Source organism: Malus domestica, chromosome 06, assembly GCF_042453785.1.
Source record: "Malus domestica chromosome 06, GDT2T_hap1".
NCBI classification, from domain to species: Eukaryota; Viridiplantae; Streptophyta; class Magnoliopsida; order Rosales; family Rosaceae; genus Malus; species Malus domestica.
In genome coordinates, this window is record NC_091666.1 from 8,974,071 (window position 1) to 9,044,877 (window position 70,807).

A 70,807-nucleotide genomic window follows, 5' to 3' on the forward strand; every position below is an offset into this window, starting at 1 on the left:
GACAACAACCCAAAGTGATTGGAAAATTATGGGCTCCGATTAAAAACAAATTCACTAGTCCCTCGTGAATGGAAAATCAACACCTAACTAATTTTTGGTGCTAGGATCATCTCCTCTTGTGGTGCTAGGACCATCTCCTCTTGCTCTCGCTTCCCTTGCATGCTTCCTCACCACATCCGCTTTCTCCAAATCCCAAAAATATTTAGAATTCGATGACTTCCCCTCTACAGGCTCCTTCATAATGTCACGATCTTGTTGAGCCCTTCTTTCTTCTTTAAGCTCTTCCCTTTCTTGCCTAAGTAGCTCTATTTCTCTCTCATTAGCTTGAAATAATTTCTCAGCAGTTGTAGCTTTTGCCTCCTCTCTAGCCTTATCAGCCTCAAATTTAGCCATTTCCCGCGCCAAAGTCAATTCACCTTGGTGAGCAAGTTCTTCCATATATTTTGCATAATCATTCTTGGAAGCACTCCCTTTTCTCTTTGAAGCCTTCTTACCTTAAGGCCTAATTGGACAACGGGTCAACCCCGACGCTTGTTCAAGGGGAGTTTCCGGCACTTCTTCTGTGTCGGTTTCATGATCATGCGAGTCATGAACGGGCGTAGAGTGTAGAGGGGTGATGTTTATGACAACTTCTGGACCGACAGGCACAACTCTAAATTTAGGACAATCTTTGACAATATTCCAACATTCCCATCGGGTGAATGATTTGTTTTTGTTTTTGGTTTTGGCATTATACCAAACTTGTGCTTGAAGTATCTACAAAATGTGACAGAAGAAATAATTATAATCAAAGTAGCTAATGTAAATTTGGGTATAATACAAACAAATAAATAATATATTATTAATTGATCTGCTAAATTTTCCCCACTTCGAAGATTACCATTGGCTTGTGCCAAGGTGTCTCTCCAAAGACTAAATGATTGGCTGAGTATTCTCCAACAACTGGACATCGATTCTTTGGCTATTTTCCCACCAATTTTCTCAAGATAATTGGTATGAATAAGACTTCACATTTCTCGCAACTATATCTCATTGCCCGTAACCGGATCATGAGTAACTTCAACCCAGCTAGAACACAATGTAACATCTTCAATAAGCGTCCAATTCGTACCTGCATCATTTGTCATTTTATTGGAAACCAATTGGATTGAAACTTTGAGAGAAATATTGGAATGTGGTTGAAAGTATATGAGAAAATATGAAATTGTGGTGTAAGGTAGAAGATAATGAGAAGGTATTTATAGAAAAGTAAAATCATTTTTTTTTTCGGATGTTTTATTAATTTTTAACATTTTTTATTACCTTCATTAATTTCTGCCGTTGGATTAAAAAAATTTGAAATCCAACCCTCCATAATGTGCCACGTGGCACAACGTTAAAATTTCAGATTTTTTTAATGTTAATTTTTTTTTAATTTATAAAGACGAATAACGTGGACCGTTGATCTCAAATCTAACAGCTGATATTGCCGAAGGTTTCAAATTTTTTTTTACCGTTGAAATCCAACGGACGAGAATGTGACATGTGGCCACCAACGGTAACACTTCTGTTGTCTGAACCGCGAGCCCCAGGGCCTGAAATGTTGTCGAGGACACGCCCCCACGCGCGCATGTTGTGCACGCGCCTGACACAAAAATAATTAAATAGTGGCTGACATCACCCTGACGTCAGCGTTGCATCACTTGGCCATCGGGCTCTCGGGCCACCGATTCGAGCCAGGCTTGGGCCCCCCTTTCCAATCGCCCTCTAGGCTAGAGAAGGTAGCTGGGGCTATTGGGTCTTCAAAGTCGTCAGTCCATCGGGCTCCAGCTCCCAATGGAACTGCTCTTATAAGCTCTACAAATTGGTCTCTCTTCGTTCATTTGATAGCCACTTTTAAAAGGAAAGTTCTATTCACACACACCTATTTTTACTTTTTATATACCTTGTTAATTTTTTACCATTAATCTTCTTCAATTCCTTCGATCCGACAACCAAAAATTGAGAGAGGTGTGTGAGAAGTAAAAATTTGTGTGTAGATAGCACTACTCCTTTTGAAATTGCTAAAAGCTAATTCTACCAAGTGACTCGAGACATTTTAACGATACAATCAAACGTGTTGTTTTGCAAGTCCAGTAAGCTAATGTACACAATTGTTCAACTAAGGGGGTGTATCCAATTGGTATTTTGAGGGATTTTAATGGATTTTGATGAAGTTTAATTAATTTACAGAGATTCCACGTAAAATTTTGATTTAATTCTCTCGAAATCTCAGGAGGAGAAGTGAGATTTGTGAATACTTAAAATACACTATGAAATCTTTCTAATTCCCTCGAATCCCTTATCTTTTTTAAATTCTTTAAAATCAAATTCCTAATTGAATACATTTAGAATGTTATAAACTTTTTAAAATCCTAATTGAATACACTCGGATTTCTAAGAATTATAATAAATTATCTTAAAATCCTTATTGAATACACTTTGAATTAAGAGAATCACTTAAATTTCTAATTGAATATCCCATTAAAATTCTTTAAACTCTCAAATGATTGCACCCTCTAAAACTCATTATTTTTTTTTTTTTGTCTAATAAATTTCATCATTTTAAAGTTCATCGTTTCAAAAGTTCATACTACTACTAAATCCAACTCTCATGGCTATTTCGTCCGAAGAAGAAAAAGGTAATCTGTGTATATGTGTGGTTATAGTTTAGCTCTATGTCCAAACTGAGGAACTGGGTTGGATCCATGTCCCAACGTTCAAAAAAAATTTGAAAAAAATTAAGGTGGGGACCAACCCTGTCCAGAAATATGCATGGATCGATGGATGTGTTCTTACAAATACAATACAATACAATACAATACAATATGGTATTTAACCATGCCTGGACCATCAATATTTGTCACGACTTACGCCCCCCACCACCACCACCACCACCACAGGATATATATCTTGAGAACAAATGACCGTTTGAAGGAAGCAGCAGAAGAAACTAGAAAGAATGGTATACAGTAAGGAATAAAACAAGAAGTATTAAGTCAACAAGTTGTTTCTTTTTTGCCTCAACATTATTAAGTTAATAATTCGCACGCTTTTGATCTGCAAATGCAGCAACAGTTTAAAGTTGTTATTTAAAGGGAGTTACTGTCGGAACAGGATAATAATAATCATTCTATCATCACTAAAAGTTAGATCATGATCAGGATCAGTGAACTATTAGTCTACAAATGATAAATAAAAAATGTCCGTAACAGAAGTCTCGGAAGAACCAATGAAGGAAACAATTTAATAAAGAAGAAGATAATAAACATGGAATTGAAAACAATTGCAACCCATATCGCTGAGTTAAATCAGCTTCAGGTTAACTAATTGTAAGTTGATTATCCTCAACCCCCCCCCCCCACTCCCCGCCCACATTGAAAACAAATAATATGTTGTCTTGTCAAAGCTTTGTTTGAGGCATTAAAATTTGAACCATACATAAATTTAAAAGTTTTTAACTGAATATCGACGAAATGGCGATCAAGATTTTATTGGTAACATTAGCATTAGTGCCAAACAATGTGGTAAGAAAATATTCTCAAGATAAGATAACATTCATCTTGATCCACATTACCGTTTTTCTTTTTCCCAAGTTAGGGTCTACACTAGAAACATTCTTACGCTACATCAATCCTTTTCTTACATTAAGGTCGTCTTTCACCTAAATTATAAACACGTTACGTAAAGAAATGGCGATAACACTGGAGCCAAGTGCAATATACTAATATTCACTTCATAAACTAAAATCACGGAGTTCATGAATTACAGACATAGGGTATAGCTTTTGACAACAACAAAAAAAAGAAAGTGGGTTAGCTAGATTCCTCAAGCTGGATGGAGACTTTAGACACATCGTAGCCACTATTGATTAGGAGGTATCTTTGTCACCGCTGGGTTTGTCCATGAAAATTAAGCCAAAAATATGTTGACCCACATACCTATCCATTCCAAAGGATATTTCTTTAGCATAAGCAACCGATCGAAGCAACTCTAAAATTATGACCGTTGGAAAAAGTACTAAAATTGTATGTTTGCCATTCCGCGTAGATATATAGATATACATATATATATATAGCAGTTCCATTTCTTCCATACCTCCTAGCTCTCTTGCAATCGCATGATCTAATAACTCAGAGAGCACTCTTCCCACCATATTCTCTCTCTCTCTCTCTCTCTCTCTCTCTCTCTCTCTCTCTCTCTCTCTCTCTCTCTCTCAATATTTTTTACTACAATAATTTTTTATTCAATTCAATGGCTTCGCATTCTCTTGTGTTATCATTCATTTGTTTCTACTTGGTGTGCAACATACTTACTTTGTTAATGTTGTTTCATGCAGTGCCAATTGTGACGGCAGCGAGAAGCTCTCACGTACTAGTCCGCAGCAGTCTGATGACCTCGTCACCAACCCCTGCGACCGATGGCAGCAGTTCCAAGCCCCACCACAAGTGGGTTGAACCCAGCGGCCACCGCCTGATCATGGTCGACGTGAACGGCTCCGGGGACTTCCAGTCTGTCCAGTCCGCCGTCAATGCAGTCCCGGTGAACAACACGGTCAATATTGTCATCCTAATCAAGCCCGGATGTTACATGTAATTATAATTGTTAATAACATTGATATTAAAATTCTTCTTAAACTTAGTAAGTTAATTACATATATATAACTATACGCACAGTTAAGCACGCAGACTATCATAAGAATTAAGAATAACAATATTATAATTAATGCAGAGAGAAAGTGGTAGTGCCGGCGACGAAGCCGTACATCACGTTTCAAGGAGCCGGGAAAGATGCGACGGTGATCGAATGGCATGACCGTGCCAGTGACCCTGGACCCAACGGCCAGCAGCTCAGAACTTACCGAACGGCTTCTGTTACTGTTTTTGCTAACTATTTCTCTGCCAGAAATATTAGCTTCAAGGTACGTAACAACAAAGGTGTATATCTAGCTAGCTACTTCATAGCACAAACACGCCCATATATAATAATATATGACCTCAGATTTTACGGTGTAACAATAGAGAGGCCACATTTTAAAAACCAGATACATTTTAAGTGATTGCATGCATGCATAATTAGTAATATTGATCTTGGTTTATTGGTTGCAGAATACTGCACCAGCACCGATGCCGGGGATGCAAGGATGGCAAGCGGTGGCATTTCGGATATCCGGCGACAAGGCGTACTTCTCAGGCTGTGGCTTCTATGGTGCCCAAGACACACTCTGTGACGACGTAGGACGCCATTACTTCAAGGAGTGTTACATTGAGGGTTCCATAGACTTCATTTTTGGGAATGGTCGGTCCATGTACAAAGTAAGAAGCTATACATATATACCTAGCTAATTAATCCAGTTATTCAATTAGCATAAATTAATTAGTATTTTGAATTATGCATGCCACTTTGTCTAATTGTGCTCCAACCAATAATTTAGATCAATACGATATACGAAAGCCTGTGACTTTTACCGTTTGGGACGCGGATGCACCTTTTTATTGTCACTCTGTCAAAAGAAAAAGATTTTTGCGTGTCTTCTGCAGCATCTTTTGTGACAGTGATGTCACTTGGGTGCACATAAATCCATGAAAAGTGAGCTTGCTTTTTCTTCAGCATTTTTATCTTCTTTTACTGGCAACAGTTTTATCATTTACCATGCATGTAAAGCCACAGATTAAGGTATCTATTACTTAAAATGTAAGGTTTACACCAATCAACAATTATTAATCACTCAATGACTAATCAACGTTTGGTAGTGATACACGTAGATGTATGTAACTACTAACTAGACGTTCAAGAGTAACTATTGCCATTAGTCACTTAGCATTGGTGTGAATGATTAACATTAAAATGTGTCTGTATTTTACTGTTCAAAGAAATTTGAACGAAATTATAAAAGTGATGTGACGCCGAGAGCCTAAATTATTCTTGAGTTATAACATGTATAACCACACTTTATGTTTAATATTAAACAACACTAAAAGGTATTGAACAAAATGATTAATCTCAAGAACAAATCCAAGTGAATATATATATGCAGTAAATCTCAAATTACATCTGTTTTTTTTTCAACGTATACTATCATTGTTTTGACTTATACAGCTTAACTGTTGGCACACAGGACTGTGAGCTGCACTCGATAGCAACCAAGTTCGGGTCCATTGCAGCCCACTACAGGAACTCGCCGGATGATAAGTCAGGGTTCGCTTTCCTGAACTGCCGGGTTACCGGTACGGGTCCGTTGTACGTGGGTCGGGCCATGGGGAAGTACTCCCGGATCGTATACTCCTACACCTACTTTGATGACGTGGTTGCACACGGTGCCTGGGATGACTGGAACAACACAATCACAAATACTGCTACAAAGTAATTAACTACATATTTCCCTTTATTTTCTATTTAATTGCCATAATTTCTTACATATGTAGGTTTGATTAGTTGGTGCATAAATAAGTTAGATTAGTTGATTAGGTCGATATACTCGTCTCATTATATTGGGATGAGGATCCTCTCTGGATTTTCTTTGTGAGGATTCTCGTCCTATCCGTTCAATGTACATCGTACGGTCAACTTTTGTTAGATAATATTTATATTTAAGTTTAATTAAAATAATTTAAAATAATTTATGATCGCACGATGTACGATGAACGGATAAGAGATGAGGATCTCTAAAATCCTCATCTGGATGAGATCAAAATCCATTATATTGGAGTTTCGATCTCTCATTCTAGATCAGAATAATTTAAAATATTGATTAAGAAAACAATATTTTATTTGTCTTTTTGGTTATGTGCTCAATTATGAGTGTTTGGGCTCTTAATCATTGTTGGCATCAAATTTAGTCAACAAGACAAGGCCGTAGAAAGCTCAAAAGACGTTGAGGTGAAACCATGGTTCGGCCACACCCAATGCCAGATATGGAAAAAGATTGTCGGGTGATACTGAAAAAAAAACAAAAAGAAATGCAGAGAATATTACCCGAGAGCATAATTGCGTGAGTGACTGACAACTGTCATGAAACATGCAGTAACAGTCGGAGTCACTTATGTAAATGTGCGAGCTTCGGTGATTGTCTCAGATAACGCTCACAAAAAAACCCAAACTATTTTCTTCTTTAACAAGTAAGATAACCATATGGCATGCCGTTCGTAACTATCACATTGTGTTTGAGTTTCCGAGTTTGAATTTCCCGCCCAGCGGACCTAAAGTAATTGTTGGAATGCAGTGGGAGTGTGTATCTGGGAGTGTACAAGTGCTGGGGGCCAGGAGCAGAAGCCCTGCGAGGGGTGTCATGTGCCCCGGAGCTTGAGTACGACTTGGCTCATCCATTCCTCGCCAAGAGCTTCGTCAATGGCAGGCACTGGATCGCACCCGATGATGCCTAAGCTTTTACTTTTGCTTTCTATATCTTCTGCCATTCTTTAATTTATTCATTTATTCATTCAGTTCTTGTAATAATATTGTTTGCACTCCACGTCTCCAAAGGCTTTTGTATTAAGATTTCTTGGATGTATTCAATTCAATTGTATTTATTCATTTCATGTATCTAAGTCTCTCAGCCCTTTCTTATTTGGAAAATATAATGCTTAATTTATATACTTGTATTTTTTTTCTATTAGTTTCCAAACAAACTATATCGACGCAAATAAATGCTGCTTTACTATCTAGTTAAAATAAGTTGCATCACACACACTTTGTTTTAATAAAAGTGTGGAACACGAAACAAGTTTTAACTGAATAATGTTTGCCACTCAACCTGTCATGGCGGAATGTAGTGACATTAAATGTGTATAAGTAAATAAGTTACTACACAAGTTACGTGAGTATCATGGAGCAAAAGTGAACACTATAGTTCAACAGATTGTGACATCGAGGGGTGGTATAAGGCCATCTCCATCCAATGGGGCTAAATAGAGCCCCATTCAGAATTATAGCCTTACAAAAAAATTATCTTTAAGTAACATTGTCAAGTCATGTTCATATACCATCTCCAACCGAATGGGCTAAACATAACCCCCTAGATCATTTTTTTCACTTTATATTTTAAACGTATTGGTTAATTTAATTAAACTACTCATTGAATGCTTTTAAATCTAGTCGCTGAATTTGAATTAATTATTGCAACTGTATAACTGAAACCCATAAAAGGGGCTAAGAGGAGGATTACATATGGCTCGCCTGATGTCCATTTGGCAAAATAATAGCCTGGTGAATTTCATAAAATTATAGCCCAACCATCGGTTGAAGATGAGTTTTTTGACAAATCAGATCATTTTTTGACCTCTAGACTTGTAACCCTCTGCATTGAAGATGACCTAAAAGGAGTGATTTTTGCACCCCCCAACACCCCTCCCAAAAAAAAAAAATGATGCACACCCCTCGGCAACTCGAGTCCATGATTTTCCTTATATTTACCAATCAAATGGGTCGAGAAAAGAAAAAGGTGTGCAAGATATGAAAAATGGTTGGGCAAAAATCATTTCCAGACATAAAAAGGCTTTTTCCGTGGGCAAAAATCATTTCCCTTATCAACCATCATAATATACAACATGGGAAAAGCTACATCCAAAGACCAACAAACAAATAGAAGAGTTTCCCTCTCATATTAGCCCCAGATTTTATACAAGCTTTTATGTCCCAACACAGCCTGAACTTGGGCAGCTCAAAAAATTCATAGATTTTGACATAATTCAACTGTAATAGGCAATAACCAATTGCACAAATTCTGAAAAACAAATAACTGCGTGCCCTCAGGGATAACTGCTAGGGGTATACGAAAGGTAGTCGGGGTAAGACATTTGCTCACATTATACAACAATTTTTCTGAGACTCCAGCATCTCTGGAGACCTGCAAAGGAAAGCAACGTTCATCAATCGATAGAACTGCACCATATTTCAAAACAAATTGTGCAAATTGATGGTGCTACCGAAAAAGCATGCTAACTGAGTCAATTTTCGGACGTGCAATTACTGGTAGAAGAGTAGCCAAGAAGAAAGCTATCTGATTTTCCTTCATAACATAACACTGCATATTAAGTTTTGATATGACAAATAATCGTGCAGAACATCAATTTGCTCCAAACAGAATCTTCTATTCAAAATTTCAATCTCAGTGTCTTTCTCCTGCAGAACAGATTCAAGGTCTCACAGCTTTATAGAAGAGGGAATCTTCTCCCATTGATTTAGCAGTACATAAACATCCGATAATTAGTCTAGAATTCCGAATCTGAATAACTCTGAAGACCAAGTGATTTGCTAGTTCTAATACTTAACACTAAATGTACTTGTCCTTCCAAATAAATAAAATCTAACAACAGTATTCCATACGAAATACAAAAAATGAAAATGTGGTTATCAGATAATTTAAGATGTACAAGCAATTTAAAGTTTGCATAAGAACCGATGATTCAGATCTTCATGATTAACACGGTAGAGAAGACTTACAGTTGTCCAAGGCTAGCTATATCAAAATCAGGAGCTAGCTCTTGCACAATATCATTAGGTGGTTGGCCGCATTCTTGCATTTTCTGCATGAGCTCAAAAATCTTGTTGAAGTTTCCAGAATCTTTTTCATAGACTTCGTTAAGTTCTTTTATGAGTCCGTACTGGTGAGAATAACGTTCATAATCCTCTTTATTCAAACTTGCTTCATGCTCTTTCAACCAGTTTGGATATCTTTCTCCAATTTCCTTCATCGGTTCATGAAGAATATCCTTAGACAAAAGCTGCTGCATCATGGTCTCAACAATAGATTCCATGTCCTACACAAATAATAGGGGTTTATTCAACCTGTTGGACATATAGATGTTTGGCCAATTCGACAAAGCATCGAGGAGGAACGTAAAAGGTAAAACATATTAATCAAATACAAAGAACATTTAGTAATTAAAGCATTTCTTTATAAACCAGATCCTAACACTTAAAGGAGATATACAGAGATATAGGAGATTATTATGCTGATTACTATGACACCTTTAGAATCCACGTTAGCTCAAATTTTGCAAAACTCAAAAGCCCAACATTGCATATGTAAGTAAAATAGTCTCAAATACATGGAAAGTAAAAAAAAGATCGTACCCAGTGCACAAGGCTCCCACTTTACGCAGGGTCTGGGAGAGGTGAATGTCGGCTAGCCTTACCCCCATTTATGGAGAGGCTGCTCCCAAGTCTCGAACCCGAGACCTACCGCTCATGGGCGAAGGCACTAGCCATCGCACCAAGTGCGACCTCTCTCAAATACATGGAAAGTACAAAGAAAAAATCGGAGGATCATTGAATCTAGGTGTACTATAGTTTGACTACTTCCAGGGCTATTAAAACAAATAAAATGACTTTTTATAGACAGTTTCAAAAGCATAAGGCATATGCATTTGAGAAATATACTCGTCGGTCGCGTATGGTTTAGACTGTCTTTCGGTAGATAATGAAAACAATACTTGTTTTCACCCAAAAGCTTAAAGTTAGATAATGGTCGTTGAAACCATAACCAAAACTTCTAATTTCTAAAATACTTCTTTCAAGCAATGCAAGAGCCAGTTAGTACCGAAAAATATATTAAATGAAACACTGGATTGAAAGAATTTGTTTATACAGAATCTAATACATAAGAAAACAATATACATACATACATACATACATATATATATATATACTTTGCCACCAGAGTCTTTGATGCCTACAATGTCAGGTGTCACGAAATCTAGTACCGAAAGGCAACCAAGACCAGTTGACCTTGTTTTGTCTAGTCGTTTAGCCACTTGAATAAGTAAAGCATCATAGAATATTTGAAAGGTTAACACCTCAATAAATTTCTTTTAGCTATTTAAACCACTTCACAGTAGCAACAATGCAGACATGAATTATACTAATTTGTTTCATGGATGCAGCAAAGAATTAAATTTAATAACAGATAAAAATAATTAAGAAATTAGACATCATCTTACGCCCACCATAACTCAAGGCAATACCCATCTTGTGTTGTTTGCATCAATTATCAACCAATCTTCCAAAAGAATAAGCTACCAGATATCAGTAGTGGATTTTGAGATTTTTGTTATTTTGTCCACAGAGTTGGATTGGGCTTAGTAGGTACCTAATGTTGGTCACAATATCTTCAACAATTATATTGGCATGACTACCGTTGTCTATAACCAGGATGTGAAATGGACCATCATATTGTAACAATGCTTGAAAAGTGTTCTCCTTCATCAATTCCTCTTCATTTTCTCCTACATAGTGATTTGATGATGTTGACGTAAAACCAAATAAGAACAGTTTCTCTTTTAGTTCTTGAGTGGTAAAGGCAGTAGGAGTGTCTTTATAAGCAAAGATCACCAATGTATCCAGAAATTGTTCTCAAACAATGTCAGAAGCCTTTACATGTTCAACAATTCACCTCATATTTAGATTTCAAAGTTCGAACTAGAGCTTACAGTCCTTAGTGCGTTTTAGTTATAGACCTTAGAAGAAGTAAGCAAATGAGTCATAGAAGAAAAACAACCACCAAAGTTTTTCACAAGTATCAAGTCGATAACATGGTGGTTTGTTCCACGTAACAATCCAATTCTTGTACCAACTGATAATCTAGGTAAAATGGTGGAAGCTCATCCTGAAACAATAGAGGGTTATCAGTCTGTCCTTAGTTAACTTGCATCTGAACATAAATTCCTCAAACTTTTCAGTGTAATCAATGACAGACATATTCCCTTCACGTAGAGACGATCACTAGTCCAAGAAACGTAAAAAGAAGGACAAGGGTCAAAATTTATCTTTCAATATTCTCTCTCCCTGACTCCAATGTACAACTGGTCCTTCATATGATATTTAATTGGCCTTTTAAGGCCAGTCCCAAAGACTTTGGCGCCAATTTCACTTTTGGAAAATCTGGCTTCGTGAACCATAGACAATTGCCAATCCAAGTATCAGTCCAGGTCAGATGGCCAAAAACTTAGGCCAAGAACCGTAAAGACTCTATATTCTTTTACTGATAGCCTATCATAACCAGAAATCCTACAACTACAAAACCAGAAATCACACACAACCATCTGTAAAAAAAAATTTGTTAGACCGCACATTACAAAAATTTAAAAGAAACAATTTTCCGGGGAAAAGGAGGTTAACAGATCAAACTGCAAGTATTCACAAATATCATGCATAACCGTGTCAGAAATACAATTTGTAAACCAATAACAGCTCAAACTGCATTCAAGCCTAACCAAACAATAAGCAGAAAACCTTGAGAAAAACCCAAACAAGAAAGAAAAAGAACAAATGTAATTCATACAAGTGCAAAGCACATTACCTGAGACCCAGCAAGACTCTCGAATTGCTTGACCCAATCCTCCACCATTGCATCGTCCACAATATCATCTCCACCTGGTTTTGCACTTGTCACAGATTCAAGTCCCTTAACAGCTTCTCTTGTCTGCTCTCTGAGCTTATCAAGTGCCTCAGAAACATGCGATTCTCCTGAAACCTTCTGTTTCCCCTTTTTCTTGGCTCTTATTTCAGGTAATCCCATACCAAGTCCTTGAACCCCAGCAGGCAAGGAAGGCAGTTCTTTCTTGTCCTCCGTAGATTCTTTACTTCTATGACAAGTAAAAGAAAGCTAAATACTCAGTTTGTGGCATAAATTCACACATTTCCAGTACTACAAGTATCTAATCCATTATGCACGGCTTATTTTACAATTTTCTTCACAAATTTTGTCTACAATTTTCTTCACAGGTTTTGCTTATATCGGTAACTACATAAGTTGAAAATGCTGCTGCACAATTTGGGCAAAGGGAAATTACAAACACCCATCATTTGATTGCTTTCTAGGTTCGAAAACTAAATGTTGAAAGAGATAACAATTCTAAACAACATTTATGAAGAGTTATAAACTGCTTCGGAACCAAGAAATCAGAATTTCGATTCGCAATGTTCGTACTTACCACACAATACCAACTGATAATTCTGGAGAAACAAACACGGAAATTGTAATATTGAAGCATAGTAATTAGTAAAGATTGAAGCTTAGGAGAGAGAGAGAGAGAGGGGGGGGGGGGGGGGAGGGAGAGAATGACCTTTGAAGGGAGGAGGGTTTCTGGAGGTTGAGATTCTGGAAGTCATCCAAAGCACCTGAAAGGGCAATTGAAGGTGAAATCAAAACATGATGAGAGAGAGAGAGAGAGAGAGAGAGCAAAAGCAAAAGCTTGTTGTATTACTATCGAGGAGTTCGTCTAAGTCATCGGAGTGGTCAGCCATGGACGAAGCTTCAACTGCTCCCTTTGTGCGGGTTTGGGTGTGGGTGTGGGTGTGGGTGTGGATTGGAATGGGTTTTTATGGAAGCGTGGAATTCGAAGGGATTGATAGAAAAAGCAAAGCACCAGAAATGACGTGAAGAGGCGGTCAAATCTTTATGGACTTTTGATAATTTCAGCCTTCAACTCTTTTAAGATTTTGTTCAAAAAACCTCTTCTTGTAAAGATATTTTCTCTCTCTCCCCCCCCTCCCCTCTGTGCCCAATAATTTTACTAGCTACATGTGAGAGGAGAAGTCACTCACAAAATACAATGGTATGTATGTACAGTTCACTGATACGGGTTTTATACAAGATTTAACTGATAATTTTTGTGCATACTATGAAAAAAAATTGCAAATTGAGGTTTTCGTTTGAAGGAAGTTTTGAGATTGAATATCAAGTCTATAGTTACAACCTACATTTTATAGATGAAGATAACTTTAATTAAGTGAAATTAATATAATTTTCTTACTTTCAAGTGAATTAATAAAAGTTTGGTTAATTACAGCGTAATTCTTGGATTATACCTCAGTTTGAATTTTGGTATGGGACTTCAATTAGTAAATTGTGTAGTTCATCCGACTATGTCATGTGTGACATTTTAGTTATCTTATGTCGCTTTTATCAATTTCGTTGTTTTTATGTATTTAGAACTACTGAACCAATTAATAACTTAATATGATGTTAATCATACAAAATCATAAACGAGCATTAAGCAAATCACATACACATCAAATCGAACATCAATTTCTACACTTCATCAAAACAATCTGAATTAGCCGTTTGTAGACCAGAAAATTCTTTCAAAAAGGGTTGAATTTACAAAAAGGGTTGTAAGATCCATTAGAAGTGTTAAAGCCCCTAATAGCCCTAATGGCTTACATGCCACGTTTTTTTCCGGAATGTTGGGAGCATGTTAAAAGTTCTGTTATCAACTTAGTGAAGGATTTCTTTGCTAATGGCTAAACTCTTGCTTTGATAAATCATACTAACATTGCTTTGATCTCTAAAGTGGATAATTCTAAAACAGTGGATCATTTTAGACCTATTAGTTTGTCTAACGTCAGTTATAAGATAATTATTAAGATAATTATTAAAATAATTGTGAAAAAGACTGAAGCACCAATGCCGATCCAGCAAGTTCCTGGATCCATTAGTTATGGTCAGATAAGCCATGGTGTGCAGGGGCGAAGTAATCAGGCTAATAGAGGTCGTGGAGGACGACAACAAGCCTAAGGACATGTTAACCACATATCACTGCAAGTTGCTCAGAATCATTCGGGTTTCATCAGGGGCACGTTAAACATTTGGGTCACTTTGCCAGAGTTCATTGGTTGTGATGCAGAACTTTTATGTTTTGGAAGATGCTGTCAAAGAAAACGGTGATTAAACACGATTGAAGTGTGCATATGTATTTCCCCATGAAGAGCAAGATGATAATATTGCACCCTTGAGAATTGTTGCTTACTTATCGAGACAACAGTGAGTTATCGTTATTGCGGACTGCAGACCGTAATATCCATAACTTATTTGTTGGATTCGTTAAGCAAGTAAACAGGTAGGTCATTCTATGTCGATTATGATTATTCAGGGTGTCCAGTGATGGTGGAAGAAGTAGTTATGCCAACGAATCTTATCCCGTTAGCCATTGTGGATTTTGATGTGATTTTAGGCACATATTGGTTGCATTATGATCGTGCCAATATAGAGTGCTACGGGAAATCAGTTACTTTCCATCATCTTGGATCACCAGAGATTACTTTTATGGGTAAGCAAAGCGGAATGAGGTATGCCATTATGCTGTTGTAAGAGCAAAGAGATTGTTATCGAAAAGCTGCCAAGGATACTTAGCTCATATGATGCTAATTGATGCTACACTGAGTAGTGTGGAAAATGTAAAGGTGGTTAGACAATTTTCCTGTTGTAATTACGGATGAGTTACCTGGGTTGCCACCAGGCAGAGATGTGGAGTTCACCATTGGTTTATTTCCAAGTGTAGATCTTGTATTAAGGAATGGCTCCTGCAGAGTTAAGGGAATTGAAAAAGCAATTGCAGGAATTGATCGATAAAGATTCTATTTAATCAAGTACGTCACCTTATAGAGCCTCAATTTTTTTTTTGTGAAAAAGAATGACGGGACATTAAGGCTATGCATTGATTATAGGCTATTGAATCGGGTAATGATTGAGAACCGTTATCCATTGCAGCGCATTGATGATTGTTTGATCAGCTTAGAGGTGCCTATGTGCTTTCAAGAAAAGAGTTGAGGTCTGGTATACTCTTAAGTCAAAAGTAAAGCATGCTAGTTATTTTGAGTTGGTGTTGCAATGTTTGAGGGAACATTGGTAGTTTGCAAAGTTTGACAAATGTCAATTTTGGACGAATCAAGTGACATTTCTAGGACATGTTATATCCGCTTAAGGTATTCAAGTGGATCCTTAAAAGGTAGCAGTGGTTGAGAATCGGGAACAACCTCAAACCGTCACTGGGGTACGGAGTTTTCTTGACCTAGTAGGGTATTATAGACGGTTTGTGAAAGATTTTTCAGTCGTTGCTTTGCCATTGACGAGATTGACTAGAAAAGAGGTTAAGTTTGAATGGATTGAGAATAGAAGAACGAGAAGTAGCCTTACTTGCTAGTTCCAAGTTAGGCCTATTTGGGTTGATCGTATACTCGATGCCCAGATAAATGAGGAAGAAATTCAAGAATTAATTGAGGCAAGGAATAAAGGGAAAAAGAAAGACCTTATAGTTAGAGAATCAGATGGCATACTTATGCAAGAGAACATGATGTATGTGCCTAATGATGTGGAATTAAAGAAAGCAATTTGTGATGAAGCACATATTTCAGCTTATGGGATGCATCCAGGAGGTACTAAGATGTATCATACCCTTCAACTATTTTATTATTGACCGGGTATGAAAAAGGAAATTGCTGAGTATGTAAGTAGGTGGATCATCTGTCAGCAGGTTAAAGTGGAAAGAAAGAAGCCTTTTTTATTGATGCAGTCACTTCCCGTTCCACGGTGGAAATGAGAAAATATTACAATGGATTTCATGTACAAGCTTCTTCGTACACAAAATGATTACGATGAAAATTGGGTGATAGTTGATTGGCTTACTAAGTCAGCGTATTATTCTTCAATGAGGGAACAATAACATTTCCAGAAGTGCAACAGTTATTTACCTGTCTTATGGAAAAAGAGAGATTTGGGCTTACGAATCCATTGAACTTCTTGGGCATGTTAGTCTCGTCAGATTCCCGGAAGTAACACTATAAGGCCCAGGAAAGCTGTGTCATGTGTTTCATAATTTTTCAACTTATGGACGGATGGTAATTGGGGAGCAAAGGTTCAATCACGAACGGTTTGAAAATGTAAGGCCCTGAGTTAGTGGAGGAGACTACTCATAATATTCAAGTGATTAAGTCTAACTTGAAAGCGGCCCAGGATCGACAAAAGAGCTTAGTAGACAGACATGTCACTGACTGGATGTATAATAAAAGTGATTGGATGTTTTTGAAATTATCACCTTGGAAAGTATGGTTCGATTTGGAAAGAAAAACAAGTAAGTCCTAGATACATCAGACCATATGTGATCACCGAAAGAGTCGGTGAAGTTACTTATAGGCTTGAGTTGCCTCTAGAGTTGTCGAAAGGGCACGATGTGTTTCATGTTTCGATACTTCAACATTACATCTCAGATCCTTCACATGTGATACCTCCTCAACCTTTGGAAGTCAATATGGATTTGACGTATGATGAGGAGCTAGTGATTATCTTGTATTGGAAAGACATTGTGCTGAGGAATAAGACAATGAGTTTGGTGAAAGTTTATGGAGGAATCTTTCAGTGGAAGAAGCTACTTGGAAGGCAGAGAATCGGCTGAAAGAGATATATCCCAGATTATTTTATGGTTATGGATGAATTGTAATTATTGTGTGAATTTCGAGGACGAAATTCTATAAGGTGGGTAGATTGTGACAGTCTGTCCCTGATTTTAAGAGTTTTTAAAGTTTTAATAAAGGATTTTACAAAAATACCCTTTGAGGCACGTGCATTATTCGAGGTTAATCATTGTGTTGTGCCATCTAAGATTTGTTTTCTTGACATATCCTCGTAGTACTCATCGCTACGGAAGCGTGGCCACAGACGGTTCGTGATTTGGAGTTATAACGAAAAAGATTTTAAAGTTTAAAGTTTGGGCATTTTATGAATTTTATTATAAAAATTTTGGTGTGCCATTTGGATGGCCCAGATTAAAGAAAATCTGAAATGGATGGCTTGGATCTAAGGGAAAGAAAATAAAAATAAAAAGATGAAGGAAGGCTTTGTGTGTGTGTGTGCGCGCATGACTGGTGAAGAAAAAGAAGAAGAAGAGATTGGGTACAGCTGCCCAACCAGAGGAAGAGAGCAAGAGCTCCGAGAGAGAAATGAGAGAGAGCTGGGCGAATGGAGAGAAGAGAGAGAGAAGCCCAGCCAATCGGAACAGAGGAAAGGAGGAAAGGAGGGAGAGAGTGGCGCGGGGGATCGGCCGGATCCCCTTGGCCCGTTCTTGACCCGGTCGGCACCCATGCCTATTTTTGATGATTTTTACCCGTTTTTTCGGCGAATTGCTTCAAGAAACCTCATGGGAAACACTCGAGGAGCCTTCCTCTATCCATTCCATCTCAAAATTGGAGAGATTTGGCTTTGAAAATGGAGAAAATCGTAAGAAGGGGGTGCGGCGGCTTTGGCTTCGAATCACCCAATCTCGAAGCAATTCCTTCCAATTGTTACCACCCATAACATCCTCTTGAGGCCTAGAACAAAACTCAAGCATTGGTTGGGACGGCGGAGTTGATTTGAGGACGAATTGGAATTCACCCATTTCTAGAGTTCTTCACGAGTTTGATGGAATTGGAGTCTTTCCATGCCAAATTGGCCTTGGCCACAGGTATAAAGTTTATTCTACTCATTGAAATCTTCATTTCTGTAAATTTTGGTAATTTTTGGAAATAGTTGGATTTTTTGGCGAGCCGGGGTGGCCAACCACCACTTGCGGCGGCCCGTGCGGCGACACGTGGTTAGTGGCCCGCCAATGTCATTCTTAGCACGTGCTTAATGTTCTAGGTTCAGTTTTGATAATTGATTGACGTAAATTGAGTAATTGAACTTAATTTCGATACCATTCATGGTTAGGCCAAAAGGTGAATCGACGATCCAACCGTCGGATCGTCACCAAACTTTGATACGTAGTAGTACATAATATTTGAAGAATTTAGGAACTTATGGATCGGGAATTCAATGGACGGATCTTCCTGAATTGGATTTGTAAGTTCATAAAATAAAATGTTAACCGCCACTTAGTTTTGGAAATTGGCAGAGATCCAACCGTCGGATCGTAACGAAATTTTAGTATATTGTTCTAGAAGCTTAATGTGTATCTTGGGAAGTGATGGATTATAAATCTGAGTTGTGAATCTTCCAGATTGAGTTATTTGGGCTTATGACCCTACCGTCGAACTTAGTTGACGGTTGACCTTTGATCAACTGGTCTCGCATTATTCTTGAATGCCCTTGAGGATATGTGTTATGTGAATTACATATTCTATGTATAAGAGTTCTGAGATGTGCTTTGATAACTGTTTTAGGCACCGAGCGTTCGGGATGTCTTGATTCTGATGTTAGGGAGTCGTAGCGCGGACCCCAGGTGAGTGGGCGGTTATTTTCTGTATATACCTATATACTACCGATTTTTTCCAGAAATTGAATTTAAATAAAAGTATGTTTTAAAATGCCATGAATGCATAATATATGAAATATATGAATTAGTATTTGATGCATATATTTGAAATGGTGTTGTGGACGCACATGTGAGTATCAGTTGAGTTTTATGCTGTTCATGTGATTTATTGATGATGTAAATTGTGTTGAGATCTCATAACCTGCATCCCTGGTGTTAGTGCTTATATTATTCACCCCACACCATACGCTCACCTTGGATCCAAGTAGGTGCATGTCGTACAGACCATTAGAGGTGGTTCCGACATGTCGTACAGACCATTAGAAGTGGTTCCGACTTGTAGATGACTTTAGATTATTATACAGCTGTTGATGAGAGAAGCACTAGAGCGTATTCTTACACCATTCTTGTCGTACAGACTACTTCAGGTAGTTCCGATTTATGTGCAGAGTAGTGCCGTACATGTCACAGTGGTGGCTTCGGTTGGATTGGATATTGAGCTATAGAATTAACCGTACAGGACAACTGCAGGGTCTCCGGTTATATTGATGCATCCTTATCATGTTTTGAAGCATAGCATGGCATATTTCTTGAAAAGTGTTAAAGACTTGTGATTTGGGTTATTTACTATTATATATGGTTATATATATACTATTTTTTTGGGAAAGTATACGAGTTTTACAGCGAGGGGTTAGCGTTTTGATAATGAGATGATTTTCGAAAAACTTTGTTTTACTGACCCACTCAACTTTGTTTTGCGCTCCTCGAGGTTCAAGATAGCAGAGATTTGGTGGCCACGAGGAATCCAACGGTGTTCTGACAGAATTCACAAAAGTAGGATTCACCCTCGGGTCTTACATCTTAGTAATTGTATCTTTAAAGCTTCCGAACTGTGTAAATGGTTACGTCACTCTCACGTGACGGCCAGCATGCCCTCCTTCTGGACGGGGTGTGTCATAAATTCATAGTTAAGAAAAACGAAAATCATTGTATAAAGGAATATCTATCAATAAAATAGAAATAAATAGTTAAATACCTAACATTAAATTGAAAAATCAGCATAAGATTTGTAACTAATCGATCCAGATAGGTCCAAGAAACAAAAAGGCAACGTGTTTCAACCAAATAAGAACTGACATTTCCTTCCAATGCTTCAACTACAACAAGAGCCTTGTCCACTGCACGAGGGAAGAGAAAAGAGAGACTGAGAGAGGCTACTGGAAGAACTGAACATACGGCGGGAGAGAATGGCTAGAAAAAAGCAGACATCGAGATCGAGAGAGAGGGTTACGGGAGTGGGGGAGAGAGAAAGGGATTAGGGCTTTTGTTTTGATCAAATGGTAAAATTGGAAAATAATGGAATAGAGAAGGGGTTTTTTCGTCCAAAAAAGGTCTAATAATATAAGTGAAATAGAATCCAACGGTACAGATTTACTCTCATTTATCTTACGGCTGTTATTTAAGTAAAGTCCTTAATAGTTTTTTAATTAATGTAGAAGAATATAGAAAAAATATATAAACGCTCATAATGACAAGCTTTATAACTTTTGTGAAGAGCTTAACTTCGAAATTCACCAGTATAATCATATAAATCATATATCAAAATTTAACCATTGATTATTGTTTACATTTACGCTTCATTTTTCTCATCAAATTTTGTTTTTTTGGATTTTTTTTTTAAAACATGATCTATTAGAGGATGCAGGAAGATAAACGGTTTGAATCATTAATATTATGTTCAGTGTTTTACGGTTAGTGAAAATATTGCTTGATGTTTGTAAAGTTTCTACAAACTGTATGACATCGACTCATATTTCAGTTAATCATAAATATCGAAACATGGTATCAAAGATCTGAATCATTCATCTTCTTATATCAACCAGATGATTATGTCATATCCCGGCCCGGGCCCTCACCACATCCCGGGCTCAACTCCACCATAGCACGATATTGTCCGCTTTGGGCCCTGACCACGCCCTCACGGTTTTGTTTCTGGGAACTCACACGAGAACTTCCTAGTGGGTCATCCATCCTGGGATTGCTCTCACGCGAACTTGCTTAACTTTGAAGTTTCGATGGAACCTGAAGTCAGTGAGTTCCCAAAAGGCCTCGTGCTAGGTAGAAATGGGAATATACATATAAGGCTTACATGATCCACTCTCTTGGGCGATGTGGGATGTTACAATTATGTTTTCAAAAAAAAAATTTTAAAAATGAAATTCAGTAAGAAGAATAAAGCGTAAATGACAATCGACGGTTAAATATAAATTTAAGGTTTATGGATTATAGTGTTAGATTTCGAAGTTGACCTCTTCATGAAAGTTGTAAAGCTTGTCACTATGAGTGATTGTATATTTTTTTTTTTTTTTTTTTACATTTTTTACACTTCTACAATAATTATTATTAATTTTGCCCTCAAATGAAAAACATTACTCATGAGGGTTTGGAGGATTTTAAAAATCTAAATGATAATGTAAGTGTAACCATTATCTACTCGTGAAGGAATAATGATGGATCACGAGTGTTTATATATTTTTTCACTTTTTTCATACTTGTATGTATTTCTTCTTAGTTCTTGCCTATACAAATACTATACTAGGTTATTTTAATTTTTACCCGATAATGACCCGATTAGTTATCATATTGACTCGAAATCTGTTATTTTCATGTCGTGTCAGAAACTGTTGGGTCTATGGTACAAGGTCAAACAAAATTTCAAATAGGGATTTATATGTTATTGGAAAAGCAGTAGCCAATGCCCCTACATTGGCTCCACCACTGATTAGCGCTAGTGGGTTAGAAGAGAGAGATGGAACTTGCACCAGATTGCATATGCATGATTATTTTTTGTTTCGACGGTAAATAGGGATGGGCAAAATACAAGCGGTTATGGATAACCACGATTACCCGTCTATTTAAACTTCACAGTTACGGTTATGGGTAACCGTTTAGATAATTAAACGGTTATGGGTATAACCGTTTATCCGTGAAATTTAAATGGGTGGTTATGGGTATTAACCACGGTTATAAACAGGTAACCGTTTACTCATTTATTTTATATATGTAATGTTGAATATTTAAAAAAAAAAAAAATATATATATATATATATATATATATATATATATATATATATATATATAGACACACACATACGGGGCTGTTTGACAGGGGATGGGAATATATATATACACACACACACAAACACATATGGGGATGTTTGACAGGGGATGGGAAGTTGGGTTATTAACCCAACAATCACCTCTCTTCAATTTGAATACCGCATCTTTCTAATTTTATTTTATTTTATTTTATTTTTTAGAAAACTTGAACAACCGAACCTGGGCTAAGAAGCCAACCAAACAAAAAGCCAACACAAGGCAAACAACAAGCAGAAGCTAGAAAATCCTTGCAGGGATTAATATTATGACAATTTTTTTTTAATTTTCAAGTTGTTAAAAAACATGTAAACGGATGAAAAATGGGTTATGGTAAAAAAAAAAAGGATAAATGGATTAAAAAGGATAAATGGATAAACGGGTATTAAACGGTTACGGTTAAATGTGTATGTGGTTAACAATTTATAAACGGTTATGGGTATGAGTATAACCGTTTAGGTAATTATCCAACGGGTAAACGGTTATGCGGGTATAAGCATAAACGGTTATGGATAAATAACCGCGTTTACCCGTCCGCCATAACCGTTGCACATCCCTAACGGTAAAGCACCGCAACTATGCACCTAATATATTAATTTTTTTCATATAGCCGAGCCAGTAATATAATCTCGGTTCGGCTTCAAAGAGAAGCTAACTAAACCGAACCAAACCAAATCGAATCAAATCAACACCGCACCCTACTCGTTTTAGGCAGCGAACAACATTCTTGATTCTCCCTCTAATTTTGTCGAGACCACACGAAAGTGCGAGTGGATATCAAAAGCACCACTCCAGCAGAAAAAATGGCTGCTGCCTTAGCACCATCGCCTTCTCTCCGGTTCAATCCTTACTTCACCCTCCGGCTCCTCTCCTTCTACCACAGAACCCCACTTCCCCGCCGCACCCGAACTCCAATTTTCCCGCCATTTCTTCCCCGCCTCTCCCGCGCCGCCGCCGTCCCTCGCCGGAGGTCCTTCTGTACCCTCATCTCCGCAGCTCTCCACTCCGGCGGAGCTGCCGAGAGGACGAAACCGGAAATTGCTGAAGATCGGAGGTCCGAAGGCGGCAACAACAGAGTTGGGGAATTCAGGAAGAAGCTCAAGGTTGTGGATGTCAAGGGAGGGTCCGATGAGGGGCTCGAGCGCCTGGGCCAGAGCTTGGTGGTTATGGGTTGGGTTCGTACTCTCCGAGTTCAAAGTAGCGTTACATTCATTGAGGTAATAGCAACAGCATAATTGATGTAACCTTTCTTTTACCCTAATGTTTCAGTTACATTTTGCACCTGAATTTGACGCCTCGTAGTTGAGATTAGATTGGAATATCGATCGAATTAACAAAAAATGTTTTATTTGTGGCTTAATAATATGTGTTTGGTGTTAAATTTTGCACATTTAGGTTAATGATGGGTCGTGTCTCTCAAACATGCAATGTGTATTGGGCTCAGATGCTGAAGGTTATGATCAGGTATTGTTACTAATCACTGTTTAGCAAAATGTGTGTTTCTATCCATGTATATATGTGCTTATAATTTTTGTATTTGACGTTGAACCACGTAAATCTCTTGTGTTCTTTGAGATTGTTTGTTTTAGCTTTCGCCTACGACGTTGATATTTGGTACTTTGTTAGAATTCGCTTCCGCTTGCACATAAAATTACAACATATATTTGCTTATAATTTTTGTATTTGCTTGTAATTTTACTTCACACCAATGAGTTGTAAGCCACTTGGGTTAGCCCGAAACTTGATTTTCGTGTAATAACTATTGGTTATGTTGTGATCACTATATTCGGGTTGAACGAGTTCTATCTGTATTCATTGGCTGAAGAGAAGAGTTCTATCTATACAAATGTGCGTTTGTTCTGTAACTCTTTTTCGATAAAGTAAACAAATTTTTATGGGGATATTAATTTCCTGATAATTTAATGGAATTTGTGGCATACCATCATGTCTTTACTTCAAGCTGTGGAGCTTATTGATAGGTAGAATCTGGCTCAATCACAACTGGTGCATCAATATGGGTGCAAGGGATAATATCTGCCAGCCAAGGATCAAAACAGAAAGTGGAATTGAAGGTCAACAAAATTGTTCTGGTTAGTATTTCCTTTCATTTATGTGTTTCTTGATGGCTCTCTTATTACTGGTAGATTCCAAGTCAGCTGTGTTGTTGCTTCCGTGCATCTAAGTTCTAACTACCATAACGAATGTTATTCATGTAGATCGTTAATCTTTACTGAACAAAGAGAGAAGATTCTAATTATCAACTTTAAATTATGATTATAAGCTGCAATGGAGTCTCTCTCTGACAAAATGACCTTGATAAGTGGAAACAGAAAATATAGAGTTGCTTTTTTATATATGTAAATACTGATCCGCATTTCATGTGAAATCACACAAGCTTCTACTTTGCTAACAAAACAAATAGAATAATCGTTAACGTTCTTCATCTTGTAGGTTGGAAAGAGTGATCCTTCGTATCCCATCCAAAAGAAAAGGGTCAGTAGAGAATTTTTGAGAACAAAAGCTCATCTTCGGCCAAGAACAAATACTTTTGGTGCGGTATGTGCTGTCATTTCCTTTGTTTCTTACTGTTTCACTACAGTTACAAATGCCATTAGTTCCATTAATCTTTTTAGGTTTTATGTTTCTATTTTCTTTTATTTTATCTAACTTGCCATATGTTGTCATTGCTCCATTTGAGACAGGTCTCTTTGTAGGCGATTGGTGTTCAAATCAGCCTTCCATTTATGTCGTAATTATTTTGGTTGTTTCATCTCACAGTTTTGGTTACTTATCAAACTAGAATTTTATTTTAAATGTATTGGCGAGACATTGAACAATGCATTAGGATATTGGTGATTGCTAATTTCAGTTCAAAGTGAGCTGTATGAAACTGACCTTTGATGGTTGCCTCAGTAAGTTTTGTTTTAGCATGTATTTGCTCAAGCTGAAGTGACAGATCGTGCAGTTTTGTAATTTCATGCAATGCTTTTGTCAAAACTCCAATTTTTTATATGTTTACTTTTCCAATAGTAGCTCACTTACTTAACCTTGTATTTTCAATTGCTGCTCCAATGTATTTAGTGCATCAATCTGTAATGGTATGTTTAGGCTTGTATTCAGTAATAGTTACTTTGAGATATATCCTTACCTGACTGAGAATGACAACTTCAGCGTGGCAAACAATTTATGTGCGTCTTTGAATATTTGCTTTTGGAGTTATGGTGTCTTCTTCAATTATCTTTACTTTTTTTTTGTGATGATTTTAGGTTGCAAGAGTGAGAAATGCTTTGGCATATGCTACTCACAAGTTTTTCCAGGAAAATGGATTTGTATGGGTTTCCAGTCCCATCATTACTGCTTCAGATTGCGAAGGAGCAGGTGAACAATTTTGTGTGACTACTTTGGTGAGCACTGTGGATTAAAAGTTAATTTGTTATGTTTTGGTTCAAAGATTGCTGTTCCTCTGAACTGCTGAAATAACACGACCCTATGCAGCATGTTTATTCACTCCTTTCTTGTTTTATATGCTATTCAGACAAACCTTTACGTAATATTTATACATTAAAATTTCAAAGATAGTCTGGTAACATAAGAAGATTATGCTGCCACACTGAGTTTAGATTATTAATTCGGTTGGTTCTTCCCTGAATGTGTTGTCCAGTTTTAGTCTAACAAAATGAACAATTTTATGTTTTCCATACTGTGCACCACAAGAATATTACCCTCTATGTTATACGTGTATGTTTTTCCAAGGAAAATATTCTACCTTGAACTGAATTTATTTGTTTCCTTAATTGTTTCCTTGTATCCTAGTGCCTCCTTGGAGATATATAGCTAAGAGGCCACTTAGAATATTAGTACTGCATTTAGTCTTCTTCTACCATCATTGATTTTAAATATGCTGTATGTTTCTAAATACTTCTGTTAACTCTTGTATTTGTTTAATGAACAGATTCCAAGTTCTAGAGAAGCCTCTCATTCTCCTGTGGATGGCATTCCAAAATCAAAGGATGGCCTAGTTGATTGGTCACAAGTGAGTTGGACTTCGTATGATGTTTGAATCTTATCAAATTAATGTCATGGTGAATTAATATGAGGTCATTTGGCTTCATGTTGTATTACCAAATTAAATGGCACTGTTATACTAGTAAGTTGTTATATAAACTTCAAGATTGATTTCCTAGTAGACAAATTTAATATCTCAAGGAACCCTCAATGATGTTATCCAGGATGTAGACTATTGAGAAATTGAGACTCAAATCTGTAGACGATGCTAAACTATCCATAGTAAATAACAGTTTAATTTTGCTATTTGGTGTTGGGAGGTTTTTACATTGCGCAACTACAAAAGAGGTTGTAAACTCAAAGGTGCAGTTTTGTATTAATGATGAAATTGTTGTTAATTATACTATGTCATCCCTTCGTGTTCTGTGTTTAATAACAGGAGTAGTGTTCGAAATTCATTTGAATCTGTTACTTCCAGTAAGACTGGGCTTGATAATATTTGAAAATGACCAAAGAAAGAGGGTCGTCTTGTTAATTTCTGTTGTTGTGACTTCCATTTATGAGTTTTCATTTTACTATTTTGATGTCAGGATTTTTTTGGGAAGCCAGCATTTTTGACTGTCTCTGGCCAACTCAATGCTGAAACCTATGCTACTGCTCTGTCTGATGTATGTTTTTTCTTAACTGCATTGGTTCTTTTCCTCACTTTACCGATTGGAATCACAATCAGTGTAATTTCTTCCAAGATAAATCCATGCATCGTTTTTCCAGGTATATACATTTGGCCCCACATTTCGGGCTGAAAATTCCAACACTTCTAGGCACCTGGCTGAATTTTGGGTAAATTTAGCTCTCTTTTCTTCTTACACATCCCTTTCTTTACTTTAACTGTTTTGGTTGTATTTTTCTGATAATTTTTTTTCCCTATTCTGCCTTGGTTAAGATGATTGAACCGGAACTTGCATTTGCTGATCTGAATGATGACATGGCCTGTGCAAGTGCCTATCTCCAGTATGTAGTATGTTACCTTTCAAAGCTATTTCCTCAACACTACTGTCTGACCGTATTCTTGCAAACTCACCAGCGTGGTAAAGTTGTCGAGATATTGTTATTTTGGATTTTAGAGTAACATATACTTCCATGCTTGAAGGTGAGACACGTCCTCGAAAATTGCAAGGAAGACATGGAATTTTTCAACACTTGGATTGAGAAAGGAATCATTGGTCGATTGAGTGTATGACCTCTTGCTGTAACTTGTCCTCATTTTATGTTATACATAACTTCGCTCCATATATTTTGTTTTTGTTTTTGTTTTGTTTTCTTTTTCTGAAATGGGTATTCATGTGATGACTAAGCTAAATGGCTTGTTTTCCAAGGTTCCATTAATCATTGTCCCTCTTTCTCTTTCCTCTCTCTCTCTCTCTCTCTCTCTCTCTCTCTCTCTCTCTCTCTCTCTCTCTTTGTGCATCCATCAACAGGATGTGGCTGAGAAGGACTTCGTGCAGTTGACTTATACTGATGCAGTTGAACTTCTTCTTAAAGCAAATAAGAAATTTGAATTCCCAGTATGGCCAACTACTTAAAGCTTTTAACAAATAATGTTATCGCTCTCTGTTGTGAACTAATTTCTCTATGATGGTTATCTAAGTCAACAATGTTTTAGTGTGTATGTAGTGTAACCTGTACAGATAGCCTTCAATAGTCTTCTGTGGACCTATTTGTGTACAACACTATAATTTGACTTTATCGTAACCATTTCTCCTCAGAGCTTTTTGAGAAGATTTAGTTAATGTTTAAATCTTCCAGTAACCATAAAATTGCTTGCTACTTTTTGGAGGCTCTTTTGGAAGTGCTTTTAAAACTACTGAAAGTGCTTTTGATGAGGTTGCTTTTGGAACTAATTCTTAGTAAAAATGCAAGTGAATCCTGAAAAAGCACTTAAAAGTTCTTTCTCTAAGAAGCACATAATTGGTGCTTCTTGCTGGAAGCACTTAAAAGTTTTTTTCAGTACTAAAAAACACTTCCACCAAAAGCGCTTTCAGCCATTTTAAAAACACTTCCAAACAAGTCCTGGACCAGGTACCAGTGGCAGTAATGTTATTGACATGTATAGTTTGGATAGCCTCCCACTGGATTGCCACTTTCTGACATTTTGATAATAGACAGCTTTATGCATGTGAATGGTGACTTAGGCCGATGTTTCATGATATTGGATGATGCCTCTTTAAGAATACTTTAGAAAAAGAAAAACTTAGTTGATTAAATTCAGTGAGTCAGAAGCTACTCATAATTTGTTTTATTTTTTATTTTAGAAATTTTCAGTTCTTAAAACATTTGAGAGTCAGTTTTCATTTAGTGTTATCTGGTTACAAAAGATAGTGTTTAGTTCTATCGTTGTATACTGGTACATTTGTAGCAATACTACTCTTCTTTATCACTGTTTTAACTTTAAGAATGTTTTCGACTTTATATTCTGAACTCCTATTCAACATTTATTATCAGGTCAAGTGGGGTTGTGATTTGCAGAGTGAGCATGAACGTTATTTAACTGAAGAGGCATTTAGAGGATGCCCTGTAATTGTCAGAGATTATCCAAAGGCATGAACCCCTCTGTTCTACTTTTTTCTCATCTATGGTAGAAAGGAAAAACTAATTATGACATTTAGGGGGGTGTATTCAATTGAGAATTTGAGATTTATAAATCCATGAATTTTTATGGAGTTTAATTGATTTGTAGAGATTCCATATAAAATTTTGATTCAATTCCCTCGAAATCTCATGGGAGATGTGAGATTTGTGGATGCTTAAAATACACTACGAAATCTCTCCAATTCCCTTTAATTCCTTAACTTTCTCAAATTCTTTAAAATCAATTTTTAATTGAATACACCTGGAATGTTATAAACTTCTTTAAAATCCTGATTGAATACCCCCTAGATTCATTAAAAGAATTAAAATCCCTCAAAATCTCAATTGAATACACCGCCCTTAATTCCATTTATCGAATTACTATTCTGAAGCATTCAAGACACATTACTATTTCAGGAGATCAAAGCATTTTATATGCGGCAAAATGATGATGGAAAGACTGTCGCAGCAATGGATATGTTGGTTCCCCGGGTAATCTTAGCGTCTACCATTTCATTTCTATTATAGCTGCCCTCTAAATATCTGTTAATAAAATTTGGTTTGAAATTTATTTTAGCGGGTGTGCTGACGTGTCATACGTACTTTTCAACTCCTCATTACAAATATATATATATATATATATATGATGTTATGCTTAGTTGTAAAAAGCCTGAAAATGCATTATTTGAGTTGATCAGTGAATTACCAATGATAATAAAAGGAAAATGTTGTAAAACCCCAAGGTTTTTGGCTCAGCAGTCAGTCGTGTTGAGGCAATTGGTCAGAGTCAGGTCTATAGTGGCAACTTGTGTTTTTTGGGTTGGCTGTTGACTAAGACGACATAACGTAAGATAAGACGAAGACAGAAACATGACAAGACCTGGCAAACATGGTCTTATTTACTAAATGGGTGGCAAGAAGCAACAAGAGTAAGATGCTTACTTTATTTTGGGAGGGTTGCATTTGTCATGTATTTAGTTATACTGCTAAACTGTGTCCTCGTGTGAATTTTTGTATTAATTTTGTCAACAGCCTTTAGTTTAACATCTCGTGTGCTGACACAGCATTGTGACAAGAAAGTTTTCAGACACATCCGTCAACATTTGGCTAATTTCATGTCATTCAGTATTAGTAACATATCTTGTCATTCCTAGATTGTCTCCCTTAGCTGGTGTTGTCCACGGCAATGGTTAACATATTACTGTATGTTCTCGTTTATATGTAATATGAAATGGAATGGGCTATACATGAATATCATGCTCGTTGGTGTTGTATAATTTTGTTTTGCCCCGTATATTGATGTACTTCTGTCAGGTTGGCGAGCTTATTGGTGGAAGCCAGAGAGAAGAGAGGCTTGAATATTTAGAAGATCGGTTGGATGAATTAAAGCTGGAGAAGGAAAGCTACTGGTGGTATCTTGATTTGCGTCGTTACGGTTCAGGTACTCCATTTGCTGACTGTTTAGAATCATGTGCTTCTACTCAATTAGAAAATCTGAGCTTGAATTTAAAAACACATACGGAGACATTCTTCCACCCTCATTATCCCCCATAATGTGCCTAAATATACTGACTCGAACACCCACCAACTATACACTCATCCCACCCACCGATCTTCTTCTACAATTCTTTTCATGTTCTCTCACCAAAACTTATACCCGACTCGAGTGGCACAGTTAGACATGGAGAGGACAAATTTGAAAGTAGGCACTGTTTAATGACTGTTGCAGTGATAAAATATTGTTGGCTGCTATGATGTAGAGTCCTGCACCATCCAATATGTTAAATTAGATTTATTTCTGGACTCAATTTATTAGATCTAGCCGTTGTTAATTATCTCGTAGTCCTCTACACTTTTGTTCTTGTAGAAGCATCGAGCGCATGGTGCAATATTGTGCGTACGATAACAATATTCCATACCTAAAATAATTGTCCTTGGGTTCACTTCCTGCATAAAGAGTACTGGAACAGTTTCGGTGAAGATTTTCACATTCGTCTAGTTGTAGGAGAAGGATAAAACCTTGGATAATGTATAATAGTATATACTTGTGAAGCTTCTGTATTCCGAGTAGATAAATTGATTAGATACTTGATCTCCCTTTTCCTTGTTTTTCCAGTTCCTCATGCAGGCTTCGGTTTGGGTTTTGAAAGGCTTGTACAGTTTGCAACTGGGATAGACAACATTCGAGATACTATTCCGTTTCCCCGGGCACCTGGTTCGGCAGAGTTCTAAAGCGATTGCTTTCAGTTGCGGAACAAATTTCCCGCAATTTGTATTACTAATTTGTTAACTCATGTATATATAGAGCTGGAGCTGGAGGATAAGTCGGTATTGATTTCTACACGTTTGTCGCCATTTTGTGGCTGTTTTCTTGACCAACCCATTTTTTGGGAGGTAGCACATTCCCAGTGAAATCATTCTAAAATCTCCCGTCTTCGGTGTTTTTTCTTTCTGAAACCCCAGAAACGCCATTGATGTTTGTTTAAAATTTGGAATCCACTGCAACTCGAATTCTAAATCCTTTACGTAGATTATACTATACGCCTCGGCATTTCGGTATTAATTCAATGCGGTAATAGTAATAAACACACAAATCCGTAGGCAAAGAACAAAACAGTGACTAATTATTTTCTCTCAATTCAATACACTAGACTTTCCCTTGAGAAGATCTGTAGACCCTTTTCACCTACTTCAAGGAACCATTTCTGTATTTAAACAAATGAACAAATGATCTGTACAATGTCGCCCGTGTAGGCTTTTGTTAAAGGAAACCGGAAAACTGAAAACAAGACCAGCTCCCCCTAAAGCTGTAGACGGTGGTAACTCCCCGGGCATTTAAATACAGCATTGGCTCGAGAGTATAGAAACTGCGTGGGGGAATAACAACTTTGAGAAAGAACCTGTTCGATGAACTTACTTCCGGCACTACCACCATTTTTACTTTCTGAGAGATGCAGGATCAGAAGGAACCTCACAAGTATTTGTATTGATCACTTGGTGCAAAACTTGATATTTACATCTTCATTACGTTGGCTCAAAGTTCCACTTCATGAAGGTCGTCACCAGAACTGCCTCCATTCATTGGTGCACGTGTCAGGGAAGGCTCACTCGGCCTAAACATAGCCACCGGGGACATACCTAATGCCTCCCCTAGAGGTTTTATCTCGCCCGTTTTCATATGAGGGCTTAATACATCATTGGAGCTTCCACCCCATGAAGCCGTTCTTCGTGAGTGGGGTAGAGCAGAGTCATTGGCATTTGTGGCAACTCCCATGCTTTGAATATTACCCATGCTTGGGAACCTTTGCATGGTATTTGATGACGACGATGAAGGCAGAGGAGCATGGAATGAATCATTCATACCAGATGTTGAAAGATTTTCATTAGTTGCACCATCTTCTTGTACACTCTCAGCAATAGCCTCCATTGCGTGTTCATTTGATGATGCTAAGGTGGGAATAAAAAACTTTGCATTGGCAGCAACGGGAGGCTTAACAGATGGAACAGAAGGTGACTGGAACAAGTTTGCTGGGCTTCCACCACCTTGGTTGAATGTGTCAACGTATCTGCCAAGATTCCATGAAAAATATACTCAGGTCAAATTCATTCCCTTATTGTCCTTAGGTTCAGACTCACCGGATGGCAAGTTCGATATGAAATTATGGCTGGCACATTTATTCCCTCATTGATTAGGGGAAATTTTGGTAAAAGGGCATGACTCTCAAGGAATATTATTTCTAATTAATTAATGTAAATTAAGGCTTATAACAAAGCAATGACTTTGTAATGTTTTGTGAATACTGAAAAAGACTTTTAAGAACCTTTTTGAATGGAATGATTTTAAATTGACGGAAAAGAGAGGATGGGTAGGGAGAGAGAGATTGAGAATATATTGTACCTGGATCGAATACCCAACCGTGCACGGGATGAAAATTGATTTGAGCTAGGTGGAATAGGTGGGGTCCCTGAAGTTGGTCCTAGAGGGGTTGAAGTTTGTAAATCTGGGCTGCCCTTAGTAGGAGACCCTTCTTTCTTCACAACAGATCTCAAGTTGTAATCAGAGACACCATTCTGAAAGGGTGTACTTGTCGGGGGAGGAGGCAACGCAGCTTCTTCAGCTGGAGGTTCAACACCTTCCTCAACCCATCTTTTAAGTTTTTCGTCGTAGTAGAACTTGTTTGTTTCACCCAACTTAGCCTTCAGTAGCAAGTAGAAAATTCATTAGAGGAGGTTTACCATAGGAAAGAATAGATGTAGTTATTTCACAGAAAGAAAAGGAGGGAGGGGGTTGAAGGAAAACCTAACATATATGAAAGCATAAACTACCTGTTTTCCCGGGCGGGGTCTTAATACTAAACCAACAGTCTTTTGCAACAGCTGTGACCCGAAACCAAAACGAGAAAAGCGAGAAGTCCCCCCTGAGGCTTTTCCTTGGCCATCAGGTGAGGCAGTTTGCTTTGATGAATCAACCTGGTCCCATAATGAGTTAAGATATCACAAAAATTGCATATGCAAGCACACAGAATCAAAGAGGTGATTAAGTGCACATATACGGTGTTGAAATGTGTTGACCAAGTAAGAGCATACATGAGTGAATTTGAAATTTACACGTTTGGAAAATTTGACACACCTGTCTTGGAGTTCTACCAAAATCTGGCTCTGAAACACTTCTATTGTGCATTGGCTTTCTATTGCCATCAGATGTCCAGTCGCTTATGGGTTCCATTGAAGCAGAAGGAATTAACGACGACATGGCCATTGTTGATTGACTACTAGAAACTCTAGGGCCCGTGGGCTGTTGATAATGTTCATTACCGTGAGCACTTCCTTGGGATGTGGATGGTGCAGGTGGTGGTAGGCCAACAACACGATGTGCAGTACTATCAAACAGGTTGAGCAATTTACCAACAAACTTTGTAGAAACTAAATTTACAGAGTATCCCCCCTGCAAATGGAATGTGCATTCAGAAGAATTAGTCATATTAGCTTAAAAATGATGAATATACAAACAATAGGACAAAGAACATAGAAACAACAGGACATAGAGGTACCTGCTGATGGGTTTTAATCCTCTCCTCAAGAGATAATACTAGTTGCTTCCACGTTTCCACTTCAGGTGCTCTACCAGTTTTCAAAGACTTTAGTATTGTTTGACAGTACCTGAATCAAATGAACTTGGTTAAGAAAACAAGTCTGAAATAAAATATCAAACAGAAGATAATTGCATGTGCTTACTTCAACGAGTCAGAAACTCTTCCAACTTCAGCAAGCATGTGCGCATATATGAGCTTATATGGCTGAAATGGTAGAAGGATGAACTGAGAGTTCCCAAGCACCCTTGAATATTCATAGAGTTCAGTTCTCTGTCAAAAAAAAAAAAAAAAAAAAAAAAAAAGGAAAACTGAGTATAAGCTCCAGAGACCATTACTTAAACAGAGAACTAATAAAAAGTCCCTCACAAAACTTTTTTTCAAAAAACACTTGGACAATTTTTCTTATTTTTAAAGACATTTTTGTATTATAAAGACAAAAAACAAAAAAAGGAGTCGCACTTCTTGAGGGTTTTGAATTAAAAAAGAAATGTCCTTAATAATAAAGAAAGTGTCCTTAGTGATAAAAAAGGGTGATGCTATCCGCACACTTATCTTGACCTCTCACACAACCCTCTCAATTTCCGGCCATCATCGGATCAAATGAATTGAAGAAGATCAATGGACAAAAATTAACAAGGGTGTGAAAAGTAAAAATAGGTGTGTGAATAGAACTACCCATAAAAAAAAGGTGACCTAAATGATAAGAAAATTCTCTACGAGTTTTTGAATAAAAAAAAAGGTTGTGAGGGACTTATTAATTTTCTATTACTTTTAAAAGTAATTTATAAAAGACTCAATTAAGCAACTATTATGCCTCATTCCATATGAATAAACAGAGAAAGAAAACAAAGGAACAGGTTATGGTGCAACGTTAATAATGCATATCACGGTATACAATAGTTGAGAAATTCCATTAGGAATTAGGAGATGTCAAAAATTTAAAAAGAGAGGCAAATGAAACTATCATGTGATCTACAGTGTCCAACCTGGCTTTTGCTATATATAATACTAGAAAGTTACAGAAAGCATCAACTTTCAACCCTGCAACCTATGATAAAGCTACCATATAAAGTTACGTGGGCTCCAGATTCGCACTGCTGCTCTAAAAACATGCATTCTGCAAGACATTACTCGGGCACCAAATAATAACTAGCACTAGAAATTTCTGAAAAAAAAATAAATCAGGAGACAACGCATAAAAGATAACAGCACTCAGAAAGCACCTGAATGGCTTCTGGACTCGCATAAGTACGAGGCGACTTCCAGTGATCTGCTCCAATTAGACATAGCCTTGCACTATCTGAGTATGACTCAAAATTTGCTTCTGCCACTAAATAGCAGATGTGTGCTGCAGTAATCTGAAACACAACTGATGTCAGAGCGAGGGAGAAAAAAGATTAACATATTTAAAGGAAAATAATTAAATGTAACAATATCATACCTCACTCCTATCCTTCCATAAACAATCTCCCAGATGTATAATTACCAGTTCATCATCTTTTGTTCTGTTTGCAGTTATCACAGCCAAATTCTCCTCCCAGTCATCAAGCATTTTATTTGCACCAAACTATAGTTGCACAAAATTAAAAAAAGGAATTTTAATGCACAGGAAACTGCTAAAAAATGGGTACAAGAAGATACAATTAGAGAAAATATTATTTTAATTGTACTACCAACTTCGGCACTAACTTATCGGTGTCCCTAAATGAACTTCACTATATGTATAGTTATAAGAAGCAACATCAACCGATCCAAGAAACAATTCTCTCAGATATTCTAGCTTCTGTCCTTTATAGGGACCTCTTCTCTTGCTCTTATAAGTTTCCTCTTTTTTTTTTTTCATTGCTATCGAGACTAAATACATATTTACTTTTTTCTCTTCCATTTCCTTTTCAAAAAGGAACCACGGCTATCCCAATAGGTAGTTTTAAAATGAATATCTCACCTGTGCAGGCTGTTGAGATGTACTTACAGTGCCTGGAAGATTGATCTCAGCTGTAGTATCAGCAGAGAACACTTCAGCAGGTTGCCCTGCAATTAGCAGGCATAAAGTCCGCAAAGGTGATCCTGCAACCAGCTGGCGGAGTGCCATTTGCTTCACAGTGTCCACATAGAACTGAAGTTGCCCCAAGCCGCCCCCCACCAGAGGAATAGAGAGAGAGAGAGAGGGAAAAAAAAGGTGAGAAGAGTGCAAACTGTCAATGTACCTCAAAAGAGTAAAACTATAACATCAATGGCCTACAAACCTGTTCTCCAAGCTGTGAAGCAATAACAAGCGCAGGTCCCCACAACTGACCACCTTGTGCACACTGTAAAGCCTCTTTCTTTCTACCAGAAACCAGAAAATTTTGTACCTCAGAAGCAGTTGCCTAGGAAACACAACCAAACCTATTAAAATTGAAAACTTTGATCATGTAGAGAGAAGGGGAGAGCAAGTTATCAGACTAGCTTATTCCATACCCGCATTTGTCCTTCTGAAGGCATTTTCTGCACACAGTGGCTAACAGTGCCATAATCACTAAATTGTACATTATTGCTCTTTGCAGATGCAAAAAGTTTAGCAACGGCTGATTCTGGAGTATCATTTTCCTATCGAAAGAAAAAGGCCAAAAGTATACATATTAATTATATCTCTAAGTGGCACTTATAAAATACTCTTGCAGGAAGAAAAGTTGAGAAACAATTCATGGGAAGACGTACACTTATCAGAGAGAGAGAGAGAGATGCTACGCATAGCTAAATGCAATACTACTTAAAATAATGAGTTAAACTTGACAGAAGATTTCTGACCAAAAAACCATTAAGAGAAGTTTCAAAAGCTATGAGCAACCAAAAAAAAAAAGGACAACCATTATTTCTCCAAGACTTCGAGAGAACAACATAAAAGATGAACATTATCTACACATCCCTGCATATAACATGCAATCTTAAAAGCCTTTCAATTTACTTAAGTAGTGCTCTTCGTGCTTTTAGTACCGACAGAACACAAAATTGCTATTTCCCATCCCATCACATCTTTCCCAATAACTTAAAGCATCATGGATAAGAATGTAACCTTTCATAGAAAGGCAGTATGGTAACAGGGTACTGCAGACAGTTTATCACATACAACATTTCCTTTAGGCTTATAAAGAGTACACTATCACAATAATGCAGTGGATCATGACATGACAACCTTCGCTAGCTACACCGCACGTGGAAAGTATACAGTTAGCAGTAAATGTACTTATGCAGAAACTTGCAGTATAATCCTAAATAAACAATACAGAATATTAAAGTTGCTCACACGATAAACAAGATCAAAAGACAGGATTGTGATTTACCCTTGATACAGTGTCGGTACCAAAAGGAGATCGAAGTTTTCCATAATGTTGACAAGCTATCTTAAGCAAAGAAAGAAGCAACCTCAATACTTTGCCCTTCCTATAGTCCATGTCTGGTAATTCACAGTTAGCAATCCTCTCATCAATCCATTTGTTCAACTCTTTGCTTCCAACACTCCCTCCAACCAAGGGACCTGGGAAGGATTGTTGGCACAAAGCACGAAAATAATCACAAGTACTCATTCCAAAACTCGAAGCATCAGTCTTTCCCGTGAAAACTTCCATCAAGTTCAGGACAGAAACTGAGCCTCCTACAGGATCCTTCACATTACAATAAAACATGTATAATTAGGTCTTTCACTGAACAATGTAAACAAGTCTTAGAAAATGCAAGCGGTTTTGGGACCAAACATAATAGAGTCGGTATCTATTACAGATTATCAATGACGAGTACAATTATTTCTAGTTTGTATTTCTATTTCAGGAAATCAGTGATAAATTAAAGAACTAACTAAAAAAGATATGGCTTTTTATTTCCTTCCATCGGCCTTTTGTCAACCAAATGGAGCCTTATTTAAACTTAAAGAGAGAAAGTTCCAAGGCCTCACCTGGGTTCCATATGACGGATTCCTGAGGCTACTATTGTCCTTCATTACAATGAGTTTTCCTCCGAATCCAAAAGTTACTAGGGCATGTGGAGGACGGCCAGCAGATGATCTTCCTACGCTGGGAGCATAGGAAAACTGATTGCCACTCTGGAAAGGTTGTTGTGAATAATTTACAGGTTGCTGTGAATAACTTACAGGTTTCTGACCACCAAAGTAATCATCTGAGAATTGTGTTTGTTCGCTCATCTTTGCATTTCCTTGATTAAACTGCTGGCTAAAGTTTCCAGCCGGCACAAAACTTTGGAACACAACAGTCCCATTAGCTTCACCATGACCTTGACTTGCATTGTTGTACAAAGGAACTGATCCAAAAGAATTTAAAGACTTGTACTGATCCGTGTTAACTGTAGAACCAAACGAATTACTCATTTGCTGGTTTCCACTAAAACCTGAAAACCCCTCACTTTTAGATGCAGTTTGAGGTTGCCACATATTTGAAGCCTGCGGATTGTAATTACTGTAAGATCCAGCCCAGCTGCTGTCTTGACCTTGGTTCCTGACGACCGCTTGTGACCCATAATTGCCATCTTGCCTGTACTCTTGACTATATATACTATTTCCATTCTGAGACTGAGCAGTTGATTGCACAGAGGAATTATATGCTTCCAATGAACGCCATTCTTGGGCAATCGTGTCATAATACCAACCCGGGTATTCAGGATTGAAAACCATGTGTTCTGGGTACCCATTAGTCCCTTGTGAGACCTGATCCCAGTTAGACAAACTGCCAGTTGTGCTTGTTTCAGTCACAGTTCCTGCAACAGACTGAGCTGTTTGCTGCAAATAAGAAACCACAGTTTTATTATCATCTGAAACAGTGGTCCAATCATCAGTGCCAAAACTCCCTTGAGCATTCCCAGGCACATTGAAACTGTCCACTTGATACCACTGCCCCGTGTTGGAATCATACTTCCACCCTGGATAGAGACTTTCCCAATACTCTGTACTGTTTAGATCCTGCTCATTTCTGCTGTCCTCCACAGCTGCCCCATAAGCTTGACCCTCTTGATATTGCTCGTTATTAACCAAATGGTTCAAACCCTCTTGATGGGCTGTTTGAACTTCATTGCTGCGTACAGTTTTCAATTCAGTACTCAAACTTTCGTCTACTTTTGTGGGGAAATCCCCAGAACCATCCCCCAATTCATTGAAAAAATCCGAGTACGATCCAAATCCATGGATCCCATTCTCCGCAGAATCGGCATAAAATGAACCCCACCCTATCTCCTTAATCCCTGAAGCTCCCGAATCGTTGCTCCTGCTCACTGTAGAATCTGGCCTCAATTGGGATCCCTCCCCAGCATTATTGGACTCAATCACTACGTCATTATTAACCACATTGTTCGACTTGTCTGCACCATTTTCGTCTTTCGATTGGGGTTTGGCAACCGAATCCTCAGATACAGCTGCAGAATCACCAACATTCGGATTTGCAAACGGCTTATTTTCGGCTATAGTTTTGGTTTTGTGGCCCGAATCCTCAGATACAGCTACAGAACCACCAATACTGAGACTGGCGAACGCCATACCATCATCGGAATCATTTCCCTGGGCAAATTCGGAGCCTGATTCGGAGGGCCCCAGATCGCCTTCAACCAATTTATCAAAGAAATCCTCGTCCGCCTGATCCTCCACCTGAAATGGAGGAGGATTTGAATCCATCGACCAAATCCCACACGCAAATTCACCCCTCAAATCCGCCCAAATCCAGAAGAAAAAGAAAACCCTAGAAATTGGAGCTCCGAATCAACAAAAAGCCTGAGATCCACAGCCAAAACGCGCGAAAACCAACCTCAAAAATCACAAATCCCAAGGATCCAACCCCAACACGCACACAATTGAACAACGAAATGAACGAGATCTAGGGTTTCTGAGCTCCCTGCAAATTCTACAGTGACTAATCAAGCAAAAACAAGATCGCAGAAAATTTATTTTGCTTGAATTCTACGCATTGCGTTAGAACGAGAGAGAACTGTGAATGGAAATAAATAAATTAAAAAAAATAAAAAAACTTACAGGTCGATGGAATTTCAGAAGGAAAATCCAACGGAGAGAAAAGAGGGAAATAAATGTTCGTGTTAGAGAGAGAGAGAGAGTCTCATAGTAGAGGAAAGCCCCCGATTGCGCACCTCCTACCGCCCACCAAGTCCAAGAACTTCGTTTTTATAATTTTAGCATTTTTAATACTTTTATTTCATTTATGGTTGTCGCATTTCTTTTTTCCTATGATGTAGCTTAAACAAAATATAGTAAAATTTTGTTTTGTGAAATTACATTATTATTTTTAATTTTCTTGTTATAATAGAAGATATAAATATTTTTTTACCATCTTTTGTTGAAAAAAAAAGTTTCATTAATATGTAGTTTAGATAATTTTTCTATTATTATTTATTTACGGTAATCAATTAGCTTAATATAATTTTTTTTTGTTTAAAAACAATGTACAATAACGCATTTGAACTCACTTTACAATATTTTCTTACGATCCAAGTGTTCAATTTCAGATCATTCTTATAAATTTTTGTCTAAATTATTTAGCAGTTTGATTATTGTTATGAACATTTCTTACGTATGTTTAGTTTTTATTTGTCACATATATTAAAATATTTTCTAATTTAGACGACTTTATTATAAGGATGATATTTGAATGAAAAACTAAAACTAAAATAGTTTGAGAACTATTATGAAGTGGAGCCAAATGTCATTAGCGCCATATTAAATTACTAAGAGCATCCCTAATCGTGCTTGTGAACACGGAAATTTCCTGAAACGAAAGAGACAAGAACAACGTGCACAAACAAAATATTTGTATTTGATGATTTTGGGTTACAATCTCTCTTAAATTTGATCATCTGATTCAATCTCCGTAAGGTGTGTATTTGTGGATGTGTGTTTGATCCAAAGGGCCGTTGGGCTTGATCTAAGGATGAACGTTCTTCAAGGGCCGTGGACTTGATCTTGAAGGTGGATTTGAGCGAATCTTCAAAGGGGCTTTTGGGCTTGATCTTTGAAGAACAGTGACGAACGGATCTCCAAGGGCTTTTGGGCTTGATCTTGAAGAACAGTGATGAACGGATCTTCAAGGGCTTTTGGGCTTGATCTTGAAGAATGGTTGGATGTGTGGATTTGTCGACGTTGTTGATCCAAAGGGCCGTTGGGGCTTGATCTTGGATGAACGGATGATGAATGATGGTGCTTTCTTCAAGGGCCGTCGGGGCTTGATCTTGAATTGGTGGATGGTTGATCCAAGGGCCGTCGGGGCTTGATCTTGGAAGAACGATGAACGAAGAACGAAGAACACTTTCTTCAAGGGCCGTTGGGGCTTGATCTTGAATTGGTGGATGATTGTTGATCCAAAGGGTCGTTGGGGCTTGATCTTGGAAGAATGATGAACGAAGAACACTTTCTTCAAGGGCCGTCGGGGCTTGATCTTGGAAGAACGATGAACAAAGAACGAAGAAGGCTTTCTTGATTCTTCGGGAACCTGGATGCTTGAGAGCTTTGGAGTTTCAGAGCTTCAGAGCTTCAAGGTGTAATATGAATTGGTTTTCCCCAAATGAGTGAATTAGCCTTCTATTTATAGAAATTTCCAAGGCCTAATTTTGAATATAATATTCCAGATGAAATAAGTCGTTTCTGCCAGGTGTTGACACGTGTCCTGTTTGATGACTTTTCCAATTTATTTCGATTTTTTGTTTAGACACACGCTACGTGTAAAATTTATGTAATACATGAGCGTTGAAACTTTGATTTATCGGTCAACATTTATTTACCGAAATTTCGATGTCTACAAATGCCCCCACTTCAAGGCGCGTCGTATACATGTGCTTGTCACGTGTAGGAGATGCGTTTTGAAGTCCCTTAATGTAGATGTCGATCCAAGGGCCGTTGAGGCTTGATCTTGAATTGGGCTGGAAATTTCTTCAAAGGCCGTTGAGGCTTGATCTTGAATTGGGTTGGAGATTTCTTCAAGGGCCGTTGAGGCTTGATCTTGAATTGGGTTGGAGATTTCTTCAAGGGCCGTCGAGGCTTGATCTTGAAGGTTGAAATTGGACCACAAGGAGCTTCATGTGGTAGATGATCTTTGGCTTTGGTAGTGGATGAATCGGCACGTATTTTGTTGCGCTTGTTGACTTTCCACAGCTTTGATCTTGAACTGGGTTGGAGGATTTTTTGGATTCCTCCAATTGTTGATTTTCCACAGCTTATTCTTGAACTAGGTTTTGATTCAAGAGTGGTAGACACTTGATCTTGAATCGGACTTGTGATTTCTTCAAATGCCGTCGAGGCTTGATCTCGAATTTGGCCGGAAACTTCTTCAAAGGCCGTTGAGGCTTGATTCTTGAAGGTTGACTCGAACACATGGCAAACAGGCACGAGGTGGAGGTGATGACTTGTTGCTTTGTTCAATCTTTCTAATTCACACCTGAGCAGTTTGGTCAACGGTATGATCTTCAAGATTGATGGGCTCTTCTTCCAGTTGGTGACTTGATCTTTAAGGATTTGATTCAAGGGCGGTGAATCGGCATGTGCAGCCCACAACGCCTAGTAAGTCGAGCCAAGAATTTGAGGGTCAAAACGAGTTCACCGTCCAGAGTGATTGCAAACCTGCTGATATGAGATACTTTTGATTTTGAAGAAGTATCGGGTGAATCGGCACGTGCTTTGTTGTGCTTGTCTCCACATGCTTCAATGTATCATTTTCCCTTGTCTTATCTATTCTTCTGGTAGAATGTAGCATATTCTCGAGTTCTTCAGCTCAGACTCCTTCTGCTGAGCTGACTGTGCAGGCTGCATTCTTCTCTGCTTGTTTCTTCTGCACGTTGTCTCCACATGCTGCAAGGCATCATTTTCACTTGCCTTATCTGTTCTCCAGGCAAATGTGGCATCCGAGTTTGAGTGGAGGTTCCGGCATATTGTTTTCTTTATCCTTGTCTTTGTAGGTAAGAACAAGGACAAAGGAAAGGACAGGGAGAACGCATGATATGAGATATTCTTGCTTTCTACCCTGATGATATGAGATACTTTTGCTTTGGAGTCATTGGTTTTCAGAGGTACCCCAAGGAATAAGGAACACTGAGTGACCCGAGAGGCTTTGTTGGGGAGGCATTCTCGGAGATGAAGAAAGGTTCTGTATGTCTGCCTTGCTATGAAGGGTGAAGGTGGACAATTATAGGGATTTCTTTAGTACCTGTAGAGGTACTATTCTTTTACTCTTGTCGGCAACCGTTGGATGATTGAACAGTAAACTTCACGTGATTTCTCCTTCACCGAAAATCTTCGACAAATTGCCCGTGATTTGCGCAAAGCTGAGTGTGCATATGACAGGTGTTGACGCGGCTGAAAAAGACTGGCGCCTCTTCGATATCTGGGATCGGCGCTTCGACAAATTACCCGTGATTTCCGCAAAGCTGAGTTTGCGTGTGATGGGTGCTGACGCATCTGGAAAAGCAAGATGCTTCTCCGATTTCTGAGCTTGCCTCTTCGATTTTTGAATGGCCTCTTCGAATTCTGAGCTCGCCTCTTCGATCTCTGAAATCCCGTCGAGTGCTGATTTTTTATAGAGGCACGCAGTTCGCTTCAAAGCACACTTGAATTTTCGCTTGTAGAAACTCCCTTCTTGCACTTCTAAGGTCTTGATTTGTCCGACCTCTTCTTTCTTCAACACCTTTGAAAATGTTTGGACCCTCCGACCGTCGTTTCGATTTGAACATTGGTGAAGAGGTAGTCCCGTCTTCTCCAGATAACATATGGCGCCCATCCTTCATATCCCCTACTGGTCCTCTTACTGTTGGGGATTCGGTGATGAAGAATGATATGACCGTTGCAGTGGTGGCCCGAAACCTTGTCACTCCCAAAGATAACAGACTACTTTCCAGGCGGTCTGATGAGTTGGCTGTTAAGGAGTCTCTGGCTCTTAGTGTGCAGTGTGCGGGTTCTGTGTCCAACATGGCCTAACGCCTATTTGCTCGAACTCGTCAAGTTGAATCGTTGGCGGCTGAAGTGATGAGTCTTAAACAGGAGATTAGTGGGCTCAAGCATGAGAATAAACAGTTGCACAAGCTCGCACACAACTATGCCACAAACATGAAGAGGAAAATTGACCAGATGCAGGAATCTGATGGTCAGATTTTACTTGATCATCGGAGGTTTGTGGGTTTGTTCCAACAACATTTGCCTTCGTCTTCTGGGGCTGTACCGCGTAATGAAGCTCCAAATGATCAACCTTTGGTGCCTCATCTTCCTGGAGTTCCGCCGGGTGATGTAGCTTCAAACAGTCAACCTCCGGCGCCTCTCATTTCTGGAGCTCTGCCGAGTGGTGAGGCGGCACCTGATCGTCCTTGAAGATCCCCTCTTGTAAATTTGATTTGATTTGATTTGATTTTTTTTTAAGGTATGTATAATGCAAATTTATGTAAAATTTCCAGAAAAATAAATAAAATGGACTTCTATTTCTCTCAATGCATTTGTTTTTTTTTTTTTTTTTTTTTTTTGTTATTTTTTTATTTGTTATTTTTTTTTTCTTTCACATGGTGCTGATCCACCATTCCCCTTTTCTTTTCTTTTTTCACGTGGTGTCAGCACCACTTTGCTCCACCATCCCATTTTTTAATATATTTTTTTTGTATAAATGTTGATGATGGGTAGAGAAATTTGCAGGCAGCGGAGCAAGGAGGACGGAGAAGATGGTGCTTCGAGCTTCACGACCGGCTAGTCGTTTGACGTCGGTCGTTGAAGTCGTTTGGCAGCTGCGAGGCAAGAGACGGAGGAGGTCTTTGGGTGTGTATTGATAAACTTTGGTTTTGTCAATCTCATTCAAAGGCGGAGGTGCAGAGGAATACGCTCCACCACTACCGTCACTGAGCACAGCCATTGCACTGCCTGCCGAGCACAGTCATTACACACCCGTTGCACTGCCACTGAGCACAGGCACAGAGTACAGCCAACAGACTCCACCTCGTTAATTCCCAGGGCTCCCCCAAAGACAAACCTGCTCCACGCCGCCGTCCTCGTCTTTCCTCTCTACCCAAAGAGAGCGTCATCAACCTCCAATCGTTGCAACCACCATTCTCGAGCTCTTCGACTCCAGTTGGCCTCTCCACCTTCACCGCTGCATCGGCGTCAGTGACAGCGGCATCACCTTTCCCGTCAATCTCAGACCTTCATCTTCATTCTGCAATCCACCGACCTCACCTCAACGGCAGGTTGAGACGACGTGGCAGCGCACCCGTCCATCATCTTAAAATCGTAGCTGTATACCAAAAAGTTCCCACGAAAGCTTCATGCCCTTCTCTCCTCTTTCATCTCATCATACTTCGTCCAACCCGACCGCTTCGACGAATACCATGTAATCGGTGACAGCGTCGTTTCCGAGGCAGGTGTGTTCGACGACCCTTATCTCCAAAAGGACCGTTTCAGCCCCAAGAACGTGAAACCCAGAAGAGATGTTTCCGATCGGGTCGGTAGCCGGGTCGTACGTCGTGCTCCAGAATAGTGGTAGGTTTAGAGTTGCAGTTGAAGAGATCGGCCTAGAAGAGACGGAGGCATGACTCTGCTCCCTCTACTAACGCTCCTAGATGATTCGTCTTGCCCTCGTCCTTGAGATCCTTGATGGTGGCCTGGACGATGTAATCACGGTAGAGAAGGAGACAGACGAGCCAGGATCCAGTACGGATCCCGATCTTCTTTCTAAACCTGGATTTTCTTCTCCCTCATTCTTCTCCTGTGATCTCAGTATCGGACGTCTCTGCTTCTCTGCCCAAGTCGTCAGATTCGTCGGCATCCATTGTAGAAATCAGAAGGAAACCCAATAAGAAGAAAGCAAAACGTTGAACAAAGGCAGCTGGCAAAGTGTTCTCTCAGGTCCCTCATGGCCTGGATCTCGCCTATGCTCGCTCTTTCTCTCTACTCGTCATTTGATCAAGAAGACGACCTAGAAACTCTCGGTGAAGTGACCGGAAACAGAGGCAGTAGCCCTCGGCGACGGGTGCAAGTAAAATCTTTTCTCCGCAATCGCCCTGTCCTCCTCCGACGAAGAATTTCCCAATGACGGCGATGACGCCGACTTGTCGAACTGGTCGTTCAACGGCGTCACCGGGCTGAGGGTGAGTGACGGGAATTCGAGTAGGCTCGGTAAGAGAATCTCCTGATGACGTGGGGAAAACCCAGAAGCCGATTGGAAGTTGGGGATGAGGGTGTTTTTGAGATTGGTGCTCCGCCGCTCGTAAAGCTTGAAGCCCTGCTTTTTCGGTGGGGCGGTTTTGATTTGTAACTGAAGTCTGAGCAGGCATTGGACTTGACTGCAGATTAGGCTTGGAGGCTGCCACTTGGGCCTGGATGGCCTCCTTTTGAGAGGCTTGCTGCTGATGGATATACATACATACATATATATATATATGTGTGTATATGTATATGTATGTAAAAGAACTCTTTTTTTTTTCTAAATACATAATAACATATGTATTCAATTTTTTTTTCTCGAAGAAACTGTAGTTTAATTTTGTACAAAGAAAATTGCAAATTTTCTTAACAAAATAAATTTGTAATGAAATTGACCTTCTTTAATAAAACATTTATTCTCTTGATTTTGATGTGACTGAACTTGAAATTGAATATTCAAGCTGCCTACGTACCCTTCCAAAGAAAGAGATCAAGTCAAAACGTAGTTCAAACACATACATATATATATATTTTTTTGTATTTTCTTTTTTTGTGCCGTTTGCAGTTTCAGCTCGTGCAGGCAATGAGTGTTGGTGTCGTTTGCAGTTTCAACTCGTGCAGACAAGGAGCATTTGGTGCCGTGTTGCAGTTTCAGCTCGTGCAGGCAAGAAGCGTTTGGTGTCGTTTGCAGTTTCAACTCGTGCAGACAAGGAGCATTTGGTACCGTGTTACAGTTTCAGCTCGTGTAGGCAAAAAGCGTTTGGTGTTGCCTTTTATGCTCGTGCGGATCAGGAGCGTTGATGTCGCCTTTTATGCTCGTGCGGATCAGGAGCGTTGTGCCATGCAGTTTAGGCTCGTGCAGGTGAGGAGCCTCGTGTCCTACAGTTTAGGCTCGTGCGGACAAGGAGCTTTGGTTCGTGCAGTTTAGGCTCGTGCGAACAAGGAGCATTGGTGTTGCCTTTTATGCTCGTGCAGACCAGGAGCTTTGTGCCATGCAGTTTAGACTCGTGCGGGCGAGGAGAATTTGTGAATTTTGTCAAGCAATCCGGGAGAGGCGTTCCTCACAATCTTCATAGCAAGGAGCTTTGACCGCGTGATTGAAGAAGTCTTCGGGTAAGAAGTCCCGCATCGTGATGGGGACGGACGATCTTTGTGTCGAAGTTTCATCATCTTCAACACGTTCACGTTGCTTTGAAGGTTGACAAGAGCTGTTTTGCCCCCTTTCCGATTGGTGGACTTGTGGAGGAGACGTATGCTTCTTGTGCAATTTCTTAGGAGTGACTTGAGTCCATCCTTCAACTTTGCTTGTCTTGGAGGATGCCCCCAGCTGTTGAGGTGAAAACTTTGTGTCGAAAGAGCCATAAGTGATGGTGGTATAGTTTGACTTCACCATATCGTCAAGGTCTAGCTCGATAATTCCTTTCTGAGCCAGCTTCATGATGAGATCTTTCAGCACGAAACATTTTTCTGTTGGATGGCTGATGAAGCGGTGGAATTTACAGTACCTTGGACTGTCAGTGCGATTCATCTCTTCTGGCCGTCTGCACTCAGGCAAGCCGATCACCTTCTTTTCCAGCAAGTCTTCTAACATGGCAACCACATCAGAGTCGGGGAATGGATAAGTCTTCTCCTCGAGCTCCTTCAAAGTGCGTCTACGCATCTCTTGATCACGAAAAGCTTCGGTTTGAATCGCCTTGCCTCGTGTAGGGATTTTGACGGGAGCTGTGTTGACCGTCATTGCTTCCTTGGTGGATTTCCACGCAGTCTTCTCCAACTTTGGCCCAAGAACTTTGTCGTTCTTGTAGTCGGCGATCGGTTCTTTCTTCCCATGATGGGCGATGCTTAACTCCATGTCATGGGCGCGGGTGGCTAGCTCTTCTAATGTCCGTGGTTTGATGCCTTGAAGGATGTATTGCAAACCCCATTGCATGCCTTGGATGCACATCTCGATTGAAGAGGTTTCCGAGAGCCTGTCTTTACAGTCGAGGCTTAGAGTGCGCCATCTGTTGATGTAGTCAATGACTGGCTCGTCCTTCCACTGCTTTGTGCTCGTTAGCTCTAGCATGCTCACAGTGCGGCGGGTGCTGTAGAAGCGGTTGAGGAATTCCCGCTCTAATTGCTCCCAGCTGTTGATGGACTCAGGCTCTAGGTCCGTGTACCATTCAAAGGCATTTCCTTTCAGCGAGCGCACAAACTGCTTGGCGAGGTAGTCTCCCTCCGTCCCCACGTTGTTGCAAGTTTCGACGAAATGTGCAACGTGCTGCTTTGGGTTTCCTTTTCCATCAAACTGCATGAACTTTGGTGGTTGATAACCCTTTGGTATCCTTAGGGCATCAATCTTCTTGGAATAAGGCTTCGAGTAGAACAAGGAGGTATGTGAGCTCCCTTCGTACTGTGCCTTGATGGTGTTGGTGATCATCTCCTGCAGCTGCTGGATAGAAAGAGATCCCATGAGTGCCGCTGCTTGGTCTGGCTCCGGCTTCCCATCGATTTTCTTCACCGGGGGTTCTTCGTCTCCGCCAGCTCCTCCCTTTAGTGGATCATCCTCTGGGTCGGGTTTATCGCCGTCCTGCGCCTCCAGTCGGTTGACTAGTGCTGCAATTTGCAAGTCTTTTTCTTCCATAGTTCGGGTTAGCCTTGCGATTGCTTCATTCATTTGAGCCAGCTGCTCATCGATTGAAGTTGCTCCAATGGTCATGACTTGCATGGCTGAACTGTCGCTTGAATCAGCATCGGAGAGCATGGATTCAGAGTATTTCCTTGGGCTTTCCCCCCTTGGTGCCCTTAGTGAGGCTAAGGTGATCAAAGGCTCGTGCCTTGGGTGCTTTTGTTCCCTTGGCAGAGTTGATGCAGAGGTGAAAGAGGCGGCAGAAGTAGCTCTTGCCATGCTTCGAGTCGTGATGTCCAAAGTGACACCAGTTGCAACGAGGACGCTTTTGTTCTTTGCGCCGGTTGCGGGAACAGTTTGAGCCTTCCTTGATGCCATTAATTTTGGAAGTGCGCTTGAATTTCTTGAACGGAGAAAGAGATGAGAGGCAGAGATTGTCCCACTGGGCGTGCCAATTTGTGAACACGGAAATTTCCTGAAACGAAAGAGACAAGAACAACGTGCACAAACAAAATATTTGTATTTGATGATTTTGGGTTACAATCTCTCTTAAATTTGATCCTCTGATTCAATCTCCATAAGGTGTGTATTTGTGGATGTGTGTTTGATCCAAAGGGCCGTTGGGCTTGATCTAAGGATGAACGTTCTTCAAGGGCCGTGGACTTGATCTTGAAGGTGGATTTGAGCGGATCTTCAAAGGGGCTTTTGGGCTTGATCTTTGAAGAACAGTGACGAACGGATCTCCAAGGGCTTTTGGGCTTGATCTTGAAGAACAGTGATGAACGGATCTTCAAGGGCTTTTGGGCTTGATCTTGAAGAATGGTTGGATGTGTGGATTTGTCGACGTTGTTGATCCAAAGGGCCGTTGGGGCTTGATCTTGGATGAACGGATGATGAACGATGATGCTTTCTTCAAGGGCCGTCGGGGCTTGATCTTGAATTGGTGGATGGTTGATCCAAGGGCCGTCGGGGCTTGATCTTGAATTGGTGGATGATTGTTGATCCAAAGGGCCGTTGGGGCTTGATCTTGGAAGAACGATGAACGAATAACACTTTCTTCAAGGGCCGTCGGGGCTTGATCTTGGAAGAACGATGAACAAAGAACGAAGAAGGCTTTCTTGATTCTTCGGGAACCTGGATGCTTGAGAGCTTCGGAGTTTCAGAGCTTCAGAGCTTCAAGGTGCAATATGAATTGGTTTTCCCCAAATAAGTGAATTAGCCTTCTATTTATAGAAATTTCCAAGGCCTAATTTTGAATATGATATTCCAGATGAAATAAGTCGGTTCTGCCAGGTGTTGACACGTGTCCTGTTTGATGACTTTTCCAATTTATTTCGATTTTTTGTTTAGACACACGCTACGTGTAAAATTTATGTAATACATGAGCGTTGAAACTTTGATTTATCGGTCAACATTTATTTACCGAAATTTCGATGTCTACAGTGCTCTCTATTTTTAGTTATATTTTGGCTAAGAGCAAGCCCCCTAGGTTATAGGCAACTCAATCCCCCCATGTGAAAAGTAATTGTCTTCAATGAATAATAAATGCTCAAGTCCATCTCACCCCTAAAAACTAAATAGCTCAGGCTATTGATAATAATTTTTTTTAATAAAATAATAAAAGATAATTTTATTTTTAATTTTGGATAATTTTATTTTTAATGTATTTAAAATTTTTAATAGTTTAAATCGTGGCTAACGTCATGCTGACGTTACCCTTGAGTCACATAGGTTAGGCGCTAGGCCCGTGGATTATCGCCTGATTGAGAAATCAGGCTCGCCTGGAGCTCAATGCCCTGGAGTGGGCTGGAGGGTTTAACTTTTAACGTGTGCTCCTGTTTGTAGTCGTTTGATCAAATTTCAAAGGTACGGATTCCCTAATTTGGTAGATTATGAGGAAGGGGTCTAGAGAGGATCCCTTTCCCTTTTAAAAGACTAGAAAGTTACTCTAGGAGCTCTTTTTAAAAAAAAATTCTACTCCAAACTCTCTAGATTAAGAAGTCATAATCATAGTGGACCAAAAACAATAGAGTTTTTACTTAAAATAATATTAAAATATGGGAATTATTATTGGCACTCAAAAAATCTCATTCTACACTCCAAACTTTCTATATTTGGAAAGAAAAATACACTTGTGAGGAGTGTAGAATGAGATTTTTGTAGTGTCAATAACACTTCCCTAAAATATTAATAATCAATGTTCGGCACTCTCTCTAAATTTAGGAGTTCCTAGGAGAATTCCTATCTTAGAAGTTGGATAGGGAGCGTAATTGGAGATGGATTATTCCAAATCCTCTTTAAAATTTAGCTAGAGCTCATTTAGAAGGGCCATTAGAGATGATTTAATTGAATAGCGTCTTTTTACACTAAGAGGAATAAATTGGTTACGAACTTACTATCCTTGATATTCGAACTTAAGAATTCTCATTTTACAAGTAAATATGAATATTATTAAACCGTAGTACTAAATGGCATTTCCTAGATTTTGAGTTGGATCATAAGCATGCATTGCTACAATTAGAAGGTTACTGGATGGTGAATGCGATGCTGCAAGTTTTAAAACCATATAAAACATGTTAAAAGTTCTAAGTATATAAACGTGATAAGCAATATTATTTACATACATGTGATTATGTGTCCTGGCCCATTAACAAAACACAAATTGAAAAATTAAAAGCAAAAACATGAATTATACAAACTAAGGAGTTGGGTGGCAGACAGGGACCTAACGTCTAGGCATTTAGGCGGGGGCATAAGCGGTTTTTTTTTTAAATTTTAAAAAATCTATTTGTTAACATATAAATAAATGTCTACTTATGCCTAAGAAAATGCATGATTGTATTGGGATACATAAATTACAAAATAGAATGATATATAGATTATAGAGTATTAGAACATATTGGATACAAGAGGGACATTCATATAATGAGTGTTTATCAAAGTTTCAACAAATCTCTTACAATTTATTGAAAAATAAAATGCAAAATAAAAGTTATATTTTTCTATCTAAGTGAGGGTCATAACTTGATATGTACCTAGGTTGGTCTATGTGGGTTGGCGGGCGCCTAAGCAGGTCTAGACGCCCTTTCTTAATTTTCAACCGCCTAGGAACTAATCACGGCAATGACCAGCAACCTAGCGCATAGACAGGATCTTGGTGGCACTAGGTGGGATTTTTAGAATAGTGATACAAACTATACTTAAGAAAGACAAATATACATGCGCTCTGGCAGAAGCATCCGCTAGTGTCAAAATGGTATTTACAATTTGCTACCACTTATTCTAAAATGGTCGACTTCAACTGCTCCCACTTTATAAGTGCTTATTACATTGCTTACTTAAAAACCATTGCAAACAAAGCCCATATTCTTTTTTTTTCCTTCTCTTACAAAACACATGTTGTGTCCTTCTGTAAACACCATTGTGAAGGCATGTATTTTAAAAATAAAATACTTATATAATATGGTGATTAGTTTCATTAAACTTTGTATTACTAATTATTTAGTCATATTAATACAATTTTCATATGTTGGAATTTCTTTTATAAATATTACCTTCTAGCTTCTTTGTGTATATATATATTATAAACATCTTGATATCTTATATTATTTTATTAATAGTTACGAACACTTGCATTCAATGTGAGTTTACTTACGATTGGAATGGTTAACATTCTAGATTGTCATAGCAACAGGTGGAGCCATTAAGGGACCAGAGTGGTTCTGGGCCCATTCTAACTATTGTGTAATAAATTTTCAGCAGTTTTAAGATTGCAATTGTAGAACAGTAAGACATGAGGAAGAAGATGAATTGTGCTCGTAAAGAAGTTGAGTCGAACGACATTGTATCTTATATTTTTCTAACAGTTTTGTTTGTTTTGTCTTTGTGGTTTAGTGAAACTTAGGATGGGATTAACGTTATTTCTAAGGCAACCTAATCAACTATTATTTGTAGCCCTCATCTTTGCCCTATTTTTTTTTGTCAATCGATTCAAACAAGATTTCTTCGTATTTTCTTCCTATAATTTCAAATTCTTTTAGTGGTTACCCTCCTCTCATCCTCCCACTTAATTGTATTATACACTTTTTTAGATTCTCTTTATTAAATTTTGTTGATGCACAAAATCAGTGAGGACTTTGGTACAACAGAAAGTGTTAAGTTTGTGACCTTTGCTAGATTGCTCCGGTCACTAGTATGGATAAGTATGTAAATGAATAGAGATAGGGAAGGAAACACAAGATGTACGTGGTTCACCCAGATTTGCTACGTCCACGGAGTAGAGGAGTTCTCATTAATTGTGAAGGGTTTACACAAGTACATAGGTTCAAGCTCTCCTTTATTGAGTACAAGTGAATGATTTAGTACAAATGACCTTAGGAAATATTGTGAGAGAATGATCTTTATTTATAGAAAAGAGTTTCTAGTTTCATTCTAACATTGACACGTGTCGTGTTGTGATTGGCTTCTGATGTTGACACGTGTCGCGCTATGATTGGCTTCTGATGTTGACACGTGTCACTCTGTGATTGGCCTCCTGGTTGGAGGGAAACTCTTCTGGGTCCTTGACGGTATAACGTTGACCGGTGCTCAGTAGTTTCGGGATTGGTCAAGTATGGTACAAACAGTGCTCCCCTAAGTTCCCTAGTGAGGGAAGCTCATCGGTTGGGGACTTGCAAGATCCAAGCCATTGAGTAATCACGAAACTTCTAAGTACCGAAGTGTGGTATCGTTTTCACTTGCCTGATCTGTCTCATACGTAGATGTGACATCTTCTCTGGAAGTACTTTTCCTCCATCCAGGGGTGGTATCATTAACCGATGAAGGTGCACAAGGTAATGTATCAATTTCACTTGAAGCTTACTTGTAGTTTCGGGCTTGGTCAAGTGCGATACAAAACCCTATAGTAGGAGTCCCCCAAGTCGCCGAGCTAGGAGATTTACCGAAATAGGTAACAGACAAGGTAAGCAATCCGACTTCCAAGCAAGCAACCTGGATCGGAGGTTCAACTTCGGCTTCCGGTTGATTGTTCTCCTTCTCCTTGTGTCATAAACAGCAACAAGGATAAAGAGAAGCAAATGGAGAAGAGATGATATGAGATACTTTTGCTTTTGAAGAAGTAACTTTCCACAGGCTTATTCTTGAACTGGGCTGGAGGGTTTTCTGGTTTCCTCCAGAGTATAAGGCCGACTGAAGAATTTGAGGGTCAAAACAAGTCCATCAAATCAAGAGTGCGTTCAACCTTGATGATATGGGATACTTTTGCTGTTGACAAAGTAGTGGATGAATCGGCACGTGTTCTGTTGCGCTTGTCTCCACATGCTTCCTTGTATCCTTCTCACTTGTCCTATCTGTTCCTCAGGCAGATGTGGTATCTTTTCTAGAAGCATAAGATGTTGAAGATGAGTACTCGAGAGTAATGCCAGGTAAGTTGTCAGGCAAGGGGTTCCAGGCAGTCAGTTCCTGACTGGAAGCTTGATTCCAAGTGCTGACTGATTGTTCTCTTTCTCCTTGTCTTGCAGGTAAGAACAAAGGTAAAGGAAAAGATAGGGAAAAAGCATGATATGGGATACTCTTGCTTTTGACCTTGATGATATGAGATACTCTTGCTCTTGTGTGGTTAGTTTGCATAGGTATTATTAAGGGGGGAAGAAAGCTGAGTATTTCGAGAGGCTTCGTTGGGAGTGCTCTCTCAGATATGAGGAAGGGTTGAGCATTTTTGCAGGTCTACCTATCCATGGAGGATGGAGGTCGACATATATAGGAGTCTCCCTAACAACAAGTAGTAATGTTATTCCTTTACCCTTCTTGGTCGTAGCAATGTAATGGGAGCTGCAAGCTTCACGTGTTTTAAATTTGTTAAAGCACTTTTGAAAAAGTGGTATGTGGTATCTGGAAAGCTGATGTTGCGTGTGATGATTGCAGACAAGCTCTATCAAGGAAATCTGGCTCTCGAAGTTCAGAGAGCAATGCCTCTTCGGTTTTTGAACAAGCAATCCTGTCGGGGATCTGGCTCTCGAGATTCGGAAAGCCGTGCCTCTTCGATTTTTGAGAAAGCAATCATGTTGGGAGTCTGGCTCTTGAGATTCGGAGAGTGGTGCCTTTCAATTTTTGAGAAAGTAATCCTGTTGGAAGTCTGGCTCTCGAGATTCGGAGGGCGGTGCTTCTTCAATTTTTGAGCAAGTAATAATGTTATTCATTTACCCTTCTTATTCATAGCAATGTAGTGGGAGCTGCAAGCTTCACATGTTTTAACTTTGTTAGAGCGCTTTGAAAAAATGGTCTGTGGTATCTGGAAAGCTGATGTTGTGTGTGAAGATTGCAAACAAGCTTTATCCAAGGAAATCTGGCTCTCGAAGTTCGAAGAGCGGTGCCTCTTTGGTTTTCGAACAAGCAATCTTGTCGAGGATCTGGCTCTCGAGATTCAAAGAACGGTGCATCTTCAATTTTTGAGAAAGCAATCATGTTGGGAGTCTGACTCTTGAGATTCGGAGAGCAGTGTCTCTTCGATTTTTGAGAAAGTAATCCTGTTGGGAGTATGGCTCTCGAGATTCGAAGAGTGGTGCCTCTTCAATTTTTGAGCAAGCAATCTTGTTGGGAGTGTTTTCTCGAATGTGAGTAAAGGTTAAGCATTTTTGGCAGTCTGCCTTGCCACGAAGCACGGAGGTTGACACACATTGGGACTTTCTAGTTATCAAGCAGTGATGCTGTTCATTTACCCTTGTGGGTAATAGTATGGTAGCTGGATCTTCAAAATTTATGTGTCTAAACTTTGTCAGAGATATTTGGCAAAGTTATCTGTGGTACCTGAGGAGCTGATGATGCATGTGGAAAGTGGTGCCTCTTCGAAATCTGGAGAGTGGTGCCTCTTCGGAATCTGGACAGTGGTGCCTCTTCGATTTTTGAACCAACGACCCTGTTGCCCTTTCTTTTATAAGGGCATCAATTGTGTGCAAAGAGTACATTCAGAGAGTTATTGCTTGAAAGAATTTTCCCCTTACTTCATAGATTTATTGCACCTCATTTCTCATTCATCATTTCTAAGAATGTCTGGCCCATCCGACCGTCATTTTGACTTGAACTTTGGTGAAGAGGCAGCCATGCCTTCTCAAGACAACATATGGCGCCCATCCTTCTTATCCCCTACTGGTCATCTTACCGTTGGGGACTCTGTGATGAAGAATGATATGACCGCTGCAGTGGTGGCCAGGAACCTTCTCACTCCCAAAGATAACAGACTACTTTCCAAACGGTCTGATGAGTTGGCTGTTAAGGATTCTCTGGCTCTTAGTGTTCAGTGTGCAGGGTCTGTGTCTAATATGGCCCAACGCCTATTTGCTCGAACCCGCCAAGTTGAATCATTGGCGGCTGAAGTGATAAGTCTCAAACAGGAGATCAGAGGGCTCAAGCATGAGAATAAACAGTTGCACAGGCTCGCACATGACTATGCTACAAACATGAAGAGGAAGCTCAACCAGCTGCAAGAATCTGATGGTCAGATTTTACTTGATCATTAGAGGCTTGTGGGTTTGTTCCAAAGGCATTTATTGCCTTCGTCTTCTGGGGCTGTACCGCGTAATGAAGCTCCAAATGATCAACCTTCGGTGCCTCCTCCTTCTGGGGTTCTGCTTAGTACTGAGGCTCCGAATAATCACCCTCTGGTGCCTCATTTTTCTGGGGCTCTGCCGACTGCTGAGACTTCTTCTGAGCAACCTTTGTGAAGGCTCCCTCTTGTTTGTTTATTTTGATTCATGTATATGTACATATTTGTAACTTATCGGAGATATCAATAAACAAGCTTTACTTCATTTCAACGTATTGTGTTAAATACATCAAGGCCTTCTTCACTAAGTTCTTTGAATTTTTCCTTTCGTTGAAGCTTTGTGAGTGAAGCATGTAGGTTGAGGTAGTGCTCCCTTAATTTCCCGAGTGAGGAAAACTTCTCGTTTGGAGACTTGAAAAATCCAAGTCACTGAGTGGTCGTGAGACTTCCGAGTATCAAGGTGCAGTAGCATATGGTAGGAGTCCCCCAAGTCTCCGGTTGAGGGAGTTGACGAATGAGGCATTTCCTTTCTAAGTGGTAGCCCAAAACTCCTTCATATATATTTGTTATGAAAGTTGTTAGGCCCAAAGAAGATGAGGCCCAGGCATTTTTTTTTTCGAAATTTTTTTTTTCGAATTTTTGAATTTTCGAATTTTCGAAAAAAAAATTAAATATATATATATATATATATTTTAAAGCTTTGTAGATGAAGCTTTGGTGTTGAAACTTGGTAGGTGAAGCTTTGAGGTTGAAGCTTTGTTGGGCACCATGAATTGATTTTGCTTCACACTATCTTGATCAAGATAGTGTGAAGCTTTTATGGGTCAAGCTTTTGTGGGTGAAGCTTTTGTGGGTGAAGCTTTTTTAGGTCAAGCTTTGTTGGGCACCATGAATTGATTTTGCTTCACACTATCTTGATCAAGATAGTGTGAAGCTTTTGTAGGTGAAACTTTTGTGTTGAAGTTTTGTAGGTCAAGCTTTTGTGGGTCAAGCTTTTGTAGGTCAAGCTTTTGTGGGTCAAGCTTTTGTAGGTGAAGCTTTTGTGGGTCAAGCTTTTATGGGTGAAACTTTTGTGGGTGAAGCTTTTGTGGGTCAAGCTTTTGTAGGTCAAGCTTTGTTGGGCACCATGAATTGATTTTGCTTCACACTATCTTGATCAAGATAGTGTGAAGCTTTTGAGAATTTGTAGTTGTCCTCCATTGATGAAGCTTTTGTTGGTGAAGCTTTGGAGTTGAAGCTTTCGTTGAATTTCCTCTTTTTTTTTCTTTGTTTTTTTTTTTTGGGAAACTAGAAATTTGAAAATGTGGGAGAGACAACATATACAAATTTTGCTTCCACACTATTGAGCAAGATATTGTGATGCAAGCCACACCTTGTAGTAGTCGAAGGTTTGGATGAACCATATCAATTGAATTTGCTTCGAACAGTCTTGAATTTGCTTCGAAGGTTTGAGAATTGTAGTTGCCCTCCATTGATGAAGCTTTTGTTGGCACCATAAATTGGTTTTGCTTCACATTGTCTTGATCAAGTGTGTGTGAAGCTTTTGAGAATTGTGGTTGAACTCCTTTGATGAAGCTTTTGTTGGCACCATAAATTGGTTTTGCTTCACACTGTCTTGATCAATAGTGTGTGAAGTTTTTGAGAATTGTGGTTACCCTCCATTGATGAAGCTCTTGTTGGCACCATAAATTGGTTTTGCTTCACACTATCTTGATCAAGAGTGTGTGAAGCTTTTGAGAATTGTGGTTGCCCTCCATTGATAAAGCTCTTGTTGGCACCATAAATTGGTTTTGCTTCACACTGTCTTGATCAAGAGTGTGTGAAGCTTTTGAGAATTGTGGTTGAACTCCTTTGATGAAGCTCTTGTTGGCACCATAAATTGGTTTTGCTTCACACTGTCTTGATGAAGAGTGTGTGAAGCTTTCTACGAGTTGTAGTGTTTGCATTGTTACAGAGGGGAAATGTTTGAAGCAGATACAAGAGAGCTGAATAGCTTGATCTTCGTATGCCATGCACTGAAGTTGCTGTTGGCTTGCAATAAGACTTTGTTGGTGACTATAACTCTTGTTGGGCATAAGTGCTCCCCTAGTTGAGTTGTCAAACTTGAGGGTTTTTTATTATTTATGAATGCTAGGAGTTCACATGTACAAGTTGTACCACTCGTCTTCTGGTAGGTGGAATGAATGGTGAGTTGCTTTCATCACTTGGTTGGTGGTACGAAGGTGAATTCCTTCTTCCCCTGGTTGGTGGCATGAATGGCAAGTTGCCAAATGATATTAGAGTACGGGTTGTACATTTCATCACCTGGTTGGTGGCATGAAGGAGAGTACAGGTTGTACATTTCATCACCTGGTTGATGGCATGATGATGAGTTCCTTCTTCACCTGGTTGGTGGCATGAATGGCAAGTTGCCAAATGATATTAGAGTACGGGTTGTACATTTCATCACCTGGTTGGTGGCATGAAGGAGAGTACGGGATGTACATTTCATCACCTGGTTGGTGGCATGAATGGCAAGTTGTCAAATGATATTAGAGTACAGGTTGTACACTTCATCACCTGGTTGGTACATTTCATCACTTGGTTGGTGGTATGAATATGAGTTCCTTCTTCACCTGGTTGGTGGCATGAGTGGCAAGTTGCCAAATGATATTAGAGTACGGGTTGTACATTTCATCACCTGGTTGGTGGTATGAAGAAGAATACGGGTTGTACATTTCATCACCTGGTTGATGGCATGAAGATGAGTTCCTTCTTCACATTTCATCACCTGGTTGGTGAGAATAAGGGCAAGGTGTCTAGGCACATTGTAGCAAGTGTCGAATGACACAAAATATGTTGAACCCTTTCAAAGCACAATTGGCTTATGTATGAATGTGTTGGAATGTATGATTGAACGAATATACTGTGAAGCTGTTCGTTTATTTGTATAGTCTTGTTGACATATACTTAGACTTTGTTTCATGTTGGAAGCATTCATGTTGAAACTTTGAACCCGAGTGTTTCATAGCTAGGAATGTAAGAGGATTAGGATCAAGTTGTCTAAATCACCTATTTATTGAATTCATGTCAAATAGTCTTCGTTACATAGGATGCCGAACGGCTGAAGCTTAACACTTGTACAATGTGAGTTTACTTGTAATAGTACTTCAAGTGATTAGCGTTCCATGGATGACCAAGGGTCTTGCCATCGGAGCTTCTAAGCTTGTAGGAGCCAGGGCGACTGATGCCAACAACTTCAAACGGTCCATCCCACTTTGGACTAAGTGTTCCTTCACTCGGAACTTTGTCGCAAAGTAATCTTTTCTTCAATACCCAGTCCCCCACTTTGAAAAAACGAGGTTTGATCCTTGAGTCATAGTAGTTGGAGATGCGCTGCTTGTAGGCGACATTTCTCAAATGAGCCTGGTTTCTGTGTTCCTCGACTAGATCTAAGTTGAGGGTAAGTTGTTTGTCATTTTCGCTTTGCACGTAGTTCTGGACTTGGAACGTTGCTTGCTCAAGCTCAACTGGGACAACTGCCTCTGTACCAAAGGCAAGTCAGAATGGGGTTTCTCCTGTTGATGTCCGATACGAAGTGCAGTATGACCAAAGAACTTGGGGTACAAATTCTGGCCAATAACCTTTAGCTTTGTCCAAGCTGGTTTTCAAAGTTCGCTTGATTATTTTGTTGATGGCTTCAACTTGTCCATTAGACTGGGGATGAGCTGGGGAGGCAAAACAGAAGTTGATGTTGAACTTAGAGCAGAACATCCCGAACTTATTGTTGTCGAACTGTCGCCCGTTGTTAGTGACTATCGCATTGGGAATGCCGAATCTGCAAAGGATGTTCTTCCATACGAAGTCTTCTATTTTTACCTCAGTAATGGTTGCCAAGGGTTCTACTTCGGCCCACTTTGTGAAGTAGTCAACTACAACGATTGCATAGTGAACCTTGCCCTTCCCTGCAGGCATTGGGCCGATCAGATCAAGTCCCCAGTAGGTGAAGGGCCAAGGGCTGATCATAGGAGTGAGCTGCTCGAAAGGGGAGTGAGGAATAGTTGCGTAGCGTTGACCCTTATCACATGAGCGAGATATTCTGATGGCATCTTGGTGGAGTGTTGGCCAGTAATATCCTTGGCGAAAAGGCTTGTGTGCTAGGGATCGAGATCCAGCATGATCTCCGCAGACTCCTTCATGTATTTCCTGAAGGACAGTTTCCGCCTCTGCGGGCGTAAGGCATCTTAGGTATGGTAGGTTAAAATCCCGCTTGTAGAGTTGGTCATTAATGATCAAGTAATGGGTAGCCTTGTATCGAATCTGCTTAGCTTGGACTTTGTCATTTTGAACGGTGCCATGAGCAAGGAATCTATAAATCGGGGTAATCCAACTATCTCCTTGTTGTAAGTTACACACTTCTGCCGCCATAGTGCTTGGTGCTGCCAACAATTCGACTTGAATTTTTCTCCCAATCTTGTCTTCCACTGTTGAGGCGAGGCAAGCCAAAGCATCTGCATGACTGTTTGCCGCTCGAGGAATTTGGGTGATCTGGTAGTGGAAGTGCTTGAGCAACAATTGTGTTTGTGCCAAATATGCTACCATTGAGCTATCCTTAGTGTCAAAGTTGTTGGTGACCTGGTTAACCACCAATTGGGAGTCACTGAAGATATCAATTCGTTTAACCCCAATGTGTTTGGCCAAACGTAAGCCTGCTAGGAGGGCTTCATATTCGGCCTCATTGTTCGACGCCTTAAGTTTGAAACGAATAGCATACTCCATCGCCACTTTGTCAAGGGTCGTAAGGACTAGTCCTGCTCCACAACCCTGTTGGTTGGACGAGCCATCAATATATAAACTCCATGTTAGGGCTGTTGGTTCTATTTTCTAAGCTTCTGAGAGTAATGAAACCACTTCTTTAGGCGTGGAAACAATGTCAACAGGATATGTGAAGTCAGCGATGAAGTCTGCCACTGCTTGGCCCTTCTCAGCTGGCTTTGGTTGGTAGGAGATGTCAAACTCACCCAATGTTATCGCCCATTTGATCATTCGCCCGGAAGTGTCAGGACTTTTGAGTATCTGTCGAAGAGGATAATTGGTAAGCACGATGATGGAGTGTGCTTGAAAGTAAGGGTGAAGTTTTTGAGCAGACATGACCAATGCTAGAGCCAATTTCTCAATGTCGGAGTATCGTGTCTTCGCATCTTATAAGGCCTTGCTAGCGTAGTAGACAGGCCGTTCGACATTACTATCCTTTCGAATGAGAACGGAACTTACTGCTGAAGCTGATACTGACAGATAGATAATGAAAGTGTCACCAACCTCAGGTTTGGAAAGCAAAGGGGCTTCACTCATGTAGTCTTTGAGGTTCTTGAATGCCTCAGCACATTCATCAGTCCATGTAATGTACTTCTTACTTCCCTTAAGTGCTTTGAAGAAAGGAACACATCTGTCGGTGGCCTTAGAGATGAACCTAGTTAAGGCTGCCACCTTGCCAGTAAGACTCTGGATGTCTTTTGAATTTACCGGTTCCTTCATGTCGAAGATTGCTTTGATCTTCTCGGGATTAGCCTTAATGCCTCGTTGGCTTATCATGAAGCCTAAGAATTTTCCAGAGACTACGCCGAAGGCATATTTGTTGGGGTTCAACCTCATTCGATACCTCTTCAGAATGGTGAAAGTTTTAGATAGGTTAGTGATGTGTTGGTCAACATGTTTGCTTTTCACTAGCATATCAACAACGTAAACTTCCATGCTCTTCCTAATCTATTTGGCGAACATTGAATTAACCAGTCTCTGATAAGTCGTTCCTGCATTCTTTAGGCCGAAGGGCATGACTTTATAACAATATAGTCCCCTGTCAGTAGTGAAGGTTGTGTGTTCTTGGTCCGGAGGGTTCATGAGGATTTGGTTGTATCTTGAGTAAGCATCCATGAAGCTCAGGAGTTCACACCCTGCCGTAAAGTCTATAAGTCTGTCTATGAGAGGAAGAGGAAAGCTATCATTCGGGCATCCTTCGTTTAGGTCGGTGTAATCGACACACATTCTCCACAAGACCTTTTGGAGCAGGAGACTTTCCTTGGTCGGATTCTTCTTAACAAGGACAACATTTGCTACCCACGTTGGATAATTGACTTCGCGGACGAAACCTATGACTTTGAGTTTTTCAACTTCTGCCTTCATTGCCTCGTACCGTTCAACGTCATAAGATCTTCGCTTCTGTCTTACTGGCTTGGTCTTGGGGTCAATACTTAAGCGATGACAGATTCTATCCGGAGAAATGCCTGGCATGTCCTCGTATGACTAGGCGAAGACCTCAGTGTTCTCTTGCAAAAAAAAGATTAATGCCAACCGAATGGATGGTGACAAGGTGGTACCAATCTTCACCATGCGATCCGGATAATCTTTTGAGATAGAGACCTTCTCCAACTCTTCAGTGGGTTATGCTTGCTGGGAGAAAAAGTCATCTCGAGGATCGTCGGGTTGACTGTTGCTGCCGTGAAAATCCAAGTTGGCTTCGTCTGGGCTGGTCTTTATGACTTGGTCATGTATAAAAAGGGTTTCCTTGGGCACAGGCAGGTGTTGTTGCTTGACCGAAGTGTTGTAACATGATCGTGCACTAAGTTGATCTCCTCTGATGTAACCATTGCCATAGGGGGTTGGAAATTTCATCAACAACATATGTGTGGATACCATGGCCTTGAGATCATTGATGCCTGTTCGTCCGAAGATGACATTGTATACCGTGGGGCAATCAACCACCAGGAAGTTAGTGGTAATGGTAGCTGTGTAAGAGCATGTACCAATGGTGAAATGTAAGTGTATGCTCCCCAAAGGTTGCACGATATCACCGGAGAAGCTTATCAGAGGGGAAATCGAGCGGTCGAGCAAGTGTTCAGCTACATTAAGTGCCTTGAAAGCTTCAGCAAACATGATATTGACCGAAGCCCCGGTGTCTACCAGGATTCGTCATATTTCAAAGTTGGCTATGTGAGCTTGCACGATCAGTGGGTCGTTATGAGGGTAGATGATACCTCTTTCTTCCTCAGGGTAGAAACATATTGGATCCCAGTTAGGCTTTTGATACTTACCTCCCCTGATGTCTTCCACGTGAAACACTTGGTGACCAGACCTTAAAGCTCGTTCACTATTTTTCATGGCCCTGTTGGAAGATTTAGATATGGGTGTGCCACCACTTATGGAATATATCACATTTACCTGGCGTTGGTTATGGTTACCCCTTGAAGGGTGAAGGATATGATCACGAAGGGTGATACACTTCTCACCGTCATGGCCGTTATGCTCGTGGTAGCAGCAAAACGTGCCCGTGTTCTTCGTGGGCTTGTAATCCGGGTGCCTCGGCTTTGGCTTCGGTATCAGGTGTGCTATGCTGGGGTAAATAGCCACGCATGTGGCATTCAAAGGTGTGTATGCCTCATACCTCGGGGTAGGGGCTGTCCTGACACGTGTTTGACCCACTGTGTTGACTGCTTGGGGTTGGGGATTATCATGGCGATACCCTTGGTTATCGCGGTAGTGTCCCTTACTCATTTTACTAAAATGAGACTGGTGAGGATGAAAATCTTTCCTTTTGCCTTGAGATTGATATGTCTGTTGACTTGGAAGAGTATTAAGTAAGGTAGGGGGAGACACCGCTGCCGTTTGAAAGGTCGAGGTCTTCTCATTTGGTTGGATCTGGCTTCCTCTCCCTACTTGCTGATAAGGGGTGGTTGTGGGGGGTTTCCCTTGATATGTCCTTGCCTCAGCGGAGGCATGGTTGTAAGCCTGTGCCATCACTTCAGAGTAAGTCTTCCAAGTGTTGGCATTGATCGTGTACTTGAAGAAACAATCACGTAGGCCTGCCATGAAGACCTTGAGGGCGGTCTTGTCATCTGCCTCAGCGCAGCGAGAATACTCATGGCTGAAACGACCAGCATACTCTCGTAGTGACTCATCCGGCTTCTGGCAAATAATGTACAAGTCATCTGCAGAATGCAAGCGATCGGTCTGGAAGATGTGTTGAGAGACAAACAGTTTCCTTAGTTCCTCAAATGAGTCTACTGTCTCAGGTGGAAGACGACAATACCAGTTTGGAGCTCTGCCAGACAGGGTGGAGGGGAAGAAAAGACATCGCTCTTCGTCGGTGTGCATCCGATATGCCATGGTGGACTCAAAGAGGTTAAGGTGTTCAATTGGGTCTTCCCTTCCAGTATAGAGTTGTAAACCAAGCTTTTGTTTTGTCTTTGCTTGAAGGGGGTGTCGAGGATCCTCCTTGTGAGATGGCCAGGCCTGGGTTGGTTCCAGTCAGTTATCTCGGCCTGACGTTCGACTTTCAACTTGTTTACTTCCTCAAGGAGTTGTAGGACAAAGGGGTCCTGAGTGGAGTCATGTACCATGGGTATTTTCTTTCGTAAGTCTCCATCGCCTCTTGGACGTAGGAAAATTTGAGCAAAGGCGTGTGATTTTTCCTTAGACTCGCCGTACTGACTTCTAGGGCGAGTCTATCGGAATACCTCAGAGTCCCCTGTACCTTCATGTTCCTCTAGGACATGTCGTTCCTTCCTTAGATTGGCAGCTGGCCTGGGTTGTGGGAGGGGACCGAGTCTTTCAGAAACCCTTGGGTCATTGATCTTCGAGCATATGTGGATGGGATTCTCTCAACGTTGCTTTAGGAAGTCTCGGCAGTCATTACAAACGGCTTTCGATGATTCCAACCCTTCTGCAAGGAGGTGTCTTCCTCCACTTCTCCTGCTTCGGGTCGAAACAGCTGGGTTAAGAAAAGTCTCATGTTGATCAATGTTTTGATGATTAGCTCGCTCCTCATCAGGGATACCCATGTCGAAGAAAGATGACCCTCTGTGCTAAGGGGCACCCAGATGATGGTTGATGTCCACAGGGGCAACAAGCTCACGTGTTTGAGTACGCATAGTTTCGTGAAGCGTCTCAAAGAGCTTCTCATACTACTCCTGGAGGACCTCATTCTTTATTGCTATCTTGTTATTTTGAGCTTCTAGCTCATCGACTTTAGCTTGAAGAGCAACCTTCTTTCCTTCCTTCTTTCGTTGCTTCGCACTAGGTGCAAGAGAGGTGTCATTTTGTGTGTTGTGGCTTCCTGCGCTCCCCATGTTGGAGAGGGATGCCTGGTCAAAAGAGAATGTACGAATGGTGGAAACCAGCTTGACAAAGCTGAAGAGAGTGGGAATAAGTGTCGTTCCCACAGACGGTGCCAAATGTTGATGCACAAAATCAGTGAGGACTTTGGTACAACAGAAAGTGTTAAGTTTGTGACCTTTGCTAGATTGCTCTGGTCACTAGTATGGATAAGTATGTAAATGGATAGAGATAGGGAAGCAAACACAAGATGTACGTGGTTCATCTAGATTGGCTACGTCCACGGAGTAGAGGAGTTCTCATTAATTGTGAAGGGTTTACACAAGTACATAGGTTCAAGCTCTCCTTTAGTAAGTACAAGTGAATGATTTAGTACAAATGACCTTAGGAAATATTGTGAGAAAATGATCTCTATTTATAGAAGAGAGTTTCTAGTTTCATTCTGACATTGGCACGTGTCGTGTTGTGATTGGCTTCTGATGTTGACACGTGTCGCGCTATGATTGGCTTCTGATGTTGACACGTGTCGCGCTGTGATTGGCCTCCTGGTTGGAGGGAAACTCTTTTGGGTCCTTGACGGTATAACGTTGACCGGTGCTCAGTAGTTTCGGGATTGGTCAAGTATGGTACAAACAAATTTAATGGGTCTTTCAGTTTTGTGAAGATTATTTCAATTTCTTATATTATGAGTTCAAATTTTTTTTTTTCAATTTCTTATATTATGAGTTCAAATTTTTTTTTCTCAATACATATATGAAAGGCTCTCTTTCACAAAGAATTATGGCTTAGGCCACTGGTTATCGCTAGCTAGATGATAAAGCAAACGTCTTTCTTATACAGTCGAGAAGAGAGATTTATGTTGAATATGCGGCTCATTCCTATTGGGTATTTCCATATTATAAGTCCAACAACCTATTTGTTGGGCCTTTTCTGTTTCCCATTTGAATGCCATATGAGTGGCTTTAGGGTTTAAGGCAGCATGTTGGATAGAAAACAGAAGCTAGCCGACATCTTCATTTGAAAGCAATTGTGGATTTTGAGCAATCACTCATTATTGGTGCTACTTTTGTAGCTTTTGCTATAGGAGATTTGGTATGTACTTTATTCTCTATTTGTTTTTTGTTTGAGTGAGGGCTATTGGGTGTATGTGGATTTCGGATTTGAGAGTTAAACTTTATTTGTAATCTCCATTTTGAGTATTAGTGGAATTTCCTCCCCATCTTCGAATTGGACGTGTGCTTACGCTGAACCAATATAAATCCTTGTGCCATTTTGGATTGTTTGTCTTGTCATATTTTGCCATATTAGTTTAGTTTCATATTTAATGCCTTCGCAGAAGTGGCATCATAGCTTTGGGTTTTGACTTGGGGCTTTGTACTAGTATGTCTATGAAACCTTCAAATATGTCGATGAAATATGATATTGAAAAATACAACGGGATGAATGATTTTTAGCCTTTGGCATGTGAAGGGTGAGTTGTGCTAGTTTAAACAAGGGTTACTTAAGGCAATAAAGGGTGTGGCAACCTTGCCACAAGATTGGTCTGCTGAAAGAAAAGAAGACACTTTGGATGGAGCACATAGTGCAATTATGTTCTCACTATATGATGAAGTTCTTCGTGAGGTGGATAATGAGACTACTGCAGCTGGTTTACAGCTTAAGTTTGAGAGTATATATATAACCAAATCCCTCACTAATAAGTTGTATTTGAAGCAACATTTGTATACTCTCCGTATGACTGAAGGTATGCCTACCTTGATAAGTTTAATAAGGTTATAATGGATCTGAAAAGAAAAAATAATAAAATTGATGATGAGGATCGAACTTTGATTCTGTTGTTTTCTTTACCTACTTTGTATGCGAATTTTGTTGAAACTTTGTTATATGAGAGAGATTCTATTTGTATGGAGGATGAAAAAGCTGCTTTGAATTCAAGAGAGTTAGAGAAAAAAGTATTTGGAAATTTGAATTATGCTCATTCTGAGGCTTTGGTAGAAGAAGCAGAGTTAGGGAATATGGTTCAGGTAGTAATAGAGGAAATTCGAGGTCAAAGTCTAAAACCAGCAACAATACATGCAACCATTGTCGTAAGGAATGGCATTGGAAAGTTAATTGCCCTAAACTTAAAGATAAATTTGATGGTTCCTCTAATGCTAGGGTCAATGCGAACGTCATTGATGACGACTTCGACTATGTTCTATGATGATAGTAAGCTACACCAGATTTGAAAAAGGAATTTGGTGTTTTGGGTACATTTGAATCTCTTCACTACATATGGAGATTTAAGAGTTTTTAAGGATTCTTTTGTCATGATTTGTAAAAGTTGCTTGGTAGCCTTTATGTATGTTCGTGTTATGTCAGTTGTCTCTTCATTATTTTTTTGTTTTGAATATTGGTATGGTTTTGCCTTTTGGTAGAATTGTATTCAGTGAGGGGCAATTTGTTAAGTTCTGCAAAGTTGGGATAGTGCAACCAGTGGCAGATCCAAGAAATAATACTATGGGGGTCATTAAGAATAGTGCGCGTAGCGCACAAATTGTTTTTACCAGAAATAGCATGGATATCGCCATTTCATCGAGTCTTGGTATGTTTGATGTCATTTGGAAAGGCATACTGCACACCTTTTAATGCTTCATTTGCGAGGGTAACTAACATATTCCAAGGCTGCTTTCATATGAATGCTTAACAAAAAAACACACTTATCTTGAACACACTAACAATGTTTGATATCATTGCATCCCATTAATATGTTTGTCCAAGAATGATGATGTTTTGTTATTCACTGAGATCACCATTTCATTCACTCTTTTTTCAGACATTTTATCAAACAGTTGGAGGGCATGTATGAAGCCAACTCTAATCTTCAAAAGGGCAACACTTAAGGTATCCACAGACATTCACCGAAGTTCAGAGCTGACCTCCCGAACTTCGGTAAACGTCCACGGTATCTATGGACGTTTACCGAAGTTCGGGAGGTCAGCTCTGAACTTCGGTGAATGTCTATGGATACCTTGAGTGTTGCCCTTTTGAAGATTAAAGTTGGCCCCCTTGCCAAAACCATACTACATTATTTGGTTTATTACTCTCCATAATCTGCAATTGGCTTTCTTGAAGACTCCAGTTGAGGTATGGTTTTGGATCTCCTTCTGATTATTTGAATTTGAAATTTTTGGTTGTTTTGTTGGTGCTCATGCGAGGATGGTAAGTTTGAGTGAAGGACATAAAATTTAGTATACCTAGGATTTGAATTTGGGGTGAAAAAAGGTTTTGTATGCGGTATGTTGGAACTATGTCACCAAATTTGTAATCAACTTTGACTTGGAGAATGTGCCATGCTATGTGAATGAGTTTGTTATTGCAGTTTCAGACCATGGTGTTTGGGAGTAAGTGGAGTTTGTTAGGTGTTCAACTTTGTTATGGTGTGCTTGGTTTTTGTTGGTGATACTGAAGAAATTCAGTTTCTTTGTTTGAAGCACTTTTGTTTTGATCAAGGCACTTATGGTTTGCACAATGGGAGGTGACGGTGGAGAAATGTTCTACGTTTGTTGGCTTTGGTATATTTGAGTCGAGGTGGAGAGTTTATGAGCACTGAGCTTGAGGAATTTGATTTGGCTTCAGTTGTTGTCTAAGTCGTACTTGAGTTGCTTATGATGATTGTTGATTCGACTCTGAATGTTTTTATGGGAATTTTGTCAAGGTGAAGATTGTTGAATATGTGGCTCATTCCTATTAGGCCTTTCAATATTATAAGCCCAACAGCCTGTTTGTTTGGCCTTTTCTATTTCCCATTTGAATGCCACGTGAGTTAGTTTAGGTTTTAAGGCAGCAAATTAGAGAGAAAATAGAAGCTAGCCAATAGCTTCATTTGAGAGCTGCTTGCTCTTGTGGATTTTCCAATCACTTATTATTGGTGCTACTTTTATAGCTTTTGGGAGAGGAGATGGTATGTACCTTATTCTCTCTTTGTTTTTTGTTTGAGTGAGATTATTGGGTGTATATGAGATTTCGGGTTTGAGAGTTGAAATCTATTTGTAATCTCTATTTTGACTATTAGTGGAATTTCCTCGTCATCTTCGAACTGGACGTAGGCTTACGCCAAACTAGTGTAAATCCTTGTGTCATTTTGGATTGTTTGTCATATTTTGCCATATTAGTTTATTGGTTTTATATTTGACGCTTCCACATAACAATATATAGGGTTGTGGTAGTACGAGAACAAAACTCAGATGATGAAGTAGTTCAGCACATGTGAAAGTAGGGGTGGGTTCAAATAACCGAAAACCGAAAAAAACCGAAAACCAAACCGAACCGAGGCCGAAAAAAACCGAACCGAAAAAAAACCGAACCGAAACTGCCAAACCGAACCGAACCGAATCTGGCTGGTTCGGTTTCGGTTTTTAAGGTTCGGAAACCGAACCAAACCGAACCGAACAGATATATATATTTAATTTTGTTTTCAATATTATAAATAATTTAGTGATACAATCATAACAAGACATAACCTGTTACCAAGTTGGTTTGCTTGAAACTTTTCAAGCCCCTGTGCATGGGTTCGAATCCTCATGCCTCCAGGGTTTCAGAAAAGTTTTTTAGTTTTTTTGAGCAGTCAACAACCTTTTAACTTAAAATTAAATATAAATACTTAAAACCTGCTGCTGTGAGGAATCGAACCCCTTCCGTCCAGGGGGGATAATTCCTTCAAGCCAACTTGACTGTAGGCTTTGTGTTGTTATTATTGTACCAGTAATATATTTATAGGTTTCTAATATTTAATGCTTTATAAAATTTCTTAAGATTAAAAACCCTAGCCGTCACTCTCCCAATCCCATTTCGGTTTTCCCTTTTCTCAAGCACTCTCTCCCCTCCGCTATTTCCTCTCTGCCTCTCTCTCTCTCTCTTTCTCTCCCCTTCCTCTCTTCCTCCAAATCACTATCTCTCTTTGTGGATTTCGACGGTAGCAAAGAGGAGAGCCAAACCACAGTGGCAGTGGAGCAGTCCAGTGGCACAACATGGGACTGATGGGCAGTTGACGGCGGACGAGGGCAGTCATTAATCGTTGCAGATCCATGATCCATGGTTCTTTGTTTTTGTGTTGTGTTGTTGGTTAATTTTCGTTTGCAGATTTTTTTTTTCAATTTCGTTGGTTCTGAACTTCTGATGAATTTGATCTGTACCTTCTAAATTTCATGGTTTTGCAATTTGTTTTGGGTATGCTGGATTTGGTTAGGTAACTTCATTTATGAACACTATTAGACTATTAGTTGAGGTTTGATTAATTTGTGAGAGTACATACGGTTTGATTAATTTGTTTTGGGTATGCTGCTGCTGAAGCCTGGATTTGTTGTGGCTGTTTTGCATTTTTTGGAGGAAAAAAAAAAACCGAAAAAAAACCGAAACCGAACCGAAAAAAACCGAAAAAAATTTGGGCCGAACCGAACCGAACCGAAATTTCGGTTTGGTTTCGGTTTTGGCAAAAAACCGAACCGATAAGAACCGAACCCAGCCCTATGTGAA

At 39.6% G+C, this 70,807-nt stretch overlaps 4 protein-coding genes across 11 annotated transcripts; 2 read left to right on the plus strand and 2 right to left on the minus strand.

Moving 5' to 3' along the window:
- Nucleotides 1–4,007: 4,007 nt before the first annotated feature.
- Nucleotides 4,008–7,613, plus strand: LOC103437083 (probable pectinesterase 68). 3 transcript variants are annotated; one of them, XR_011581957.1, is made up of 6 exons: nt 4,119–4,610; nt 4,750–4,939; nt 5,127–5,333; nt 6,137–6,381; nt 6,858–7,136; nt 7,241–7,613. XR_011581957.1 is itself a non-coding variant. In XM_029104560.2 (6 exons), exons 1-5 carry the CDS (start codon nt 4,273–4,275, stop codon nt 7,095–7,097), a joined length of 1,035 nt encoding a protein of 344 aa, XP_028960393.2. In that variant the 5' UTR covers nt 4,119–4,272; the 3' UTR covers nt 7,098–7,136; nt 7,241–7,613. The 3 variants fall into 3 exon arrangements, 2 of the variants coding, with proteins under 2 accessions (XP_008373764.3, XP_028960393.2); XM_029104560.2 differs by having other exon boundaries at nt 7,043–7,136; XM_008375542.4 differs by lacking the exon at nt 6,858–7,136 and having other exon boundaries at nt 4,008–4,610.
- Nucleotides 7,614–8,597: 984 nt separating this feature from the next.
- LOC103437084 (peroxisome biogenesis protein 19-2-like) lies at nt 8,598–13,552 on the minus strand. The gene is made up of 5 exons (XM_008375543.4): nt 13,224–13,552; nt 13,083–13,137; nt 12,317–12,602; nt 9,460–9,776; nt 8,598–8,863 (listed from the first exon to the last, which is right to left on the minus strand). The coding sequence occupies exons 1-5, from the start codon at nt 13,261–13,263 to the stop codon at nt 8,818–8,820; spliced, it is 744 nt and encodes a 247-aa protein (XP_008373765.3). The 5' UTR covers nt 13,264–13,552; the 3' UTR covers nt 8,598–8,817.
- A 9,247-nt stretch (nt 13,553–22,799) lies between these two features.
- Nucleotides 22,800–31,244, plus strand: LOC103437082 (asparagine--tRNA ligase, chloroplastic/mitochondrial). Its single transcript, XM_029104566.2, has 15 exons — nt 22,800–23,398; nt 23,577–23,645; nt 24,161–24,271; nt 24,633–24,737; nt 25,448–25,585; nt 26,134–26,214; nt 26,777–26,854; nt 26,958–27,026; nt 27,130–27,204; nt 27,337–27,420; nt 27,665–27,751; nt 28,689–28,784; nt 29,232–29,306; nt 30,129–30,255; nt 30,931–31,244. The coding sequence occupies exons 1-15, from the start codon at nt 22,985–22,987 to the stop codon at nt 31,044–31,046; spliced, it is 1,725 nt and encodes a 574-aa protein (XP_028960399.2). The 5' UTR covers nt 22,800–22,984; the 3' UTR covers nt 31,047–31,244.
- A 168-nt stretch (nt 31,245–31,412) lies between these two features.
- Nucleotides 31,413–40,068, minus strand: LOC103437109 (protein transport protein SEC16B homolog). Of its 6 annotated transcripts, none has more exons than XM_070823445.1 (14): nt 39,915–40,058; nt 37,839–39,777; nt 37,231–37,551; nt 36,368–36,496; nt 36,154–36,276; nt 35,880–36,023; nt 35,349–35,474; nt 35,131–35,265; nt 34,050–34,177; nt 33,866–33,974; nt 33,445–33,759; nt 33,141–33,284; nt 32,713–33,011; nt 31,413–32,380 (listed from the first exon to the last, which is right to left on the minus strand). In XM_070823445.1, the coding sequence occupies exons 2-14, from the start codon at nt 39,558–39,560 to the stop codon at nt 31,849–31,851; spliced, it is 4,227 nt and encodes a 1,408-aa protein (XP_070679546.1). In that variant the 5' UTR covers nt 39,561–39,777; nt 39,915–40,058; the 3' UTR covers nt 31,413–31,848. The 6 variants fall into 6 exon arrangements, with proteins under 6 accessions (XP_070679546.1, XP_028960396.2, XP_028960395.2 ...); XM_029104563.2 differs by having other exon boundaries at nt 35,853–36,023; XM_029104562.2 differs by having other exon boundaries at nt 35,853–36,023; nt 37,839–39,795; nt 39,915–40,040.
- Between the last annotated feature and the right edge of the window lie 30,739 nt (nt 40,069–70,807).

Coding starts and splice junctions, on each gene's coding strand:
- LOC103437083 (XM_008375542.4), top strand. CDS start 4,273: ATGGCTTCGCATTCTCTTGTGTTATCATTCATTTGTTTCTACTTGGTG. Junction 4,611..4,749: donor ATCAAGCCCGGATGTTACAT/GTAATTATAATT, acceptor TAATTAATGCAG/AGAGAAAGTGGTAGTGCCGG. Junction 5,334..6,136: donor ATGGTCGGTCCATGTACAAA/GTAAGAAGCTAT, acceptor GTTGGCACACAG/GACTGTGAGCTGCACTCGAT.
- LOC103437084 (XM_008375543.4), bottom strand. CDS start 13,263: ATGGCTGACCACTCCGATGACTTAGACGAACTCCTCGATA. Junction 13,138..13,223: donor CTTAGACGAACTCCTCGATA/GTAATACAACAA, acceptor TTGCCCTTTCAG/GTGCTTTGGATGACTTCCAG. Junction 9,777..12,316: donor AGAGTCTTGCTGGGTCTCAG/GTAATGTGCTTT, acceptor TTATTTGTGTAG/GACATGGAATCTATTGTTGA.
- LOC103437082 (XM_029104566.2), top strand. CDS start 22,985: ATGGCTGCTGCCTTAGCACCATCGCCTTCTCTCCGGTTCAATCCTTAC. Junction 27,027..27,129: donor GGCACCTGGCTGAATTTTGG/GTAAATTTAGCT, acceptor GCCTTGGTTAAG/ATGATTGAACCGGAACTTGC. Junction 27,421..27,664: donor GAATCATTGGTCGATTGAGT/GTATGACCTCTT, acceptor ATCCATCAACAG/GATGTGGCTGAGAAGGACTT.
- LOC103437109 (XM_008375565.4), bottom strand. CDS start 39,560: ATGGATTCAAATCCTCCTCCATTTCAGGTGGAGGATCAGGCGGACGAG. Junction 35,266..35,348: donor TATGGAAGGATAGGAGTGAG/GTATGATATTGT, acceptor GTTGTGTTTCAG/ATTACTGCAGCACACATCTG. Junction 33,760..33,865: donor GGATTAAAACCCATCAGCAG/GTACCTCTATGT, acceptor TTCCATTTGCAG/GGGGGATACTCTGTAAATTT.